The sequence below is a fragment of the Palaemon carinicauda genome, chromosome 4 (genome assembly GCF_036898095.1).
Source record: "Palaemon carinicauda isolate YSFRI2023 chromosome 4, ASM3689809v2, whole genome shotgun sequence".
NCBI lineage: Eukaryota > Metazoa > Arthropoda > Malacostraca > Decapoda > Palaemonidae > Palaemon > Palaemon carinicauda.
This window is the reverse complement of record NC_090728.1, coordinates 79152366-79224454: the sequence shown is the minus strand read 5'-3', so window position 1 is coordinate 79224454 and position 72089 is coordinate 79152366.

Here is a 72089-nt window from a genome sequence, read left to right as displayed (position 1 = left end):
TCTTCCAGGAAGTCGATACTATCTTTCGAGATTCCGAACCGTTTCTTCACCGCTAGGGAGAGAAAATCATGAGCTGCAGGGTTCGGGTCTTCTGTAATGAAGCGAAGACAGTCGACTTCTGGACTTGCTGGGACAGAACTGGGTCCGGGAGCGGTAGGAACTTCAGTCGTAGTTCCAGAGCCAGAGGGAACCATACACTGTTCGGCCACTTGTGGGCCACTATTGCTGCTACTCCCTTGAAGGATCTCAGTTTGTTGAGGACCCTCAACATCAGATTGTGAGGGGGAAACAGGTAGATCCTGGACCATCTGTTCCAATCGAGGGACATCGCATCTATTGCTTCTGCCGCGGGGTCCACATATGGGGACACATATTTCGGCAGCTTCTTGTTGTCCTTCGTCGCGAAGAGGTCTATCTGCAGTTCTGGGACTTGACTCAAGATGAAAGAGAATGATCCTGCGTCTAGGGACCATTCTGTCTCTATCGGTGTTATCCTGGATAGAGCGTCCGCGGTCACATTCCGGACTCCTTGAAGGTGAACTGCTGACAGGTGCCACTTCTTCTTCTCCGCCAGTCGGAATATGGCTAACATCACCTGGTTGAGAGGTGGGGATCTCGATCCCCGCCGATTCAGACATTTCACAACCACCTCGCTGTCCAGTACCAACCTTACGTGGATCGAGTGACGTGGGGATACTTTCTTCAGGGTCAGAAGTACTGCCATAGCTTCTAGAAAGTTTATGTGAAAGGTCCCAAATAGCTTGGACCAGATTCCTTGCACTTTTTTCCGATGGGAGTGACCCCCCCACCCTACCTTTGAGGCGTCTGTGTGGATTGTCACTGACGGGGGGGGTGGCTGAAGAGGTAGAGACCTCTTTAGACGACTGGCTTGAGACCACGGTCTGAGAAGAGAACGTAGCCGAAGTGGGACCGGTCTCTTTACATCCCTTCGCTCTTTCGATGCAAAGGTTCTCCATACTCCCGCTGCATCTTTTAGCTGTGCTCTTAGCACAGGGTCTGTTACTGATGCAAACTGAAGAGAGCCCAAAACCCTCTCTTGTTCGCGTCTTGATATCCTCTCGGAACCTAGAAGTCTCCTGACAGACCCTGCTATTTCCTTCCTCTTTGACATCGGGATGGAAAGACGGTGTGACACTAGATCCCAGTGAATTCCCAACCACTGGAACCTCTGAGCTGGAGAAAGACGAGACTTCTTTCTGTTGATCATGAAGCCTAGATATTCCAGGAACTGAATCACTTGTAGGGAAGCTTGCAAGCATTCTGCTCTGGATGCTGCCCACACCAACCAATCGTCCAGGTAGGCTACTACCTGGAACCCTTTTAGGCGTAACTGTTTGAGAGCTGCGCTCGCAAGCTTCGTAAAGATCCTTGGGGCTATGTTTAGTCCGAAGGGCATCGCCCTGAAAGCGTAAAGTTTTTGTTGTAGCTTGAATCCTAGGTAGGGGGAGAGACGACGACTTATTGGAACGTGCCAATATGCGTCTGACAAGTCGATGGAGACGGTATATGCCCTCTTGGGCAGTAAGGCCCTTATGTGTTGTAACGTTAGCATTTTGAACTTGTGGTTCACTATGAACTTGTTGAGTGGTGACAAGTCCAGAATGACTCTGAGTTTCCCCGAGTCTTTCTTGGGAACACAAAACAGCCTCCCTTGGAACTTGATGGACTTCACCCTCCTGATCACCTTTTTCTCCAACAGATCTTGGATGTACTCCTCCAAAACGGGGGTGGAGTGTTGGAAAAATTGAGGGCACAGGGGCGGAGTACTGTACCAACTCCAACCCAGTCCATTTTTGAGAAGGCTGTGGGCCCAGGGATCGAAGGTCCAGCGATCCCGGAAATACTGAAGTCTCCCACCTACCGGCGACACTTCACTTTGACTGTCCTGCAGTCTTGCCTCCCTGGCCGCGACCACCTCTGAATCCTCGTCCCCTAGAGGGGCGTCTTGATGACCCTCTAGCTGCTCCTCTGGGTCTTGCACGAAACGTGGTCGACTGTCCCTCGAACACGGGATTGAATGCAGGGGAAGCTGATGACATTGCTTGGGGAACCCATTGGAAGGTGGTCGGGGTCTGGGCTACCAGTTGTGGAACCGGAGGCAAAGCTGGCTGTTGCTGCTGTGGTCTTTGCTGTTTGAAGGACTTGGCTGGACGAGAGGAAAACCTTGACTTCTTCGCCTTTCCTTTCGGCTGAGGGCCCTCATCCGGAGAAGACTTCCTCTTAAGGGACAGGCCCCACTTCAGGAGAAGATTGCGGTTCTCAGTGGCGGCCTTGTCCACGATCTCTTTGACCACGTCCTTGGGAAAGAGATCCTTACCCCAGATGTTAGATGAAATTAGCCTCTTGGGTTCGTGCCTCACTGTGGCCGAGGCAAACACAAACTCCCTACAGGCTCTCCTTGCTTTCACAAAGCAATAGAGGTCCTTGGTTACTGTGGCCAGATGGATTTTGGCCATAACCATGAACATCTCTGGCATCTTGGGGTCGCTAGCCATCGTCTCCATGTTGGTCTGGAGAGACATCGAGGCTGCCAGGCGCTCCTTTGTGTCCAATTCCCTCCGAAGAAGGAATTCCGACAACTTGGGAAGGTTTTCGCCGAACTGCTGACCTGCAATGTCGGCGTCTAACTTCCCAACCGAGAAAGTAAGGTGCACCTCCTTCCAGTCCTTGTTATCCATTGGCAATGCCAGCGATAGAGGTTTACATTCCTCCAAGGACGGGCACGGCTTGCCAGCTTCAACTGCCTTGATGACGGCCGCAAACCCCTTTTGCATAAAGGGGAAGGCCCTAGCTGGGGAGGATACAAAGGAGGGGTGTTTCTTGCTCAAGGCGGCAACCTTCGAGTTTGAGAACCCCCTCTCCTTTAAAGCAGCTGTCAAGGTGGCTTGAGCCTTGGAGTGATCTAGGATAATCACTTCCTTAGGTTCCGTCTCCTCCTTCGAAACCGGCTCCTTCTTCAAACGGACATAGCAGTCCGGGTAGGCCCCTCTACTGGGCCAGAATTCCACCTCCTCAAGGGGAACTGAACCCAGTTTCTCCGACATGACGATCTTCCCAATCGTCATCGGCATGTGCTCGGCATATCTCCACGGGTTGGCATCCGAGCACAGAGGAAGGTCCTTAACGTTGAGCTTCTTTGGAGGTCCACGTGATGCTGTGATCTTCTGCATCTGGAGCTCCAAAGTAGCGGCCTTCTGATTATTCTCCTTCTGCATCTGTTGGATCATACCAACGATGGAAGAGAGAGCCTGTCCAAGCTCTGCTGGAAGAGCGGACGAGGTAGAGGGGATAGGTTCAGGGACCTGAACCGGCGCGTCTGATGAAACGGGAACCTCTTCCTCCACAGCAATAGGATCTCGATCTTGCTCCTCGCCCTCTGCGAGGAGATCCTGCTCCGCACGATCAGACAAGTCGGACATCTTGTCGTCCAACTGGATGTCCTGCAAGGCGTCAGCGACATCCTCCTCCACTGGGATCTGGATCAGAGGGATCTCCGGCCGAGGCTGGGGAACAACAGCATCAGGGGAAGCCTTGGGGAAAAGGTATGCCCTCATCTTCTCGTTAGGAAGATAAGGTCCAGTGGTGTTTTTCTGAAAACCCCTTACCCAAACACGAAGCCTCTCCCTCGCTGCATCTCTTGACTCCGCCGACCTAGGGGATTCAAAAGCCTCTGATAGCAGGTTAGTACATACAGCACATACCTGCAGATCCCAGTAACGATGTTCATCATTGGAGGCTGCACAAGCTGCGTGCCTCCTACACGAGGTATGTCCGCAAAAGTTCTTACTGCGGACATTGCAGAAGACACTATCACACTTCGGATGCTCCTCCTGTAAAAGAAGAAAAATTTCCATGAATATCAAGTGAATTTTAATTCACATGTAACAAATGAGTATTCAACAAAAGAATAAGGGAAAGACACCTACTTGTGAGACCCACACAAACACCTGTGGAAGCCCACCGGCCAAGTCACATAGTTAGTCTTTACTAGAATAACCAGAGAACGTATTTCCGAAGGAAATTAGGTGTAGCTCACACCTAAGGTAAAATAATACCATTCGGCCAGGAATAAAAGAATTATCTTTTATCCTTGTAAGGCGACACCAGGTGATTATACCAGTAACACAAGTAAGATAGAAAAGACAGTGTTGTAACCTACTACATCATGAACTCCTTTGGTTGAATATACCACCAAGAGAGGACTGATACAGTACCTGAGGGTGGTATGCCAGCCGGCTACTGCCGCTCAGCACCCCCCCCCTTTGTTTTGGAAAGGCAGATCTCAAGTACACAACCTCAGATCACCTTTATTGGGGAGAACTCCAGAACCCATGCCTGAACCGGCCGGCAGTGGTTGCCAGACCGTAGCCACCCGGTTTGCACAGAGTTGCCGGCCATCATACTTAGTGGCCGGCTGACTGGGCAGTGTCGCGGGCCGGCCGGCAGCAGTAAACAAACCCTGCCGGCTAGCCCCCACACACTAGGCAGCACTCGGCTGCCGGCCCCACTTGTAGTGGCCGGCAGATGAGCAATAGACCGGCCGGCAAAGGTATACACCCAACGCCGACCGACAGCAAGAGAACTGGAGAACACCCCTCCCCACCGACAGCCGGCCTGTAGGCCGGCAGCCGGCAAGGACAACACATACTAAGACAAAAGAGTGAGTGCCGGGTTAAGAGACTATAAGTCTCTGAGCCCGGCACCCGAAAGAGTGCCGAAAGGAAGGGGAAGACACTATGTCAAGCTTCCTAACCGCTGCTTACTGAATTTTCAGACGGCAGCGATAGAGGGACCAAGAAAGGACCGGGCAGCACTCACAGTAATGGTCTCTGCCGGTCGGCACACTTTGCCGGCCGACAGGAGACCACGTCAGTTCCTCATCCCAACCTAGGCTAGGCAAGGATGAAGACGACTGACACAATGAACGGAAAAAGAGAAGGGAAGGGCAGAGGGTCCTATCCAACCTTACCTTGGTTAAGGGTCATTCCAAACTAAGACAGTTCATCTCAGTAGAGAAAGACCCGAGAGGGAGGCCGGCACTACTGGCTGCCTCCCACGAACCACGGCAAGGAAGGAATTGCCTTTCCAGAAAAGGGAATAAATCCCGAGACCGGAACGGCAAGGACAGTCTGATGAGTCACCGAGTAAAGGGGTCACTACTGGAACCCAACAAGGTGGACTAAGGGGGGAACCCTTAGTGCCCGAGTCAATCGGCAAGGGAGACTCTGCCCCATGCCAGACAAACCGGGCTCAGACTAAACACTGTTGTACTGTCACCCTCTGAACCAATACTGTTGGAACGGGAAGGTACAGTACTACCCCAGCATAGATATATTTGAAGATTAATTCAAATAAACCACTAGAGTTAAGCCTAAGGCTTAAACAGAGGGAAAGGGTTTGCCCCTTCCCCTAAGAGAAGGGAGCAAACGGGGAACAGATAATATTATAATGACCTAAGACAACCTAGCCTAGGCACTAAGAGAATCGATTACCTAATTCACCGAAACTCATATCAATACTATCTTGGAAGGTACTCGAAAAGGACTAATATGTATAACGTTGCCTAACGCTTAAAGCAATAAATTCACATTTGGAAGACTAATTATCATGCAGGAAGTACATAGGCCAACAACTAGCCTACGAAGACTAGTGTTGGTAGCCTTGGTAATTTCGCCAGGCACATTACTATCGCATCATAACAGAATTCCTAAATAAGCTAAGTAGCTAATATTTAAGCGCAAAGGGGGCTGGGAACGTCGCTCTTGCTAACAAATAAATCCTATTCTAGCGAGCGACAGCATCCATGATGCCTCCAGCAGGCAACAGCTCTTGTATCAAAGATAACTCTTTTAATAACTTTAATTTTAACCAAGAGCCTACATTTATACATAAAAGAAATAATACTCAACTTATCCGAGGCAGAAGAAGTTGGAGAAAGCATTATAAACGAGAAAATTCCAAGATTAGGTAGTAAACAGGGAAAATACACCGAGTCGTAGAGCTACGCAAAAAGGAATACAGATGGCGCCGTGAGCGGCGCAGGGCACGCTTTCGAAGCGGTGAGGAGGGATGCCTTATGAACGGCTCCCCCCTTTCTTATCGTTTTCGTTTTCTTGCCATTTTACCCCTACGAAGTGTTAACTCTATTCGGGGTATAGATTGCTATGAGGCGTGTCAAGAATACGTCCACTGATATTTACGATATCCCTAAGGTCTTTTTTAGGGATACTCGCTCCAGGAGTTAGAATTCTGGGTACCTGAAGGTAAATTCTCTGGGAATATCGCTGTAGTTGTAATATACCCTAGGAAGCTGCCTTTAAGGAACTTCCATCAGGACGACATGGCTTGAGCCCAAAAATACAGTAATAAAGGATGTAAAAACGAATTTTGAGCAATGCGAAAAAACGGATTTTGAGCGAAGCGAAAAATCTATTTTTGGGTGAGATAGCCATGGCGTCCTGATGGAAGGTTCCTTTTTGGTAGCTTCCTTGGATATATAACTACTAGATATTCCCAGAGAATTTAACCACAGATTATCACAGAATTCTAACTTCTGGAGCGAGTATCCTAAAGGTTTCCCTTTTAAGACATCGTATATCAACAGGGGACGCATGTATTAACGCGCCGCATAGCTATCTACACCCTAAACAGAGTTAACACTTCGGTGTGTAGGGGCGGAGAATAGCTGGGAGCCGTTCCACAGCTAATCTCGTTCGTGGCTACTTTTGGTACTCGAGACGTAAACAAACGGGCGCCATTGCTAAATGACGTCACGTCCGTCGTCATCCTGACGCCAGTTGCTTGCCGATCGCCATGATACAGCAGAGCAGGGTGGGACCTAAAAACTGGACGAAGTAGCAGGGAGGGTCCATCAGGACGCCATGGCTATCTCACCCAAAAATAGATTTTTCGCTTCGCTCAAAATCCGTTTTTTTGGGCTCAAGCCATGGCGTCCTGATGGAAGGATACCAGAGAATCAATGTATCGTGGTAGATTTTCCCCTATTGGGTAAGTGCCAAAGGCTTTGAACAAGGTAGCATAGTAATCTTAATAAAAGAACCGTAGGGAAGAAACCTTCCTGCCCCCTTGGCAGTGAAGTTCCCACGGGCCATGCTGAGATCAAAGTGGTTATCGAAGGGCTATTCACCCTGCTAGAAGAACCTGAAGAACTTGGAGACAAGACTGAATGGTTGGCATTCGTATAGGAACATTCTCGAAGGCAGACGAGTGGTGGTTGGACACTGTATGTAGAGAAGAATAGTCTCGTCTCTAAGGTATGAAGAGTAAGTATTCGTATTGGAATATTACATTGCAAAAGTAGGAGCGGATTGAGACGCACAAGAAATAAAATAAGAATTTTATTTCACAATTGCAGAAAATAAATGAATTGCAGTAATAAGTAAAGTTAATTTACAACAAATTATAATGTACATAGTAATAAAGACTTGCTCTTGAATCTGAAAGGGAATTTCAAATTTATTAGTAGGCACTCGTTCTCGAGGAACGTCAGTCTTTAATTAAAACATCATGCTCTAGGCATGCGGCACTCGTGTGACGACTATGACATTTCACCTGGGATAAGAACAGTTATAAGAAAGCACTAAGTGTTTTCGACATCACTACGTATCGCTCGAGGGTCAACATAGGCACCCGAAGAGTTAGAGTCCCAAGTAACTCGCTGTTCTATGCAGAGTTAGGTGCAGGTTTCATAACACTACCTGCGGCTACCACAAAATGTTTGACTTCGTGCACTTGTTTCGCATAATGTTTGAAGAAAACACGCGAGGACTTCCAGCCTGTGAAACTTTTAAGGCTTTCGAAGTCCATACTCTGAAAGAAATTCAGAGACGATGCAACTTTTCTAGGATCGTGACCGGCGGGTGTACTGTCAGGATCCGCTCTGCGAATGAAGTAGGTGATTTTCGCTCTTAGTTGTTTCAGTGACAGGTCGCTGCCCGATGTTTCTCCTTTGAAGAGTTGGCCTCCACCAAAGTTCGAAGTTCTGCGAAGATAGACCTTGAGGCTCTCTACTGGGCATAGAGAGGCATATTCCTTCAGGGGGCATATTCTCCAAGGGCCCCATCTTTTGGTGGGTAATTCGTTTTTGGCGAGAAACGTCGGATCCGGGGAGAGGGTAAGGTCTCCTGAATCAGTAAACAGGATATGACCCTCTTCTCTTGATAATGCCACTATTTCGCTGACTCGGGCTCCTGAAGCAAGAGCAAAGAGAAATATAACTTTCTGAGTCAGATCCTTGAGAGGGCATGAATCATTATCCAAGTTGGAGGCGAAATGGAGCACCTTGTCCAATGACCAGGAGATCGGTTTCGGTGGGGGTGCTGGGCGTAGACGAGCGCATGCTTTTGGCAGTTTATTGAAGATGTCGCTGGACAGATCAATTTGGAAGGCATACAACAGTGGTCTAGTCAAGGCCGATTTGCAAGTAGAAATCGTATTGGCTGCTAATCCCTGTCCATGAAGGTGAATAAAGAAGGACATACAAAAATCAATGGTGATTTCCGTAGGATTTTTTGCCTTGACGAATGAGACCCATTTTCTCCAAGATGATTCGTATTGCCGTCTTGTGGATTCGGTCTTGTATTCCTCGAGGAAGTCTAGACTTTTCTTCGAGATCCCAAACCTCTTCTTCGCGGCTAGGGAGAGAAAATCATGAGATGAAGGTCCTTGATTTTCGATGATGAAGCGAAGACAGTCGACTTCTGTACTTGTTGGGAGAGAACTGGGCCTGGGAGAGGGATCAGCGTGGGCTGCAGCTCCAGGACCAGGGGGTACCAGTTGCTCCGGGGCCATTTGGGAGCCACTAGGGCCGCTGTCCCTTTGAAGGTTCTCAGCTTGGAGAGGACTTTCAGCAGAAGGTTGGTGGGAGGGAACAGGTAGATCTTGGACCATCTGTTCCAATCCAGGGACATGGCGTCCACCGCCTCTGCCTTGGGATCCTCGTACGGGGCCACATAACGAGGAAGTTGATTGTTGTCGCTCGTTGCGAAGAGATCGATCTGAAGTTCCGGGACTTGGTGGGAGATGAAGGAGAATGATCTTGCGTCTAGAGACCATTCCGACTCTATCGGGCTTGTCCGGGATAGAGCGTCCGCCGTCACGTTGCGGAATCCTTGTGGGTGAACTGCAGATAGGTGCCACTTCTTCCTCTCTGCCAGACGGAAGATTGTTAGAAGCACCTGATTTATCTGGGGCGATCTCGAGCCTTGGCGATTGAGACATCGAACTACCACCGAGTTGTCTAGGGTTAGACAAATATGGATCGAGGGAGGCGGGGAGAGTTTCTTCAGTGTTAGAAGGACCGCCATGGCCTCCAAGATGTTGATGCGAAACGTCTTGAATAGTGGAGACCACGTGCCTTGAGCCTGTTTCTGGTGGGAGTGACCTCCCCAACCCTCCAGCGAAGCGTCCGTGTGGATGTTGAGTGATGGAGGTGGGTGTTGAAGAGGGATGGACCTTTTCAGGGCCTTTGCTTCCGACCACGGCTTGAGGAGAAGTCGAAGTCTGTTTGGGAGCCGTCTCTTGAGGTCTCTTCGAGCGATGGATGCAGAACGTCTCCAGACTCCCGCGGCATCCTTTAGGTGTGCACGAAGCACCGGGTTTGTCACTGAGGCGAACTGTAGAGAGCCTAGAACTCGTTCCTGTTGGCGTCTTGAGATCCGCTTGGATTTCAGTAGTCGCTTGACAGACCCTGCTATTTCCTTCCTTTTCTTCTGGGGGATGGAAAGGCGGTGTGACTGAAGGTTCCACTGGATTCCTAACCATTGAAACTTCTGAGCTGGAGAGAGGCGAGATTTCTTCACGTTTATCTTGAATCCCAGGTGTTCTAGGTACTGGGTGACTTTGCTGCAGGATTTTAAACAATCCTCGGGCGATGGAGCCCGGACTAGCCAATCGTCGAGGTAGGCCATCACCTGGACGTCTCGGAGGCGGAGCTGTTGTACTATGGCGTCCGCCAAGTTTGTGAAGATCCGAGGGGCCACATTGAGGCCAAAGGGCATGGCCCTGAAGGCGTAGCTTTTCCTTTGGAGTCGAAATCCTAGGTAGGAGGAAGCGTGATGGTTCATTGGAACGTGCCAGTAGGCATCCGCCAGGTCTATGGAGACTGTGTAAGAACCTCGAGGCAGAAGGGTCCTTATCTGTTGAAGAGTCAGCATCTTGAACTTGTCGTTCGCTATGAACTTGTTGAGGGGGGATAAGTCCAGAATGACTCTGAGTTTGTCAGAGTCTTTCTTGGGGACGCAAAACAGTCTCCCTTGGAACCTGGTGGACTTTACCCTCCTTATCACCTTCTTGTTCAAGAGATCTAGGACATATTCTTCCAGAAGGGGGGTTGATCGTTGGAAGAATTGCTGGAAGGTTGGGGGTGATTGAGTCCAACTCCAGCCTAGACCTTTCTTGACGATGCTGTGTGCCCAGGGATCGAAGGTCCAACGATCCTGGAATTGGTGGAGTCTTCCTCCCACCGGAAGCACTTCATTGCTTCTGGTGTCCCGAGGGCTTACTGCCTCGGCCGCTAGCTCCCCTTCCTCCTCTACCTTTGGAGGGGCGGCGAGATGCATCTCTGCTTGCACCCCTGTTTGAGCCTCTACCTTTGGGACGAAAGGTAGTTGTCCGTTGCTCAAAGGCAGGGGTGAAAACCGGTGACTGGGACAAAACCGGTTGGGTGACCAACTGAGAGGTCTGTTGTGGCTGAGCAGCCACTTGGGGAGTAGCGGGTCCCAGAAACTGTCGTCGCTGTTGACGTTGCTGGGGGTTTTGCTTGGAGGATTTCCTCTTAGGTTGAGGGCCATCGTCCTGAGAGGATTTCCTCTTTTTTGACATGCCCCACTTATTGAGAAGGTTCCTATTCTCAGTGGCAGCCTTGTCAGTGATCTCTTTCACGAGATCGGAGGGGAAGAGGTGTTTACCCCAGATGTTGGAGGAAATCAGCCTCCGGGGTTCGTGTTTCACAGTGGCACCTGAGAACACGAATTCTCGACAGGCTCTCCGAGCCTTCATGAAGTGGTACAAGTCCTTCACCACAGCTCTGCCACAAAACATCAAATATCTCGAAAAGTAAAATTTACTTTACGGTCAGAGCTTAATTAAACAATACTGGAACCTTGTACTCAACTTTCCAGAAGAAGGCGAGGCCGAAGGTAGCGACATGACGAAGATGCAGGTTGATGAAAAGAGCGTAGGGAAAATCCGTCTAAGAGAGGCAAGCTACTAGCAGAAGGATAACGACGGACGTGACGTCATTTAGCAATGGCGCCCGTTTGTTTACGTCTCGAGTACCAAAAGTAGCCACGAACGAGATTAGCTGTGGAACGGCTCCCAGCTATTCTCCGCCCCTACACACCGAAGTGTTAACTCTGTTTAGGGTGTAGATAGCTATGCGGCTCGTTAATACATGCGTCCCCTGTTGATATACGATGTCTTAAAAGGGAAACCTTTAGGATACTCGCTCCAGAAGTTAGAATTCTGTGATAACCTGTGGTTAAATTCTCTGGGAATATCTAGTAGTTATATATCCAAGGAAGCTACCAAAAAGGAACCTTCCATCAGGACGCCATGGCTTGAGCCCAAAAATGTATTTTTGGGTGAGATAGCCATGTCGTCCTGATGGAAGGTTCCTTCAGTAGCTTCCTTAGGGTATATTTGACTACAGTGGATATTCCCAGAGAATTAAACTAAAGGTTATCACAGAATTCTAACTTCTGGCGCGAGTACCCTAAAGGTTTCCCTCTAGGATATCGTATATCAGCAGGGGACGCATGCATTAACACACCACATAGCTATCTGCACCCCATATAGCGTTAACGCTTCGCTTGGGAAAGGTAGCGGGATAACTGAGGAGCCGCTCCAAAGTTACCCTCCTTCGTTACTGCTACGGTACTCGAGATGTAAACAAACAGCCACCATTCTGTGTGACGTCACATTCGTCTTTATTCCGAAGTACAGCTTCTACCTATTTCCGCGATACAGTATGTCAGGGAGGGGCCTGGTAGGCTGAACTGGAACAGTCAGGCGGGTCCATCAGGACGACATGGCTATCTCACCCAAAAATAGATTTTTCGCTTCGCTCAAAATCCGTTTTTTGGGCTCAAGCCATGTCTTCCTGATGGAAGTGTACCAGAGAATTAATGTATCGTGGGTTTTTCCCTAATCCCAGTGCCTACTTCTTCAAACGATATTCCTATGGTCTGGTGACCGTGGAGACCGTGACAACTTCGGTAGATGTCACTACCAGTGGTCCTATAATGACCTGGCTTCCTGCCCCCCTGGCAGGGAAGTCCTGTTGGACAAGAGGGATACCTCGAAGAAATCAGACGAAGATATACTCACCTGGTGAAGAGATCGTGTCGGTCTCGAAGACAGATCAGAAGGTTAATATTTGTGTAAGAACAATATTATGCCATTAGGTGAGTGTGTAATATACAATAGGTATATTAGTCTTAATATAAATATAGGATAGGGGCAAATAAAACTATAACAGCAATATATTTCCAAATGAAAGATAGGAGCGAAAAGAGACGCACATGGTCAAATAGAATAATGATTTTATTTGAAAATTTGCAAGTAATTACAGAAAATATTTACAGTAATAATATTGGATAGCGGACATAGAATTCCTGAAAAGACAGTGATGTGGAATCTGAAAAGGAAAGGTTTTACCTTTAAACACAAGTTCCTGGGGGAACGCCAGTCTTTTAGAGTTAATCAACACTTCATGTTTAAGAACATGTGGCACACGTGTAAAAATCTATGTCACTTCACCTTAATGAGGAACAGTCTATCAGTAACACTAAGTGTACTTTGAAATCACTATGTATCACGCTAGGGTCAACACAGGCACCCGTTGAGTTAGAGTCCCGAAATAACTCACTGTTCTACGCAGATTTAAGCAGCAGGTTTCATTACACTACCTGCAGCTACCACAAATCTTTTGATCTCGTGCACCTGTTTCGCATAGTGCTTGAAGAACACACGCGATGATTTCCAGCCCGTAAAGCTCCGGAGGCTTTCGAAATCCATTCCTTGGAAGAAATTCAAGGAAGAGGCAACTTTCCTAGGATCATGACCTGCGGGTGTACTGTCAGGATCCGCTCTGCGAATAAAGTAGGTGATTTTCGCTCTCAGTTGTTTCAGTGAAGCTTCCTAAAGGTCGATATGAAAGGTTTTGAACTAGTACGACCAATTCTTTTGCACTTTTCTCTCGTGAGAATGGCCACCTTATCCTTTCGAGGAGGAGTGTACCTCCATTGATGGTTGTGGTGGTTGCAGGGGAATTGTTCGTGCTAGGCTCTTGGCTGTTGACAAGGCCTTAACAGCGCGCGCAATAGGGTCGTGGCCAGCCTTGGTTGATCTCTTCGAGCTTTTGATGCGTATCTTCTCCAAACTCTTGACGCATCCTTTAGATGAGCCTTTAGCTCCGGGTCTGTCACTGCCGCAAACTGGAGAGAGTGCAATACTCTTTCATGTTGGTGCTCTGATATCCTCTTGTGATTGATTAGTCTCTTGATAGATCCCTTTATCTCTCTTTCTTTCTTGAATAGAATGGAGAGATGGTGTGACTTTTAGTGATTGATGTTGAAGCCTAGGTGATCCAGAGACTGGATCACCTTGCTTGCTGCCTGCAGACAAGTAGACTTGAATGCTGCCCATACTGGTCAAATGTCTAGATATGCTAGTAAATGAACTCCTTCGGAGATTAGCTGCTAGATGATTGTGTCTGCCGGCTTCATGAACATCCTTTGGGCTGTATTCAGTCCGAAGGACATTGCTCTGAAGAATCACTTTTTCTGTAGCATGAATTCTAGGTAGGAGGAGAAAGGGCAGCTCAATAGAAGATGACAGTAAGCATCTGTTGGGTCTATTGAGGGTGTGTTTGCTCCTTTTGGTAGAAGGGCCCTTATGTGTTGCCAAGTAAGCATCTGGAACTTGTTGTTCTTGATGAACTTGTTGAGTGGAGACAAGTCTAGAATGACTCTGAGTTTGTCTGAGTCTTTCTTGGGAACACAAAACAACCTTCCCTGGAATTTGATGGACTTAGCCTTCCTTCTTATATTCTTGTTCGATAGTTCTGAGGTATATTCTTCTCACGAGGGGGTGGAGTGTCAGAAGAATTTTGGAAAACGGGTTGGAATTCTGTTCCATATCCACAAGAGTCCATTCATTAATAGGCTGTGGGCTCAAGGATCGAAGGTCCCACGATCCCGACAGTGATTCGGTCTGCCTCCTACCTGGAACCCCTCTTTAGGTGTGGGGTCCTGAGGATTTGTTTTCCTGACCACGTCCTACTCGGCCCCGGGAGGAGTTATCTCCGGGTGAACTTCTCTTAGGGCCATTTCCTTTCTGACTTAAGTTGAAAGGAGGTCGATTGCCTCACAACATTGGGGTTAGAGATTGGTGACTGAGCCACCAGTTGTCAAGGGACCATCTGGAAAGTGGTCTGAGGCTTCGTGGCCGTAGTAACAGCAGAAAGTTGTGCAGATCTGCATGGTCTCCTTGCCTTTTTGTTTATTTATTCTTTTTTTTTAGGCTGGGGACCTCCGTCTGAGGAAGATTTCCTCTTTGAGCTCATGCCCCACTTTTGGAGAAGGTTCCCGTTCTCTGTGGTTGCTCTGGCTATGATCTCTTGGACCAGTTCCTGTACGAAAAAAGGTCTTTACCCCAGATGTTCGAGGTAATCAGTTTCCTTGGTTCGTGTCTTATGGTTGCTGAGGTCAAATCGGACTCTCTGCAAGCTCTCCTCGCTCTGCGGAAAGTATATAAGTTTTTCACATGGGTACCCAACTGGGAATTAGCCAGGAAAATGATTCTTTCTGGGGCGTTCTGTAGACCTGCACTCATTTCCAGGCAGTTCTGCTGAGAAAGGGAAGCCACTAGTCTCTCTTTCGTCTCCTGTTCCCTCCTCAGAAGATGGTCTGGCAACTTCGGAAGGTTCTCATTGAACTGCTGGCCTGCTATCTCTGGATCCAATTAGAGACGGAGAAGGTTAGACGGACATCCTTTCACTTCTCCAGGCAGGCAAGTAGTGCTAGAGAGAATGGTTTGCATTCCTCTAGGGTTGGGCAAAGATTGCCCTTCCAAACCGGGGAAAGAGATGGAGGAAGGAGCAAGAAACGTGGGATGTCTCTTGCTCAGTTCTGAGACTTTGGAGTTGGTGTACATGGCTCCTTTCAAGGTTTTCAGGATGATGGCTTGTGCCTTGTTATGTTCGAGGACAATGACCTCTTTGGGTACCGTTTCCTCACGGGTTGCATGTTCATCCCGCAGTCTCATGTAGCTTTCTGGGTAAACTGAAAAGTTGGGCCAGAATTCAAGATCTTCGATCAGTTTGGTCCACAACTTCTCTGAGATGAATAGTTTCCCATTCATCATGGGCATATGCTCCGTATACCTCCAGGGCTTGGTTTCGGGATGGTGAGAGAAATTCAGCACCTTAAGGAGCTTCTTAGTAGAGCTCTTGGTAGGTCCTGGGCGATCCATCTTCTCTTGCAATAGTATCTGTTGCAGTCTGAGTAATTCTATCATCGTCTCTTGTACCTTTAAGAACAACTCCATTATCCGTTGAATCGAAGTGAGGATCTCTTCATTCATGACGGCCTATGCCGGTGGTTATGGAGTTGGAATTGAAGAGGTTGATGGCATAGGTTGGTATGCCGTCCCGGCAAACTGAGGGTCTTCAGTTGCCTTTGAAACGGATCATTCTTCCTCCGCTTTTGGATGTTCCACGTCTTCTTCAGAGTCTACTTGCAGTAGGGACTTCTCAGTGTCAATGAACAATTCTGACATCCTTTCTTGAAGGATGTCCATGCCTTCTGGTGCCTTGTCTATGTCCACGTCGATCTTCATTTGTATAAGGGGAGAGTGGACCCGTTCCTGGGGCACTACCGCGTTAGGTAGAGCCTTGGGGAACAGTCGGTACCTTAGGGAGTCGTCGAGTAAGTACAGTCCCTTGAAAATTCTTTTGGAATCTACTTACCCATTAGTGAAGGGTCCCCAATGCTGTATTACGAGTCTCTATGTTGACTGCAGGGGGGGGGGGGGGGCTTTTCCGAAGCCGTTGGCCAGTAGGGTCGAACAGGTGGGGTAACCCTTCGGGTCCCAATACTTGAGAACTCCCGACACGATGTTGCAGGGGGCATGAGTCCTGCACTTTGTGTAGCCATAAGAGTCTTTGTCTTTGTGGTTGCAGGCTAAGGCTAGACATTTCTACATTTTCCTGTAAAGGAAAAGGGGCTCAATGAGTATATAGTTTTTTTATATCAGTGATATAAAAGCATACAATCTTATGAACAATAGTAATCACTATTGTTTATGGTAGCTTAGGATAGTAAGCTGGAAAGGAAATAGAAAGGACACATATCTACGCTTCCCACCCCAATCAATTACTGAGACCTCTATCAATAATAATATTTTAGGTTCTTTGTTAGGGAGAATACAGTGTGGAGGAAACTCTAATACTTGGTGTTATGGTTAGTAAGTGTTAGTATAATTATCCACCTGTAATATATTAACATTGAGCGGTGATTTATTAGGGTCCCGATGATCAAAGGATTCATCTGGGTGTTGAGGGATTACTCAACCTCAACATGATATCGTGGTCCCAACAATAGACTGTGATAGGAAACGTCGAATATGTTAGAAATTAAGTGTACTACTGTATATTCTACATACTGTAGTCCAGCCAGCACACTACCAGGGTTAGGTGAGTACCTGGCGGCACTAACTGATAGAGAAAGAGAAGTATTAAGGCAGGAGAGTTTTCTATTGTTATGGTTTAGCACAACAGCTGGAAGTGTAGGAGGACTGTCAGGCCACCTACTGTCTCCTTGCTAGAATGAGAATTCTAATGGAAGTGATAAGAATCCATCTGATTCTAGCTTCCATCCATTCACAAAAGGCCTGCCGCCAGCTCTACAGCTGGCGACAAAATTTATGGATGGCAGACCAAGGGAGGGCTGAAGGCTTCTCAAAAGTACAGTGAACCCTCGTTTATCGCGGTAGATAGGTTCCAGACCCGGCCGCGATAGGTGAAATTCCGCGAAGTAGTGACATCATATTTACCTATTTATTTAACATGTATATTCGGACTTTTAAAACCTTCCCTTGTACGTAGTACTGTTAACAAACTATCCTTTAATGTACAGAACACTTAATGCATGTACTACAGCACCCTAAACTAAAACAGGCACAAATATTAAAGGCGATTTTATATCATGCGTTTCCTAAACACCTAAAAAGCACGATAAAAAATGGCAACCAATGTTTTGTTTACGTTCATCTCTGATCATAATGAAGAAACAAACTCATTTAGTGTACACATATATGTATAGGTTAGTTTTTGCATCGATTATATTGATTATACAGTATGTTGATTTTTTTTATTACCAATGTTTTACTTTATTTTTCTTAGGACTTCCAAATGAAATGTTTTTCTTTATGACGCCGCCTGAAACGACGGCGTCATAAAGTACTGTGAGCTCAGTAAACAACCATGCTCAGAACAAAGAAGGCATTTAACGCGCATGATGAAAGTGATAAATAATGATATTTACAGTAAAAGCATTTACAAAATATGTTATTAGTACAAATATAATTTACCGTATCTATATAAAATCATACAGTACATACTGTACGTAGCAAAGCAGGAAAACAATTTACGAGAGAGAGAGAGAGAGAGAGAGAGAGAGAGAGAGAGAGAGAGAGAGAGAGAGAGAGAGAGAGAGATTGTTTTACGTACGTAAATATAAATTTTAAACAAAAAAAATATGATAGGTTACAACATGTAGACTTTTAAAACCTTCCCTTTAACTTAATGCATACAGTACTAAACTATAAAACAGGCACAAATATTAGAATGTGAGTATATTGAAGTAAAAAATAAAGATTGTTACTGTACTCACCACGAAAGAAGTTCAAGAAAAACTTGAATGATGATGGCGATGAATTTGCTGCACAGTAGAAATGATGATGATGAAGCTGATGATGTGTTCTACTGTGCAGCCAGGTAGTATTTTACGTCTCTTCAGACGGAGGTGTCTTTTCCTGGGACACCTCTTCAACTTCTTCAATTTCTTCCGAAGGCGTAGTAGCAGGAGGAACTGGCTCTTTTTTGCGAGGCTGGAAGAACATTGTGATCGGAAGTTGTTGCCGCTGCTTCTTTTTTCGATCTAAGAGCATCTTGTAGGGAGTCATTATGTCATCAACCTTGTTGCAGAATTGCATCGACCGAACCATATCCTCGTCCCACTCTTGCAACATTTCTTTCACCTCCTTTATATGGTTGCCGACCTTGGCAAGCCGTTCTAGTGTTAAGCCCGTTTCTTCGACATTTTCTTGGGTCTCTTCCTGGGTTTCACTCTCTTCTTCGCTTGCCGATTTCGTCAGGTCTTCGAGGTCTGCGTCAGTTAGGGGCTGGGAATGGCAGTCCAACAACTCGTCGACGTCTTCAGTCGTCATGTCGCCAAACCCGTCACCTCCAATTATGGCAGCCAACTGCACAGATTTGCGTACTGCAGAGTGTTGGATTTCAGCAGGTGTAAATCCCTCGTCGTCGTAAACAATCTGGGGCCACAACTTCTTCCAGCTGGCATTCACAGTTGCAGGTTTCATCTCTTGAAGTGCCTTCTGAATATTCTTCAGGCACGTGGCTATGGTGTACTGCCACCAGTATGCCTTCAAGTTAAAATCTTCATCCTCATCATCTTGGGCAGCATCCACACACGCAACGAGGTCCGCCAAGGTATTCTTCGTGTAGAGGGCCTTGAACGCCCTGATAACCCCCTGGTCCATCGGTTGAATTAATGACGTGGTGTTGGGTGGCAGGAACTCAACCTGAACGCCCTCACGCGACAGGTCAGTTGCGTGTCCACCAGCGTTATCCATAAGGAGAAGGATCTTGAATGGCAAGCCCTTCTCTACGAGATATTCATTGACTTGCGGGATGAAACACTGGTGGAACCAGTTGGAGGTCAGCATCTTCGTAATCCATGCTTTTGGATTATGCATCCAGTACACGGGAAGGAGATTCTTATTCTTATTTTTCAAAGCGCGAGGATTTTTCGACTTATAAATAAGCCCCGGCTTTAGCAAAAATCCAGCAGCATTGCCACACATCACGAGGGTAACGCGATCCTTGAATGCTTTAAAGCCAGAGGCTTTGGCTTCCTCTTTGAACAGGAAAGTTCGCGACGGCATTCTCTTCCAAAACAAGCCGGTCTCATCCATATTAAAGACTTGTTCCGGCTTGTATCCACCTTCGGCGATAATATTCTTGAACGTCTGGTTCACGTAAGTTTCAGCAGCGGCAGTGTCAGCCGAAGCAGCCTCGCCATGCAGGGAAACGCTTTTCAGGGCGAAGCGTTTCTGAAACTTCGCGAACCATCCTTTGCTGGCGGAAAAACGTTGTTTCTGAGGCTGGGAATCAGTGGATGTCCCTGGTTGAGGATCATCTGCATCATCATCTTCTTCAGCATGGTTGCCATCGTCGTCTTGAGGTTCCTTTGCAGCAAAATTCTGATACAAGCTCAAAGCCTTTGTTCGGATGGTGTTCGTATCCAAGGCTATGTTCTTCTTCCGGCAGTCGGCAATCCACACAGCTAAAGCACCTTCCATGCGTACGATCGTTTTATTACGCGTTCTAACGACTCGCTTCGCTGATCTGCTAAAGGTGATTGCAGCCGTCTTTCTAATGTTCGCCTCGTCCTTCTTGATATAGTGAACAGTAGATTCGTTGATTCCAAAATGGCGCGCTGCGGCCGCATAGCTTCTACCGTCTTTTAACATATCGAGAAGCGTAACCTTCTCAGCAATCGTCATCATCCTTCGGTGGCGTTTAGGCTCACTACCAGCCTTAGTAGAAGCAGAACGCTTGGGAGGCATTGTACAGTAGGATTTGACAAAAAGTTCAACTTAAAAAGGTCGCACACAGCACAGATTAAACTTCACAAACTTAAGAACGTCTACTCAGCGATACGCGGTAAGAGAAAGTGGACGACCCGGGCCCGCGAGAACCTAGATGCTGCGGGTTGGAGATGAGGGCAAAACACCAATCACAGGCTAGATAACAAAACTTGAGTTCTGATTCGTCATCTATCAGCGCTTGAACCAATCACAACCCGTCTTACAGTATATGATGCGTAGGTTACCAACTCAAAGTACAAGATACCCCGCGCATACCGTATGTACAGTATTAATAATGATAATAATAAATAATGATAATAATACAGTACAGTACTGTAATAATAATAATAATAATGATAATAATAATAACAATCATAATTTTATTAACAACAACAACAATAATAATAATAATAACAATAATAATACACGTAATAGCTTTACGTATGCTATTTTATTCTTTTGTAGGATGTCTCTCTCTCTCTCTCTCTCTCTCTCTCTCTATCTCTCTCTCTCTCGTACGCTTATTCGAAATGTGATTTTTGCAACAAAGAATATTATTGGATGCAGTACTACGTACGTATACATACAAAAGAATCATGGAAAAGATGCACATCCATTACATTTGTAGTATAGTAGCCATCAGCAGACTTACACCATTCTAATATGGTATGACTGCATCTGATTTGCGTTTCATGTTCGATTTAATTTTACTACGTACTGTATACAGTACTGCATTATCGTATGATCACATTCTCTTTTCGTGTTTTATTTCTTTCTGTGCTGAATTATATATCATATGTAATGCAATGAACAATCAGTAAGAGCAGATATTACTAATTACAGTATTAATGGAATTACAGGTAACAAAATATCGTATTTGGGGGTCTTCAGATTTCGCGGTATTTTCGAAATTTCCGGAAAATCTGCGATATGTATATATATATGGGTTATGGAAAAAACCCGCGAAGTGGTGAATCCGCGATGGTCGAACCGCGAAGTAGCGAGGGTTCACTGTATGTTGGGTTTCCCACCGGCAGCTGTCAGGGCCGGCTCAATCTTTCCCCCCGGGACATTCACTTCTGGTGAAGGAAGGACATAAGGGGGAAGGTGACTAAGGCGGCTACCTAACAGCCGCCGGTAGGGGTTCCGGCCGGCAACGCAGTCAACTCGGCAAGCTGGTATGACTGTCTGAGTACCGGTGAAAGAATGTTGTGACGGCTAGGCCGACACTAGAGGACAGAGGGGGGGAGGGGGAAGGGTCTTATAGTTCACAGGGAAGAAAGGTGGAGGCAGGTATGCCGCCTACCTTCGATCGTGAACTAAGGAAGCATGGCTTCCTTTGCCAATGACGTCATGAGCAGCAGAGGAACAAAGATTCCCCTGCCGGCGACATCGTCGGCTGCAAGACAGGGCACGCTGAATTGCCGTCTAACCACAAAGTCGGAGTACTCGGTGGCGATGGGGAGAGCCAGCAGTTGCCGCCTGTAATGGCGAAGGCTCAGGGAGGGAGGAAGGGTTTAGCCTCTTTTCTCTAAAAAAGAATATAAATCGAACCTTATCCACAAATTCTAGGGGATGTATGTCCCCCTCTGAATTAATAAGGAACGATAGGGCGAGGTTAAACATTGGGAATTACTTTACTAACGTATACATATACGAGTTAGGCTAGCCTAACTTTGGTAGGAACCATGGCCATGGTTGTTACCGCCGGGGCCCCCACTGTATACGAAAAGTAAAGTTGCATATTAAGAAGTGGAATAATAATCTATTTATATGCATAATCTTCACTTGTATAATTTGCCTAACTAGCTAATAGTATAGCTAAATACCGGGAAAGTCGCCCTACTAGCTAAATATACTGCAATAATAATGGCGACAGCGGTCGTGAAAATGGCCGCCTCTGGTCGTGGCAATTCTCAATCTAACACGCTTAAATTATTGGAATTTAACTGTGAGACGGAAGCCAAAATTTATACATAGGAAAGAATTAATACTCAACTTTCCAAGGAATGAAGATGCAGAGATTGCATGATTAATATTCCGATAACTTGCGATAACACCGGGATAACATTGGGAAAACACTTAGTCATATCGGCTACAAGTAAAGGAATGGCGGCCGTTAGTAGTGTGGATAGGAGATCCAACTGGTACCTAGATCGGCACCCCCTTCTTTCGCCACTCTTCCCCCTCAAAGAGTTAAATCTATTCGGGGTAAGATTGCTATGTGTCATATCTGAAGAATATGTTCCCTGATTTTATGCGACATCCTTAAAGTTATTTTATGGATGAATCGTGCTAGGAGTTAGAATTCTAGAAAACTTTGGTTTATTTTTCAGGGAGTATCACTGTACCAAATATCCCTTAGAAAGGCTACGTAAAGGAACCTTCCATCAGGACGACATGTCCGAGCCCATATATATATATATATATATATATATATATATATATATATATATATATATATATGATAAATTTTGCACATTTTTACGTGTTTTTTTCATATTCAAATAAGCCATATATATTTTTGATATATTAATGTCTGGATTCTCTTAACGACCTCGGGATCAGAGCCCCAGGCGAAATCACACAAAGACAAGAGCTTGGCTCCGGCCGGGAATCGAACCCTGGTCGGCAAGCTTATATAGACAGTGACTAACCCATTCGGCCACGAAGAAAGATAAAAGTCAATGACAATTCTACTGTACTTATACCTGTCGAATTCAGGTATTTTGTACTTAGAATTGAAATCAACCCATCTTCACCATCGTAGCTAATTGGTAGTTTGTTACTTGGCATTCAATTAATGATAAATTTTGCACATTTTTACGTGTTTTTTTCATATTCAAATAAGCCATATATATTTTTGATATATTAATGTCTGGATTCTCTTAACGACCTCGGGATCAGAGCCCCAGGCGAAATCACACAAAGACAAGAGCTTGGCTCCGGCCGGGAATCGAACCCTGGTCGGCAAGCTTATATAGACAGTGACTAACCCATTCGGCCACGAAGAAAGATAAAAGTCAATGACAATTCTACTGTACTTATACCTGTCGAATTCAGGTATTTTGTACTTAGAATTGAAATCAACCCATCTTCACCATCGTAGCTAATTGGTAGTTTGTTACTTGGCATTCAATTAATGATAAATTTTGCACATTTTTACGTGTTTTTTTCATATTCAAATAAGCCATATATATTTTTGATATATTAATGTCTGGATTCTCTTAACGACCTCGGGATCAGAGCCCCAGGCGAAATCACACAAAGACAAGAGCTTGGCTCCGGCCGGGAATCGAACCCTGGTCGGCAAGCTTATATAGACAGTGACTAACCCATTCGGCCACGAAGAAAGATAAAAGTCAATGACAATTCTACTGTACTTATACCTGTCGAATTCAGGTATTTTGTACTTAGAATTGAATTCAACCCATCTTCACCATCGTAGCTAATTGGTAGTTTGTTACTTGGCATTCAATTAATGATAAATTTTGCACATTTTTACGTGTTTTTTTCATATTCAAATAAGCCATATATATTTTTGATATATTAATGTCTGGATTCTCTTAACGACCTCGGGATCAGAGCCCCAGGCGAAATCACACAAAGACAAGAGCTTGGCTCCGGCCGGGAATCGAACCCTGGTCGGCAAGCTTATATAGACAGTGACTAACCCATTCGGCCACGAAGAAAGATAAAAGTCAATGACAATTCTACTGTACTTATACCTGTCGAATTCAGGTATTTTGTACTTAGAATTGAAATCAACCCATCTTCACCATCGTAGCTAATTGGTAGTTTGTTACTTGCCATTCAATTAATGATAAATTTTGCACATTTTTACGTGTTTTTTTCATATTCAAATAAGCCATATAATTGTCATTGACTTTTATCTTTCTTCGTGGCCGAATGGGTTAGTCACTGTCTATATAAGCCTGCCGACCAGGGTTCGATTCCCGGCCGGAGCCAAGCTCTTGTCTTTGTGTGATTTCGCCTGGGGCTCTGATCCCGAGGTCGTTAAGAGAATCCAGACATTAATATATCAAAAATATATATGGCTTATTTGAATATGAAAAAAACACGTAAAAATGTGCAAAATTTATCATTAATTGAATGCCAAGTAACAAACTACCAATTAGCTACGATGGTGAAGATGGGTTGATTTCAATTCTAAGTACAAAATACCTGAATTCGACAGGTATAAGTACAGTAGAATTGTCATTGACTTTTATCTTTCTTCGTGGCCGAATGGGTTAGTCACTGTCTATATAATCTTGCCGACCAGGGTTCGATTCCCGGCCGGAGCCAAGCTCTTGTCTTTGTGTGATTTCGCCTGGGGCTCTGATCCCGAGGTCGTTAAGAGAATCCAGACATTAATATATCAAAAATATATATGGCTTATTTGAATATGAAAAAAACACGTAAAAATGTGCAAAATTTATCATTAATTGAATGCCAAGTAACAAACTACCAAATTAGCTACGATGGTGAAGATGGGTTGATTTCAATTCTAAGTACAAAGTACCTGAATTCGACAGGTATAAGTACAGTAGAATTGTCATTGACTTTTATCTTTCTTCGTGGCCGAATGGGTTAGTCACTGTCTATATAAGCTTGCCGACCAGGGTTCGATTCCCGGCCGGAGCCAAGCTCTTGTCTTTGTGTGATTTCGCCTGGGGCTCTGATCCCGAGGTCGTTAAGAGAATCCAGACATTAATATATCAAAAATATATATGGCTTATTTGAATATGAAAAAAACACGTAAAAATGTGCAAAATTTATCATTAATTGAATGCCAAGTAACAAACTACCAATTAGCTACGATGGTGAAGATGGGTTGATTTCAATTCTAAGTACAAAATACCTGAATTCGACAGGTATAAGTACAGTAGAATTGTCATTGACTTTTATCTTTCTTCGTGGCCGAATGGGTTAGTCACTGTCTATATAAGCTTGCCGACCAGGGTTCGATTCCCGGCCGGAGCCAAGCTCTTGTCTTTGTGTGATTTCGCCTGGGGCTCTGATCCCGAGGTCGTTAAGAGAATCCAGACATTAATATATCAAAAATATATATGGCTTATTTGAATATGAAAAAAACACGTAAAAATGTGCAAAATTTATCATTAATTGAATGCCAAGTAACAAACTACCAATTAGCTACGATGGTGAAGATGGGTTGATTTCAATTCTAAGTACAAAATACCTGAATTCGACAGGTATAAGTACAGTAGAATTGTCATTGACTTTTATCTTTCTTCGTGGCCGAATGGGTTAGTCACTGTCTATATAAGCTTGCCGACCAGGGTTCGATTCCCGGCCGGAGCCAAGCTCTTGTCTTTGTGTGATTTCGCCTGGGGCTCTGATCCCGAGGTCGTTAAGAGAATCCAGACATTAATATATCAAAAATATATATGGCTTATTTGAATATGAAAAAAACACGTAAAAATGTGCAAAATTTATCATTAATTGAATGCCAAGTAACAAACTACCAATTAGCTACGATGGTGAAGATGGGTTGATTTTAATTCTAAGTACAAAATACCTGAATTCGACAGGTATAAGTACAGTAGAATTGTCATTGACTTTTATCTTTCTTCGTGGCCGAATGGGTTAGTCACTGTCTATATAAGCTTGCCGACCAGGGTTCGATTCCCGGCCGGAGCCAAGCTCTTGTCTTTGTGTGATTTCGACTGGGGCTCTGATCCCGAGGTCGTTAAGAGAATCCAGACATTAATATATCAAAAATATATATGGCTTATTTGAATATGAAAAAAACACGTAAAAATGTGCAAAATTTATCATTAATTGAATGCCAAGTAACAAACTACCAATTAGCTACGATGGTGAATATGGGTTGATTTCAATTCTAAGTACAAAATACCTGAATTCGACAGGTATAAGTACAGTAGAATTGTCATTGACTTTTATCTTTCTTCGTGGCCGAATGGGTTAGTCACTGTCTATATAAGCTTGCCGATCAGGGTTCGATTCCCGGCCGGAGCCAAGCTCTTGTCTTTGTGTGATTTCGCCTGGGGCTCTGATCCCGAGGTCGTTAAGAGAATCCAGACATTAATATATCAAAAATATATATGGCTTATTTGAATATGAAAAAAACACGTAAAAATGTGCAAAATTTATCATTAATTGAATGCCAAGTAACAAACTACCAATTAGCTACGATGGTGAAGATGGGTTGATTTCAATTCTAAGTACAAAATACCTGAATTTGACAGGTATAAGTACAGTAGAATTGTCATTGACTTTTATCTTTCTTCGTGGCCGAATGGGTTAGTCACTGTCTATATAAGCTTGCCGACCAGGGTTCGATTCCCGGCCGGAGCCAAGCTCTTGTCTTTGTGTGATTTCGCCTGGGGCTCTGATCCCGAGGTCGTTAAGAGAATCCAGACATTAATGTATCAAAAATATATATGGCTTATTTGAATATGAAAAAAACACGTAAAAATGTGCAAAATTTATCATTAATTGAATGCCAAGTAACAAACTACCAATTAGCTACGATGGTGAAGATGGGTTGATTTCAATTCTAAGTACAAAATACCTGAATTCGACAGGTATAAGTACAGTAGAATTGTCATTGACTTTTATCTTTCTTCGTGGCCGAATGGGTTAGTCACTGTCTATATAAGCTTGCCGACCAGGGTTCGATTCCCGGCCGGAGCCAAGCTCTTGTCTTTGTGTGATTTTGCCTAGGGCTCTGATCCCGAGGTCGTTAAGAGAATCCAGACATTAATATATCAAAAATATATATGGCTTATTTGAATATGAAAAAAACACGTAAAAATGTGCAAAATTTATCATTAATTGAATGCCAAGTAACAAACTACCAATTAGCTACGATGGTGAAGATGGGTTGATTTCAATTCTAAGTACAAAATACCTGAATTCGACAGGTATAAGTACAGTAGAATTGTCATTGACTTTTATCTTTCTTCGTGGCCGAATGGGTTAGTCACTGTCTATATAAGCTTGCCGACCAGGGTTCGATTCCCGGCCGGAGCCAAGCTCTTGTCTTTGTGTGATTTCGCCTGGGGCTCTGATCCCGAGGTCGTTAAGAGAATCCAGACATTAATATATCAAAAATATATATGGCTTATTTGAATATGAAAAAAACACGTAAAAATGTGCAAAATTTATCATTAATTGAATGCCAAGTAACAAACTACCAATTAACTACGATGGTGAAGATGGGTTGATTTCAATTCTAAGTACAAAATACCTGAATTCGACAGGTATAAGTACAGTAGAATTGTCATTGACTTTTCTCTTTCTTCGTGGCCGAATGGGTTAGTCACTGTCTATATAAGCTTGCCGACCAGGGTTCGATTCCCGGCCGGAGCCAAGCTCTTGTCTTTGTGTGATTTCGCCTGGGGCTCTGATCCCGAGGTCGTTAAGAGAATCCAGACATTAATATATCAAAAATATATATGGCTTATTTGAATATGAAAAAAACACGTAAAAATGTGCAAAATTTATCATTAATTGAATGCCAAGTAACAAACTACCAATTAGCTACGATGGTGAAGATGGGTTGATTTCAATTCTAAGTACAAAATACCTGAATTCGACAGGTATAAGTACAGTAGAATTGTCATTGACTTTTATCTTTCTTCGTGGCCGAATGGGTTAGTCACTGTCTATATAAGCTTGCCGACCAGGGTTCGATTCCCGGCCGGAGCCAAGCTCTTGTCTTTGTGTGATTTCGCCTGGGGCTCTGATCCCGAGGTCGTTAAGAGAATCCAGACATTAATATATCAAAAATATATATGGCTTATTTGAATATGAAAAAAACACGTAAAAATGTGCAAAATTTATCATTAATTGAATGCCAAGTAACAAACTACCAATTAACTACGATGGTGAAGATGGGTTGATTTCAATTCTAAGTACAAAATACCTGAATTCGACAGGTATAAGTACAGTAGAATTGTCATTGACTTTTATCTTTCTTCGTGGCCGAATGGGTTAGTCACTGTCTATATAAGCTTGCCGACCAGGGTTCGATTCCCGGCCGGAGCCAAGCTCTTGTCTTTGTGTGATTTCGCCTGGGGCTCTGATCCCGAGGTCGTTAAGAGAATCCAGACATTAATATATCAAAAATATATATGGCTTATTTGAATATGAAAAAAACACGTAAAAATGTGCAAAATTTATCATTAATTGAATGCCAAGTAACAAACTACCAATTAGCTAAGATGGTGAAGATGGGTTGATTTCAATTCTAAGTACAAAATACCTGAATTCGACAGGTATAAGTACAGTAGAATTGTCATTGACTTTTATCTTTCTTCGTGGCCGAATGGGTTAGTCACTGTCTATATAAGCTTGCCGACCAGGGTTCGATTCCCGGCCGGAGCCAAGCTCTTGTCTTTGTGTGATTTCGCCTGGGGCTCTGATCCCGAGGTCGTTAAGAGAATCCAGACATTAATATATCAAAAATATATATGGCTTATTTGAATATGAAAAAAACACGTAAAAATGTGCAAAATTTATCATTAATTGAATGCCAAGTAACAAACTACCAATTAGCTACGATGGTGAAGATGGGTTGATTTTAATTCTAAGTAAAAAATACCTGAATTCGACAGGTATAAGTACAGTAGAATTGTCATTGACTTTTATCTTTCTTCGTGGCCGAATGGGTTAGTCACTGTCTATATAAGCTTGCCGACCAGGGTTCGATTCCCGGCCGGAGCCAAGCTCTTGTCTTTGTGTGATTTCGCCTGGGGCTCTGATCCCGAGGTCGTTAAGAGAATCCAGACATTAATATATCAAAAATATATATGGCTTATTTGAATATGAAAAAAACATGTAAAAATTTGCAAAATTTATCATTAATTGAATGCCAAGTAACAAACTACCAATTAGCTACGATGGTGAAGATGGGTTGATTTTAATTCTAAGTACAAAATACCTGAATTCGACAGGTATAAGTACAGTAGAATTGTCATTGACTTTTATCTTTCTTCGTGGCCGAATGGGTTAGTCACTGTCTATATAAGCTTGCCGACCAGGGTTCGATTCCCGGCCGGAGCCAAGCTCTTGTCTTTGTGTGATTTCGCCTGGGGCTCTGATCCCGAGGTCGTTAAGAGAATCCAGACATTAATATATCAAAAATATATATGGCTTATTTGAATATGAAAAAAACACGTAAAAATGTGCAAAATTTATCATTAATTGAATGCCAAGTAACAAACTACCAATTAGCTACGATGGTGAATATGGGTTGATTTCAATTCTAAGTACAAAATACCTGAATTCGACAGGTATAAGTACAGTAGAATTGTCATTGACTTTTATCTTTCTTCGTGGCCGAATGGGTTAGTCACTGTCTATATAAGCTTGCCGACCAGGGTTCGATTCCCGGCCGGAGCCAAGCTCTTGTCTTTGTGTGATTTCGCCTGGGGCTCTGATCCCGAGGTCGTTAAGAGAATCCAGACATTAATATATCAAAAATATATATGGCTTATTTGAATATGAAAAAAACACGTAAAAATTTGCAAAATTTATCATTAATTGAATGCCAAGTAACAAACTACCAATTAGCTACGATGGTGAAGATGGGTTGATTTAAATTCTAAGTACAAAATACCTGAATTCGACAGGTATAAGTACAGTAGAATTGTCATTGACTTTTATCTTTCTTCGTGGCCGAATGGGTTAGTCACTGTCTATATAAGCTTGCCGACCAGGGTTCGATTCCCGGCCGGAGCCAAGCTCTTGTCTTTGTGTGATTTCGCCTGGGGCTCTGATCCCGAGGTCGTTAAGAGAATCCAGACATTAATATATCAAAAATATATATGGCTTATTTGAATATGAAAAAAACACGTAAAAATGTGCAAAATTTATCATTAATTGAATGCCAAGTAACAAACTACCAATTAGCTACGATGGTGAAGATGGGTTGATTTCAATTCTAAGTACAAAATACCTGAATTCGACAGGTATAAGTACAGTAGAATTGTCATTGACTTTTATCTTTCTTCGTGGCCGAATGGGTTAGTCACTGTCTATATAAGCTTGCCGACCAGGGTTCGATTCCCGGCCGGAGCCAAGCTCTTGTCTTTGTGTGATTTCGCCTGGGGCTCTGATCCCGAGGTCGTTAAGAGAATCCAGACATTAATATATCAAAAATATATATGGCTTATTTGAATATGAAAAAAACACGTAAAAATGAGCAAAATTTATCATTAATTGAATGCCAAGTAACAAACTACCAATTGGCTACGATGGTGAAGATGGGTTGATTTCAATTCTAAGTACAAAATACCTGAATTCGACAGGTATAAGTACAGTAGAATTGTCATTGACTTTTCTCTTTCTTCGTGGCCGAATGGGTTAGTCACTGTCTATATAAGCTTGCCGACCAGGGTTCGATTCCCGGCCGGAGCCAAGCTCTTGTCTTTGTGTGATTTCGCCTGGGGCTCTGATCCCGAGGTCGTTAAGAGAATCCAGACATTAATATATCAAAAATATATATGGCTTATTTGAATATGAAAAAAACACGTAAAAATGTGCAAAATTTATCATTAATTGAATGCCAAGTAACAAACTACCAATTAGCTACGATGGTGAAGATGGGTTGATTTCAATTCTAAGTACAAAATACCTGAATTCGACAGGTATAAGTACAGTAGAATTGTCATTGACTTTTATCTTTCTTCGTGGCCGAATGGGTTAGTCACTGTCTATATAAGCTTGCCGACCAGGGTTCGATTCCCGGCCGGAGCCAAGCTCTTGTCTTTGTGTGATTTCGCCTGGGGCTCTGATCCCGAGGTCGTTAAGAGAATCCAGACATTAATATATCAAAAATATATATGGCTTATTTGAATATGAAAAAAACACGTAAAAATGTGCAAAATTTATCATTAATTGAATGCCAAGTAACAAACTACCAATTAGCTACGATGGTGAAGATGGGTTGATTTTAATTCTAAGTACAAAATACCTGAATTCGACAGGTATAAGTACAGTAGAATTGTCATTGACTTTTATCTTTCTTCGTGGCCGAATGGGTTAGTCACTGTCTATATAAGCTTGCCGACCAGGGTTCGATTCCCGGCCGGAGCCAAGCTCTTGTCTTTGTGTGATTTCGCCTGGGGCTCTGATCCCGAGGTCGTTAAGAGAATCCAGACATTAATATATCAAAAATATATATGGCTTATTTGAATATGAAAAAAACACGTAAAAATGTGCAAAATTTATCATTAATTGAATGCCAAGTAACAAACTACCAATTAGCTACGATGGTGAAGATGGGTTGATTTCAATTCTAAGTACAAAATACCTGAATTCGACAGGTATAAGTACAGTAGAATTGTCATTGACTTTTATCTTTCTTCGTGGCCGAATGGGTTAGTCACTGTCTATATAAGCTTGCCGACCAGGGTTCGATTCCCGGCCGGAGCCAAGCTCTTGTCTTTGTGTGATTTCGCCTGGGGCTCTGATCCCGAGGTCGTTAAGAGAATCCAGACATTAATATATCAAAAATATATATGGCTTATTTGAATATGAAAAAAACACGTAAAAATGTGCAAAATTTATTATTAATTGAATGCCAAGTAACAAACTACCAATTAGCTACGATGGTGAAGATGGGTTGATTTTAATTCTAAGTACAAAATACCTGAATTCGACAGGTATAAGTACAGTAGAATTGTCATTGACTTTTATCTTTCTTCGTGGCCGAATGGGTTAGTCACTGTCTATATAAGCTTGCCGACCAGGGTTCGATTCCCGGCCGGAGCCAAGCTCTTGTCTTTGTGTGATTTCGCCTGGGGCTCTGATCCCGAGGTCATTAAGAGTATCCAGACATTAATATATCAAAAATATATATGGCTTATTTGAATATGAAAAAAACACGTAAAAATTTGCAAAATTTATCATTAATTGAATGCCAAGTAACAAACTACCAATTAGCTACGATGGTGAATATGGGTTGATTTCAATTCTAAGTACAAAATACCTGAATTCGACAGGTATAAGTACAGTAGAATTGTCATTGACTTTTATCTTTCTTCGTGGCCGAATGGGTTAGTCACTGTCTATATAAGCTTGCCGACCAGGGTTCGATTCCCGGCCGGAGCCAAGCTCTTGTCTTTGTGTGATTTCGCCTGGGGCTCTGATCCCGAGGTCGTTAAGAGAATCCAGACATTAATATATCAAAAATATATATGGCTTATTTGAATATGAAAAAAACACGTTAAAAATGTGCAAAATTTATCATTAATTAAATGCCAAGTAACAAACTACCAATTAGCTACGATGGTGAAGATGGGTTGATTTCAATTCTAAGTACAAAATACCTGAATTCGACAGGTATAAGTACAGTAGAATTGTCATTGACTTTTATCTTTCTTCGTGGCCGAATGGGTTAGTCACTGTCTATATAAGCTTGCCGACCAGGGTTCGATTCCCGGCCGGAGCCAAGCTCTTGTCTTTGTGTGATTTCGCCTGGGGCTCTGATCCCGAGGTCGTTAAGAGAATCCAGACATTAATATATCAAAAATATATATGGCTTATTTGAATATGAAAAAAACACGTAAAAATGTGCAAAATTTATCATTAATTGAATGCCAAGTAACAAACTACCAATTAGCTACGATGGTGAAGATGGGTTGATTTCAATTCTAAGTACAAAATACCTGAATTCGACAGGTATAAGTACAGTAGAATTGTCATTGACTTTTATCTTTCTTCGTGGCCGAATGGGTTAGTCACTGTCTATATAAGCTTGCCGACCAGGGTTCGATTCCCGGCCGGAGCCAAGCTCTTGTCTTTGTGTGATTTTGCCTGGGGCTCTGATCCCGAGGTCGTTAAGAGAATCCAGACATTAATATATCAAAAATATATATGGCTTATTTGAATATGAAAAAAACACGTAAAAATGTGCAAAATTTATCATTAATTGAATGCCAAGTAACAAACTACCAATTAGCTACGATGGTGAAGATGGGTTGATTTCAATTCTAAGTACAAAATACCTGAATTCGACAGGTATAAGTACAGTAGAATTGTCATTGACTTTTATCTTTCTTCGTGGCCGAATGGGTTAGTCACTGTCTATATAAGCTTGCCGACCAGGGTTCCATTCCCGGCCGGAGCCAAGCTCTTGTCTTTGTGTGATTTTGCCTTGGGCTCTGATCCCGAGGTCGTTAAGAGAATCCAGACATTAATATATCAAAAATATATATGGCTTATTTGAATATGAAAAAAACACGTTAAAAATGTGCAAAATTTATCATTAATTGAATGCCAAGTAACAAACTACCAATTAGCTACGATGGTGAAGATGGGTTGATTTCAATTCTAAGTACAAAATACCTGAATTCGACAGGTATAAGTACAGTAGAATTGTCATTGACTTTTATCTTTCTTCGTGGCCGAATGGGTTAGTCACTGTCTATATAAGCTTGCCGACCAGGGTTCGATTCCCGGCCGGAGCCAAGCTCTTGTCTTTGTGTGATTTCGCCTGGGGCTCTGATCCCGAGGTCGTTAAGAGAATCCAGACATTAATATATCAAAAATATATATGGCTTATTTGAATATGAAAAAAACACGTAAAAATGTGCAAAATTTATCATTAATTGAATGCCAAGTAACAAACTACCAATTAACTACGATGGTGAAGATGGGTTGATTTCAATTCTAAGTACAAAATACCTGAATTCGACAGGTATAAGTACAGTAGAATTGTCATTGACTTTTCTCTTTCTTCGTGGCCGAATGGGTTAGTCACTGTCTATATAAGCTTGCCGACCAGGGTTCGATTCCCGGCCGGAGCCAAGCTCTTGTCTTTGTGTGATTTCGCCTGGGGCTCTGATCCCGAGGTCGTTAAGAGAATCCAGACATTAATATATCAAAAATATATATGGCTTATTTGAATATGAAAAAAACACGTAAAAATTTGCAAAATTTATCATTAATTGAATGCCAAGTAACAAACTACCAATTAGCTACGATGGTGAAGATGGGTTGATTTCAATTCTAAGTACAAAATACCTGAATTCGACAGGTATAAGTACAGTAGAATTGTCATTGACTTTTATCTTTCTTCGTGGCCGAATGGGTTAGTCACTGTCTATATAAGCTTGCCGACCAGGGTTCGATTCCCGGCCGGAGCCAAGCTCTTGTCTTTGTGTGATTTCGCCTGGGGCTCTGATCCCGAGGTCGTTAAGAGAATCCAGACATTAATATATCAAAAATATATATGGCTTATTTGAATATGAAAAAAACACGTAAAAATGTGCAAAATTTATCATTAATTGAATGCCAAGTAACAAACTACCAATTAGCTACGATGGTGAAGATGGGTTGATTTCAATTCTAAGTACAAAATACCTGAATTTGACAGGTATAAGTACAGTAGAATTGTCATTGACTTTTATCTTTCTTCGTGGCCGAATGGGTTAGTCACTGTCTATATAAGCTTGCCGACCAGGGTTCGATTCCCGGCTGGAGCCAAGCTCTTGTCTTTGTGTGATTTCGCCTGGGGCTCTGATCCCGAGGTCGTTAAGAGTATCCAGACATTAATATATCAAAAATATATATGGCTTATTTGAATATGAAAAAAACACGTAAAAATTTGCAAAATTTATCATTAATTGAATGCCAAGTAACAAACTACCAATTAGCTACGATGGTGAATATGGGTTGATTTCAATTCTAAGTACAAAATACCTGAATTCGACAGGTATAAGTACAGTAGAATTGTCATTGACTTTTATCTTTCTTCGTGGCCGAATGGGTTAGTCACTGTCTATATAAGCTTGCCGATCAGGGTTCGATTCCCGGCCGGAGCCAAGCTCTTGTCTTTGTGTGATTTCGCCTGGGGCTCTGATCCCGAGGTCGTTAAGAGAATCCAGACATTAATATATCAAAAATATATATGGCTTATTTGAATATGAAAAAAACACGTTAAAAATGTGCAAAATTTATCATTAATTGAATGCCAAGTAACAAACTACCAATTAGCTACGATGGTGAAGATGGGTTGATTTCAATTCTAAGTACAAAATACCTGAATTCGACAGGTATAAGTACAGTAGAATTGTCATTGACTTTTATCTTTCTTCGTGGCCGAATGGGTTAGTCACTGTCTATATAAGCTTGCCGACCAGGGTTCGATTCCCGGCCGGAGCCAAGCTCTTGTCTTTGTGTGATTTCGCCTGGGGCTCTGATCCCGAGGTCGTTAAGAGAATCCAGACATTAATATATCAAAAATATATATGGCTTATTTGAATATGAAAAAAACACGTAAAAATGTGCAAAATTTATCATTAATTGAATGCCAAGTAACAAACTACCAATTAGCTACGATGGTGAAGATGGGTTGATTTCAATTCTAAGTACAAAATACCTGAATTCGACAGGTATAAGTACAGTAAAATTGTCATTGACTTTTATCTTTCTTCGTGGCCGAATGGGTTAGTCACTGTCTATATAAGCTTGCCGACCAGGGTTCGATTCCCGGCCGGAGCCAAGCTCTTGTCTTTGTGTGATTTTGCCTGGGGCTCTGATCCCGAGGTCGTTAAGAGAATCCAGACATTAATATATCAAAAATATATATGGCTTATTTGAATATGAAAAAAACACGTAAAAATGTGCAAAATTTATCATTAATTGAATGCCAAGTAACAAACTACCAATTAGCTACGATGGTGAAGATGGGTTGATTTCAATTCTAAGTACAAAATACCTGAATTCGACAGGTATAAGTACAGTAGAATTGTCATTGACTTTTATCTTTCTTCGTGGCCGAATGGGTTAGTCACTGTCTATATAAGCTTGCCGACCAGGGTTCCATTCCCGGCCGGAGCCAAGCTCTTGTCTTTGTGTGATTTCGCCTGGGGCTCTGATCCCGAGGTCGTTAAGAGAATCCAGACATTAATATATCAAAAATATATATGGCTTATTTGAATATGAAAAAAACACGTAAAAATGTGCAAAATTTATCATTAATTGAATGCCAAGTAACAAACTACCAATTAGCTACGATGGTGAAGATGGGTTGATTTCAATTCTAAGTACAAAATACCTGAATTCGACAGGTATAAGTACAGTAGAATTGTCATTGACTTTTATCTTTCTTCGTGGCCGAATGGGTTAGTCACTGTCTATATAAGCTTGCCGACCAGGGTTCGATTCCCGGCCGGAGCCAAGCTCTTGTCTTTGTGTGATTTCGCCTAGGGCTCTGATCCCGAGGTCGTTAAGAGAATCCAGACATTAATATATAAAAAATATATGGCTTATTTGAATATGAAAAAAACACGTAAAAATGTGCAAAATATTTATCATTAATTGAATGCCAAGTAACAAACTACCAATTAGCTACGATGGTGAAGATGGGTTGATTTCAATTCTAAGTACAAAATACCTGAATTTGACAGGTATAAGTACAGTAGAATTGTCCTTGAATTTTATCTTTCTTCGTGGCCGAATGGGTTAGTCACTGTCTATATAAGCTTGCCGACCAGGGTTCGATTCCCGGCCGGAGCCAAGCTCTTGTCTTTGTGTGATTTCGCCTGGGGCTCTGATCCCGAGGTCGTTAAGAGAATCCAGACATTAATATATCAAAAATATATATGGCTTATTTGAATATATATAAGTATATATATATATATATATATATATATATATATATATAAAACGGACTTTGAGCAAAGTGAAAAATCTATTTTTGGGTGAGAGTGCCATGTCGTCCTGATGGAAGGATTCCTTTAGGTAGCCTTCTAAGGGATATTTGGTACAGTGATACTCCCAGAGAAATAAACCGAAGGTCTCCAGGATTCCGACTCCTGGCGCAAGTATCCAATAAAGGATATCGCATAATATCAGGGGACATATTTTAAGATACGACACATAGCAATCTCACCCCGAATAGATTTAACTCTTTGATGTAAGGGGGAAGAGTGACTAAAGAAGGGGGTGCTGATCTAGGTACCCGGTGGACCTCCATCCCCACTACTACCGCGACGCCATTCCTTTTCTTGTCGTTAGGTAGAAATGGCCGCAGACAAAGTAATTTTGGGAGGTGTCAGCAAAAGGGTGGGTCCATTAGGACGACGTGGCACTCTCACCCAAAAATAGATTTTTCACTTTGCTCAAAATCAATTTTTTGGGCTCGGGCCATGTCGTCATGATGGAAGCATACTAGAGAATTAACTTGAAATTACTATAGCTGTGGGTTTGTGTGTGTGCCTTCTACCTTGAATGGATTTCCTTATATGGTCTACTAGACCTGTATGTGAAATTCCAGGTAACTGTCATTTCCATTAAGCCTGGAGCTGGTTTAGTGCTTCCTGCCCCTGCAGGGAAAGTGTCGACTTCGACAATAAGGATTCAAGGTTTGTATTTCTGTAGGAACAGAAGGGAAAACTTTATAGCTTACCTTTTACTGTCCATGCAAATCTGTACTCTGATTTCAAGTTCTAGGCCCTTATAGGGATTAAAAGAAACTCCAGCATGTTTTATTTGTCTGCAACTGAGGAAGCAGTAATAAGACGCAAATACGTTTTTGTAATTCTATTTTGTAACTAAATTATCAAATGTAGTTACAATACAGTATGAATCGGATCCAGCATTAAAACACATCAGGGTCCATATTTTCTCCTGTAGAAAGAATATATAATTTCATTATCGGAATAATACCACTCAATTAAGATGTGAAGAGGTATCACGGAGTTCTTACCCCCGCAGAAAATATCTCGAGAGATATCGTGTATACACCAGGAACGTGTTTAAGACAAGCCATGGCTATCCTTCCCCAAATAGAGTTAACCTAGTCTCGAAGGATATGGGATAGGATTGGATGCGGGGCGAGAGAGCCGTTACAACTCCCGATCCCAGTGTGCTACAACTAACATTTTCTGTAAATCCATACCTTTTTGCAGACACCATCTTGACAGTTTTTTTCTGCATGTTTCCGTAGCTTTTTGAGTGATTTTGCCATTATAGATGCTTCAGCTTCTTCGTCATTGACTAAGTTGAGTACCCTTTTCTTGTGTGTTGTAGAATTTTGCATCTCCACCCTGTTTGTTATTCGATGTGCATGCCTTTTATTGCCTGCGATGGGAGGGTAGTCCGCACCAGCATCTCTTGAATACAAATCGCTTAGAAATGCTTAGTTATTTAGTCATATTATTATAGAAATGTGTTTTATATTATTCTTTTACAATTGTGGTACGACTATGGGGTATCCCCCCTCTTTTACTATTGTCTGCATGTACGCATTTTTTCAGTCTTGACTTAGGCTAGCTCTACCCTGGTCGGCGGCCATGACGAGTGAATATGTACTAGTGCACCATCCTTTTCTTTCACCTAGCCTTGCTGGTTTTTTGAGGCTGCCCATCCTCCAATGCTATTGATGCATCATAGCGGGGAGCTGCGGTCCTAAAGGTCCTTCTGGGAGCACTGGATAGTGTTTTACAATCGTCCTAGGGTGACTGTTCTTTACTTTTCCACTTAACCTGCATGTTTAGCCGAGTGGCACAGGTCTCGGGAACTTGTTTCCTCTGTCTACTTCTTGTCCATTCATTGGAACTCTCTACCTTGTTCTAATGCTGACAAGTAGACTTCCCTTTGTGCCACCTTACCCATTCTTAGGCTTCCCTTCATTGTTTTTGGAAGGCTAACAGCTGGTTGTGATGACTTGTCCTCTGTTCCTCCTTACTGCAGATCCCTTAGAATACCATTCTCGTTCTAATGCTTCAGTTAGGCCTTCCTACCCTGCTGCCTCACCAATTTAAGTCTCCCTTCCTTCCCCTCTCACCCCCATGTGCCTGCTGATGCGATACCTGCTGTAAAACCTTGTTCCCCTTGCAGTTCAGTTCCCTGGCGACTGAAGTATCCTTTGTTATTATATATATATATATATATATATATATATATATATATATATATATATATATATATATATATGTATATGTATATATATATATATATATATATATATATATATATATATATATATATATATATATATATATATATGTGGGATAGCTTGTAGCTATTTAGTCTGGCCCTAGGTAGATGAGATTTCATTCCTTTCTTGGATTGTGGTCTAGCTGTCCTAGGAACTACAGTTCCTTTTGTCCATTCTACTTATAGTAGCATTTGAGTTTTCCCTCATCCGCTAGGGAGGCTATGTTTGCCTACACAGTATTTCCTATGGCCTAACCCTATCCAGGCGGAGAGCTGGTACTTCTTGGGGTTATCCTCTGCTGCCTTAGTAGTTACCTAGTCTATCACTGCAGCTTCTCATCCTGGGCTATGTACCTCTTGCTGTGGAGTCTTGACTCCTTTGTCTGGTTGGTTTATCCTGGCAAAAGTTTCGCCTTCTGACCCTGCCCCCAATCTCGTCAGCTTGAGTTCTTCTAGATTTGGATTTGTGTAGGCTATAGGGGGATCCCCTTTGCCGCCTTAGCTGCAGCCTTTGGCTGGTCATCTGCACCTCCTTTTTCCTCTTCCATAGCTGAGTAACATTATACTCTGAAGTTGGCCGATTGGTTCCCGTCTGGTTGTCAGGATATCCCTTGAATTTAAAATTTTTGGCATCCTGGCCATTTTGTAGGGCTCTCATTATCTTAAGGGCTACCCCCTCTTTTCAAGATTTAATGATAATGACTAAGTCTTGGCAGGTTTCCTTATTTATTGCCTTTCATTTCTGTGCTTTTCTCCCTGCTTATGGACTTTTCCTTGTAGGATCATCCCCCTTATCCTTGTCGATTGGTCAATGCGTTGTGTCGACATGCTTGGGGTGTTGAAAGGTCAGTTCATGTTGCTACGGTTGCTAGGAATAGCTGTCGCCTTAGACCCAGCTGCTGCCGCCTCAGGGGCAGTTGCTACCGGCTTAGGCAGGATGATAAGCTAATTTGCCACCTGAGGTTGTCTAATAGACCGATTTTGGTGTTTCCCTGAAGTGACACTTTTCTCCATTTTCTACCACACTGTCATTGATAGTTATTCATGAATCTCTAAAGATTTCTGAGCTGTTTGGCATGAGTCACCACAATAGGGTAGCCATAGCCATAATTTTTTTTTTTGGTACAAATGTTTTATTCTAGAAATATTTGAAAGCATATATCTTTGTATATTTATTTATATTCTAATGTTAAGATCAAAATTTTTTTTTTAATGCTTTGTACTCATTGAAATTTGTCCTTTACAGGTTGCTGATGAAATGGAGAGTACAACTGTAACCTGTACCGGGTGGGTCAAGTTGCCCTGTGACCACAAGACTTGCTTGAAACATGCGAACTGTCATGTTTCTAAAGTTTCTCTTGCAATTTGGGAACCTTCCAACTGCAAGGTATGCAAGGAACTAATAGACACTACCATCCACGCTACCAACGTCTACCAGGATGTAAAAGCACGCAGTTAGAAGACCATTTGTCACTTTGTTAGAGGCTTTAAGAAGAGCTCTCAACAAGGTGCCCTTATTCCTTCCATGGAAATGAAGGACCTCCTCTTTCCCCAGGCCAAGGTGACCACTGCTTTTGGTCACCAGTTACCGATGGTTCAACTCCCGCTGGTACCATTAGATCATGCGGATGATGAAGTTTGAGACGCTCTACAGGTGATGAGCTTAGACACCGACAACATGTCGACAACATCTGTAACGTCAGAGAGGGAGAGGATCTTGCTGACCACAGAACCCTCTGATGAGTCATTGGATGTCCATTAGGTGAGTACAGTAGCAAGTACTTCTGCAGCTCGTTCTGCCCTTCCTGTTTGTATGACCCCTGCTTCTATTTTGAACCCTGTTCATACACCGTATAAACCTTTCTTCCGAGGTCAATTGGAGTTTATGGCATCTATGAAGGTATTCATGGAAAAATTACACCCCGAACATAAAAGTGCTCAAGCGTCACTTGAGGTGAAAATAGAACCTTTTCAACAGGCACCTACATCTAGGGCTCTGCTAGCTTCGAGCCTGCCTGATTGCTCAGCTAAAAATTCTTGGTGTTATGCTGACCATATGACTTTGAGTGAAGGATACTTCCACATGGAGATGGTTTGGGTTTTAAGCTGGTGTTCGACTTAGAATTCTTCCCCTTGATTGACAGTTATCCTTGCTGCTTTGTAAAGCTTAACTCAGAAGCGTTCATTAGGGATGATACGATCATTAAAGGAAACTACCAATCCCTATTGATTAAAGAGCTCAAAAAGGCTGAATTTACTAATACCCAACTTTCTGCTCTCGGCAGGATGCAGGCCACATTTCTTGCTCCAAAAGATACTGTTTTTCCATTCGTCTTTAAAAGTTTAGAGGCTGTGAAGAAAGTAGTAGTGGAGGGTAGACCATTTCCAGTGCTAGAGGAGTACAAACCTATCTCCTTAGCCTTTCCTAATGACTCAGTCAGTAGGGAGTATGTCCCACACACTTTTATTGTTGGAAAACTCGATAAGGACTAGCAATTAAATAAAAGGCTGCTAAGAATTCCCGAATCCCTGTTGAAGGAAGATCTGGAATCTAAAGAGAGACTTTCTGCATCTTTTATCCTTTCACTCCTATTTGGAGATGCTAATTGGGAACTACTCCAAATCTGATCTTTTCCCATTCTTGGCAAAAACTCACCTGGCTACTTTCAACAAAGATCTCCATGCTTTCTTCTTAGCCAGAAGAGCATGTAGAGAACACGCTCCAGCTGCAGCGTGTATCAGGCATGAGCCTAAGAAGCTGATTTACTCTAATATCTGGGGGAAAGATCTTTTCCCTAAGAAATTGGTTAAGGAATTCATGGCTCAGGAAAATAAGAGCCTTATGCAAAAGTGGGGCATATCCTCTAAAAGGTACTTTACTCCCGGAGAGGACGTGCCGCAAAATGTACCAATATGGCTTTTTTCATATGAGAGGACCGTAGTACCCTACTGCCAGCTTCAATTTGTACCATTTTGGTACATTAGTACCGCAGGAGGAACACTGTTGCTGAATTTCACCATTACTATATTCTAAATATTACATCTGTTATATGCAGTATTATGCACTTTTTGGGCTCAAGCTATGACGTCCTGATGGAAGGTTCCTTCGGTAGCTTCCTTGGGTATATTAAACTACAAGGATATTCCCAGAGAATTAAACCACAGGTTATCACAGAATTCTAACTTCTGGTGCGAGTATCCTAAAGGTTTCCCTTTAAGACATCGTATATCAACAGGGGACGTATGTATTAACACGCCACATAGCTATCTGCACCCCATATAGAGTTAACACTTCGATATGGAAAGGTGGAGAATAACTGGGGAGCCGTTCCACAGTTACACTTATCCATGGCTACTTTTGGTACTCGAAACGTAAACAAACGGGCGACATTGCTAAATGACGTCACGTCCGTCCTCATCCTTCTGCTTGTAGCAACCTTGCTCTAGACGGATTTCCCCTTGTGCGATTTTCATCGACTTGCATCGCCGTTATGTCTTTACCTTCAGCCTCACCTTCTTCTGGAAAGTTGAGTACTGTACCAGGTCCCAGTATTGTTTAAATAAGCTCTAGCCGTAAAGTAACTTCTACTTTTCGTAGTATTTTGTGTTTTGTGGCGGAGCTGTGCTGCTACCGGACACGCCATTTTATGGCGTCGCTGTTCTCTTGCATGCCTTATTTAGCTAGCCAGAACAGCCCTTTTCGGCCTCTTAACTAATTGATATTGTTAGTTATTTAGTCTTCATAGCTAGGAACTTTATATATCGTGTTTTAACGCTCTATTACTCGGTCGTCGTTCGACCCCATACTAGATCGCTAGCTTAGCCCCTAGGCTAGATAACCTAGCACTTGTGTTCATGCATGATATATTCCAGTGATCCTAGGTTAAGTTATGAAGATAGTGGCATTATTTATCATACTGTTAACTGTGATGTAAGTGTTTTCGCCTTCAGGGACCATATAGGGGACCGGTTTGATTGCGTTCCTTTCTAACCTAACCTAAATGTAGGAACCCCTATATGCTCCCTACATCCCCTGCCTACGGGCATTTCCTCTGTGTGGCCATGCTTCCCCTTCTCTATAGGTGAATCTTTTCCACAATCAGAGTATTTATCGCTTTCTCAATCTACCCTAAGGGAACGATCCCCCCTTAGGGTTCCGACCGAGAAAGAGGAACAGCTCTGCCCTTCCTCAGTTGCTTCTGGTTGGGATTACTCATCCCTCCCTGCAACTTGCGATGTGTCTTTCAGCCTACCTAGCCTAGGACTTAACACTCCTTTTCTAGGTTAGGCTTTTGGGGGGGGGGGGGGGCTAGTTCTGTACTTTTATAGTTTGAGACGGTACTCTTGCACCATTCTCATTCTGGTTACCTACCCTAGGCTAGGGAGCGTTCTCCCTTTCCTTGGTGGCCGTTTTTGTACAGAGCCTCCTCTATGAAAGACCCCTCTTCTTTTCCCTCCCCACCTATCCCTTTGATGTAGGCTAGCCTATACATAGGCTTGCCTATACACATCTGTCCCTAGTCCTACAAACTCCTCCCTTGGGTGGAGTGATAGGGCTATCTTGCTCTCCTGCTGAGCAGGCCGCTCTGGTACACATACCCTTCATAGCGTCCTATGGGGGTAGCCACTGGCAGCGATTTGTCCAGCAGGGGGTTCCCCTCTTGAGTGTACTCTAACCCTCCCTTGGGTTACCCTGGCACCCGGCCGGCTGCCGGCCCCCTGCTATTGGATGCTAGGTGTATCTACTCCTATCATGTGTACACTCTCTCTGGAGGGATGCCGGAGGGGTATGTGATCTTACCCCTCCAATCCCTCCTTATCTTTCTCTCCATCTACCCTGGTGCCGGTCCCTTGCCGCCTCTACTGCCGGCGATACCGCCCTACACTTTGGTGACTCTCTTTCATAAGATACCCTCCCTCCTCTAAGTCGTCAACCTTCCGTGTGCCGGGGGCTTCCGCTTTCCGTCGGCATACAACCGATGATCCACCCCTCCCTTACCTAGTTTCAGTTGCCCGACCTTCGGGCCGGCCTCCGGCGTGCCGGCATTGATTGCCAGCGGTCCGGGTATACTACCATATACTTAATTATCTTATGAACTGATCACCAAGCCGTCAGCCTTCGGCTGCCGGAGCCGCCGGCGTTCCGCCGTTGTTCCGGCGTTCAGCCGCTGTGCCGGCGGTCGCCAAGTTGGTATTATGTTTAGATACTCAATATGTCTGTCTTGATGCCTTACACCCTGCTGGAGCGGCCTCCGGCGCCCTCCGGAGGCGCCAAGGGACATGCACCCCTTCTCTTACCTGTCGACAACATGCCGACAGTCCTACACTGCAGCCAGATGGCTTAGCCACTTCTATATATAGGTATTGTCTCACCATCCTAATTTGTGGCTGGGCTGTCTTCTTGCACATTACAATTTTCCAGCATACTCTGTGTGTCTTAGCACGGCCGGTTGCCGGAATCTAGATCTATACGGGGTCTCCTATTACCCTTTTACCCCAAGGAACTGAGTGGTCTCAGTCCCTGATACACCTCATAGCCAATCTCTGCCAGAAACTTAGCTTCTACCCACCACGGTGATGCACGTGGATTTCCGTTTTGTGTCCCTCGGCCACAAATGAAATTGCCTAATGATAAGGTTACGGTAACCGACTGGGCGGGATTCACAAGTATGTGTCTATCTACTTCCTTTCCCGCTCCTATCCTCAAACATTACAATATTTATGAATTATTTAATGTTAGATAAAATTTTGACTACTTAAAGTTTAATCTTAGAGTAATGTAAGTCATTCTTATGCCTTCCATATACTCATGATCTCTTTCTTTTACAGGAGGAGTATATGAAGTGTGAAAGCAACCTCTGCGGAGTGAAACGCCCGGACTTCTACGGGCACAAGGCGTGTCGGACCCACGCCCCCTGCGCCACCAAGAAAGGCGACCTGAAATTCTGGGACCCGCAGCACTGTACAGTCTGAAAGAGTCGTCTGGTCGAAGCGTTCGACAATCCTCCTTCAGCGGAGGCAAGGGACAACGCTCGGGAGAAGCTACGCAAGTGGGTGCGTGGCTTCCAGAAGAACGCCACCGGACCGTATCTCGCCACCGAAGATTTGAGGGCCTTGCTATTTCCGAAGGCATCAAAAGACTCAGTGGTCCCCAGTGATCAGATTCCCACCGTCCAGATAGTGGTGGAACCTGATGTGGTCATGGCCCAGTCCATGCATGAGTGCCGTCTAGATTCCGACAATGCAGAACGTATGTCGGAAGTTTCGGAAGCAACGTAGAGGAACCTCATGGGCGAGGAGCTTGACTATGAGGAAGATCAGGTGGAATACCCTGATTCGGAGCATGAGGTCGCTCCCACTCCTACCCCTGCACCAACTCCTACGCCGACCGAGGAATCCCTTCCTTCGACGTCTGCCACCCCGGATCCTCTCCCATCAGGCACTCAGGAGGTCTTCAAGATGCTTGAAGCCCTCATGGATAAGAAACTTCGCGAGACCCACGAGCTATTCAGGTCTAACTTAGGAAGTTTTAAGCAACCGAAACGGATTTCGGTTAAGGACCTCCCTGCTTGCTCGGATACTAACCCATGGAGGTATGCCGAGCACATGCCGATCACCACGGGCAAGATCTTCATCAGTGAGAAGGTCGGCTCGATCCCGTTGGAAAAAGTGGAGTTCTTCCCGAATTTTGAGGCTTATCAGGACTGTTATGTCCGGCTCAGGTCCGAACCCGCCTCTAAAGAAGAGACCGAACCGAGGGAGGTAATTGTGTTCGATCTCTCGAAGGCCCAGGCTATGCTAGCCAACACGGTGAAGAGTAGGGGCTTCACCAATTCCAAGATGCCGGCGCTTAGTAAAAAGCACCCAACCTTTGTCGCACCGAACAATGCGACCTTCCCCTTTTTAGAAAAGGCCTTCACTGCGGTATTGAAAGCAGTGGAAGAAGGGAAACCTTGCCCTGTACTGGAGGAGTGCAGGCCCTTCTCCCTGACTGTTCCCCCTGATGATAGACACTGGAAAGACGTCCAGTCAATATTCACAGTGGGGAAGTTAGAGCCTGACGTTGCCGGTCGTCAGTTTAATGAGGACCTCCCGAAGCTCAACGATCACCTCCTTCGTAGGGAACAAGATACGAAGGAGAGGCTTGCCGCATCACTGTCCCTCCAGGTACAGCTTGAAGTCATGGCCGGAGACACTAGGATTCCGGACTTCTACATGGTCCTAGCCAAAACGCATTTGGCAACTGTAATGAAGGACCTGTACAGCTTCACTAGGGCTCGCAGAGCCTGTCGTGAATTCGTGTTCGCGAACGCTACGGTGAAACACGAACCCCGGAGGCTGATTTCCTCCAATATCTGGGGTAAATACCTCTTTCCATCCTCCTTAGTGAAAGAGATCGCTGGCAAAGCCGCCACGGAGAACAGGAACCTTCTCCATAAGTGGGGCATGTCGAAGAAAAGGAAATCCTCTCAGGACGATGGCCCTCAACCTAAGAGGAAACCTCAGAAGCCAAAACCCCAGCAATGTCAACAGAGACAGCAGTTTCCGGGTTCCGCTACTCCCCAAGTGGCAGCTCAGCCACAACAGACCTTTCAGCTGGTCACCCAACCGGTGGTCTCGCAGTCACCGGTCTTCACCCCTGCATTTGAGCAGCACACCACTACCTTTCGTCCCAAAGGTAGAGGCTCAAACAGAGGTTCAGGCAGAGATGCGTCTCGCCGCCCCTCCAGAGGCAGAGGAGGAAGGGGAGCCAGCGGCCGAGGTAGCAAACCCTCGGGAAGCCAGAAGCAATGAAGTGCTTCCGGTGGGAGGAAGACTCCGCCAATTCCAGGATCGTTGGACCTTCGATCCCTGGGCACACAGCATCGTCAAGAAGGGACTAGGCTGGAGCTGGACACAACAACCCCCAGCCTTCCAGCAATTCTTCCAACAGTCAACCCCCCTTCTGGAAGAGTACGTCCTAGAACTCTTGAACAAGAAGGTGATAAGGAGGGTAAAGTCAACCAGGTTCCAAGGGAGACTATTTTGCGTCCCCAAGAAGGACTCCGACAAATTCAGAGTCATTCTAGACTTATCCCCCCTCAACAAGTTCATTACGAACAACAAGTTCAAGATGCTGACTCTTCAACAAATAAGGACCCTCCTGCCTCAAGGGTCCTACACGGTCTCCATAGACCTGGCGGATGCCTACTGGCACGTTCCAATGAACCATCACGCTTCCTCCTACCTAGGATTTCGACTCCAAAGGAAAAGTTACGCCTTCAGGGCTATGCACTTCGGGCTCAACGTGGCCCCACGGATCTTCACCAAGCTGGCAGACGCCATCGTTCAACAGCTCCGCCTTCGCGGCGTCCAGGTGATGGCTTACCTAGACGACTGGCTGGTCTGGGCGACATCGCCCGAAGATTGTGTACAATCCTGCAACAAAGTCACACAGTTCCTAGAACATCTGGGATTCAAGATAAACACTGAGAAATCTCGCTTCTCTCCAGCTCAGAAGTTCCAATGGTTGGGAATCCATTGGGATCTTCAGTCACACCGCCTTTCCATCCCGCAGAAGAAAAGGAAGGAAATAGCAGGGTCTGTCAAAAAACTGCTGAAATCTAAACGGATCTCAAGACGACAGCAGGAACAAGTTCTAGGCTCTCTACAGTTCGCCTCTGTGACAAACCCAGTGCTTCGCGCACAGCTAAAGGATGCCACGGGAGTCTGGAGACGTTCTGCATCCATCGCTCGAAGAGACCTCAAGAGACGGCTCCCAAACAGACTTCGCTTACTATTAAAGCCGTGGTCGGAAGCAAAGGCCCTGAAAAGGTCCATTCCTCTTCAACACCCACCTCCATCGCTCAACATCCACACGGACGCTTCGCTGGAGGGTTGGGGAGGTCACTCCCACCAACGACAGGTTCAAGGAACATGGTCTCCCCTATTCAAGACGTTTCACATCAACATCTTGGAGGCCATGGCGGTCCTTCTCACCCTGAAGAAACTCTCTCCGCCTCTCTCGATCCACATCCGTCTGACTCTGGACAACTCGGTGGTAGTCAGATGTCTCAATCGTCAGGGCTCGAGATCGCCCCAGATAAATCAGGTACTTCTTCCAATCTTCCGTCTGGCAGAAAAGAAGAAATGGCACCTGTCTGCAGTTCACCTACAAGGATTCCGCAACGTGATGGCGGACGCTCTATCACGGACAAACCCAATAGAGTCGGAATGGCCTCTAGACGCAAGATCATTCTTCTTCATCTCTCGCCAAGTCCCGGAACTTCAGATCGATCTCTTCGCAACGAGCGACAACAATCAACTTCCTCGTTATGTGGCCCCGTACGAGGACCCCAAAGCAGAAGCAGTGGACGCCATGTCACTGGATTGGAACAGATGGTCCAGGATATACCTGTTCCCTCCCCCCAACCTTCTGCGGAAAGTCCTCTCCAAACTGAGAACCTTCAAAGGGACAGCGGCACTAGTGGCTCCCAAGTGGTCCCGGAGCAATTGGTACCCCCTGGTCCTGGAGCTGCAGCCCACGCTGATTCCCCTCCCGGGCCCAGTTCTCTCTCAGCAAGTACAGAAGTCGACTGTCTTCGCTTCATCACTGAAAGTCAGGGACCTTCATCTCATGATTTTCTCTCCCTAGCCGCAAAGAAAAGGTTTGGGATCTCGAAGAAAAGTCTAGACTTCCTCGAGGAATACAAGACCGAATCCACACGACGGCAATATGAATCGTCCTGGAGAAAGTGGGTCTCGTTCGTCAAAACAAAAAATCCTACTGAAATCACCATTGATTTTTGCATGTCCTTCTTCATTTACCTTCATGGACAAGGCTTAGCAGCCAACACGATTTCTACCTGCAAATCGGCTTTGACTAGACCACTACTGTACGCCTTCCAGATTGATCTGTCCAGCGATATCTTCAATAAACTACCAAAGGCATGCGCTAGACTACGCCCAGCACCTCCGCCAAAACCTATCTCCTGGTCCCTGGACAAGGTGCTCCATTTTGCCTCTAACTTGGACAACGATTCGTGCCCTCTCAAGGACCTGACTCAAAAAGTTATCTTCCTTTTTGCTCTCGCCTCGGGAGCCCGAGTCAGCGAAATAGTGGCATTATCAAGAGACGAGGGTCATATCCTGTTCGCAGATACAGGAGAACTTACCCTCTTCCCTGATCCGACGTTTCTCGCAAAAAACGAATTACCCACCAAGAGATGGGGCCCCTGGAGAATCTGCCCCCTGAAGGAAGATGTCTCTCTATGTCCAGTAGAGAGTCTCAAGGTCTATCTTCGAAGAACTTCAGACTTCGGTGGAGGTCAATTCTTCAAAGGAGAAACATCGGGTAGCGACCTGTCACTGAAACAACTAAGAGCGAAAATCACCTACTTCATTCGCAGAGCGGATCCTGACAGTACACCCGCAGGTCACGATCCTAGAAAAGTCGCGTCTTCTCTGAATTTCTTCCAGAGTATGGATTTTGAAAGCCTCAAGAGCTTCACAGGATGGAAATCTTCGCGCGTTTTCTTCAAGCACTACGCGAAGCAAGTGCATGAAGTCAAACATTTCGTGGTAGCCGCAGGTAGTGTTATGAAACCTGCCGTTTAACTCTGCATAGAACAGCGAGTTACTTGGGACTTTAACTCTACGGGTGCCTGTGTTGACCCTCGTGTGATACATAGTGATTTCATGGACACTTAGTGTTTCGAATAGACTTTTCTTACCAAGGTGAAATGTCATAGACTTCACATGAGTGCCACATGCCCTAGGCCATGATGTGTTTTTTCTTTGATAAAGACTGACGTTCCTCTGGAACTTGTGTTTTCTAAATTTGAAATTTCTTTCAGATTCAAGATTGAAGTCTTCTATTTTCTATGTACATTATTTATTATTGTAAATTAACTTTACATCCTTTATTGCATTTATTATTACTATAACCTGCAATTTATGAAATAAAATGTCTATTTTATTACTTGTGCGTCTCGCTTCGCTCCTATTACCATTATGAAATACATGATTGTCATAGTTTCATTTACCCCCTTTCCTTTGAAATGAGAAGAATAATATAAATTGTCTGTATTATATACTCACCCATGCTGTGTAATATTCCTACTTGAATACTTACCTTCGTCATACCTTCGAGACCAGATTGTTCTCTAATCCATGGAATATAGTGATTAACTATCACTCGTCTACTCTTGAGAATATTCCTACACGAATATTGACCATTCTGTCTTGTCTCCGAGTCCTTCACGAACTCTCCGCAGGGTGAGTAGCCCTTCGATGACCACTTTGAATTTTGGTATAATCCGCTGGGACTTCTCTGCCAGGGGGGCAGGAAGCTGGATCCCCACGGAACCTCTACCGAGGTCACATTACATACCTCTATTCGAAGCCCTTGGCACTTACTCTAAAAAGGGGAAATTTTCCACGATACATTGATTCTCTGGTACTCTTCCAGAAGAGTACCGGATTTTGAGCGAAGCGAAAAATCTATTTTTGGGTGAGATAGCCATGACGTCCTGATGGACCCTCCCTTCTATTCTAGTCCAGCCTTTCAGGCCCCGCCCTGTCCTGCTGTATCATGGAGATTAGCAAGGAGCTGGCATCAGGATGAGGACGGACGTGACGTCATTTAGCAATGGCGCCCGTTTGTTTACGTTTCGAGTACCAAAAGTAGCCACGGATGAGTGTAACTGTGGAACGGCTCCCCAGTTATTCTCCACCTTTCCATATCGAAGTGTTAACTCTATATGGGGTGCAGATAGCTATGTGGCGTGTTAATACATACGTCCCCTGTTGATATACGATGTCTTAAAGGGAAACCTTTAGGATACTCGCACCAGAAGTTAGAATTCTGTGATAACCTGTGGTTTAATTCTCTGGGAATATCCTTGTAGTTTAATATACCCAAGGAAGCTACCGAAGGAACCTTCCATCAGGACGTCATGGCTATCTCACCCAAAAATAGATTTTTCGCTTCGCTCAAAATCCGTTTTATAGTATATCTACCGAACTAAATATTTCATACCAGACAATCGATGTTATTAATGTATACTGTAGATCGAATTTGGAGATTTGATTTGAAAAAAGAAAAATTAAATTAATAGAGAGGAAAGGACTATGTAATTCTTATTAACATATTGCATTATTTGAATTTTTATCAATAATTTTTTCGAACAATTATTATTTTTAATTATCAAAATAATATTTCTACAATTTGTTAAAATATGTAGTATTATAGAAGCACTCTTCATTTTTTCCTTTTATAATTTTCATAACGAGGGCTCTCAAACTTGAGATTTGTGCAAAATTGAGGTATAGAATGAAGTCTTCCATCAGTTCCTTTCACATGCCGGAACTCGGAGGATCTGATCTTCGCTCCGAATGGAGATCTCTTTTGGATCTAAATGAGTGGCTCCTGTTTTTGCAGTGACATGTAATCGGTTGTTATTATTATTATTATTATTATTATTATTATTATTATTATTATTATTAATATAAGCTAAGCTATAACCTTAGTTGGAAAGGCAAGCAAGATGATATAGGCCCAAGGGCCCCAGCAGGGAAAAATAGCCCAGTGAGGAGAGGGAACAATGAAACAAACAAACTATAAGAAAAGTAATAAACAATAGAAATAGAATATTTTAAGAATAGTAACAAAATTAACTTAGATCTTTCATATATAATGTAAACTAAAAAAAAACGAGAGGAAGAAAATAAGATAGAACAGCGTGTCCTAATGTACCCTAAAGCAAGAGAACTCTAATCTAACACAGTGGAAGGCCGTGGTACAGAGGCTATGGCACTACCTTAGACCAGAAAACAATAGTTTGATGTTGGAGCTACTTACCATAGCTAAAGTCTCTTCTACCCTTACCAAGAGGAAAGTAGCCACAGAACAATTACTGTTCAGTAGTGAACCCCTTGAGCAAAAAAGAATTGTTTGGTAATCTCAGTGCCATCAGGTGTATAAGGACAGAGGAAAATGAGGAAAGAATAGGCCAAACTATTCGGTGTATGTGTAGGAAAAGAGAAAATGAGTGGTAACTAGAGAGAAGGCTCCATTGTAGTGCTCTCTGGCCAGTCAATGGACCCAATGACTCTCTTGCGGTGGTATCTTAACGGGTAGCTGGTGCCATAGCCAACCTACTGCCTATACCTATACAAACCTGTAGTCCCTTAAAATAGGGAGACTCGCCTATTGGTGGTTAGGAAATCCCTCTAGAATAAAAATGCATGTTTTTTCTTCCCGTTTGGGTATGGAGGAGGTGACTCCAGCAACCTTCTATCAGCCTAACAAGAGGATGAGATTGGTAGGACCTGGATAGTATTTTGTTATATACCTGGTACTCGGCTAATGAAAGAATATGTCTCCTCCCAAGCGGAAACACAGTCTGGATGAAAAGGCCTGGTGGGGATAAATTACTTATAGAACCTGCCTATTAAGAATGGTACTCAGAAATATAGCTTACCAGCATCAATGTCAGATTCATCAAGTAACAGTACGAATGCTTCATTCTAAAGTAATGGGAAGGAAAGAAAAAGCAGAATAGCAAGTCATTCTACCTTTCCTCCAGACTTACATCATACATGCCACCATAGACAAGATGCTTAGAGTCCATTATGGGAGCTGGGCTAACGACAAGCGGCCACCACCACAGGGCCAAGACCAAAAGTGTCGAAGAACTTTTGGGTTTACTCCCTATTAAAGAAGGCTTTGCTCTACCCCCTCAAAGGCTTATGCCTATGCTCTTTGATTGTTTTATAAAGATATATAGTGACTTTTCTCAACACTTTCTCATTGATTCTGTTAGTGCTAAGGAAAAGTCCCTGGCACTCAAATCTGAGATATCAAGTCCTCTTCAGATGGTACCACAAAGCCCTCAAGGGACACAAAAGCATCTCCTCTTGATTACCTCTGGATGCTTCATTAAGCAAGGGAATGGAAATGGTCTCAAGCTTTGGTCGTGTGTTGATGGGTTCTGAGTTTAGTCACCAATTCATGCATCAATTCATCCCTTCTGGGATTAGTAGAGTCAGTAAAAATCGCCAAATCTCTCCACAAAAGCTACTGCCAGCAAAGAAAAAGATATTCTTGAGAGCTAGAAATCTGTCTGATGACCTCAAGGGCGCATATGTGGTAAGTGAGAACACGGTCACGTCCACTCTAAAACCCTGAGGTCCTTTGGTGGGGAAGGGTGCTCAAAGCTCTTCTCAAGCATAAACAACTCCCAGAATATAAGACTTAAGGCTGAACAGTAGCCTTCCACAGCCATGACTGAGTAGAATTTATTGGTGAAGGTTGACGACTAAGACTACAATCTGTGCTAAAGACGCTAACAGATTGTGATATCATTCTGCTTGGAGCCATCTGGAAGTAACTTGGTTCATCGGAGACCTGATGTGATAATACTTAGCTGATCAGTAAGCAAATCCAACTGAACAGGAGAGAGGTGTAGGATTCCCCAGATGAAACTTGCTAACAGCTCTATGGGGTGAATCACCACCCGGATGTGCATCTGCTTTGTCAACTTCCAAAGAGGTAGAGTGCCTTCTTGCTTGTTGCAGTGTTATTGCTCATCAACACCACAAAGTGCTTTATCAAACGTTCTTGAAATTATTATATATTCAAAATGTTAATGCAGATGTGCTTTTTCTGCTGACCATACACATAATGCAATTAGGTCACCCAGATGAAATCTCCACCCTTCCTTCAATACATCTGAGAACAGGTGTATGTCCAGGGGTGTGGAGTCAAGAGACTCCCCATGTAAGGTTTCCCTAGTCCAACCATCAGGCAAAATCGATCCATACCTGTTGTCCCATTGAAACTGGAGAGTTATCTGATGGAAATACCCATGACTCTCTTAAGGAATGAGCTTCTCCTCTGAGGAAAGCTGGCTGAAAATTTCTGTCAATGTCGACCTGGACATACTGTCTTGGAAAGAAACGGTTTTGCTATCTGTCTAAGCTTGGTAATGTGATCATCTGATGGAAAGATTCTCTGCTGTCGTATCTATCAGTATGCCTCAATACTATATCCTCTTCTTGGGTGTGGGATACAAACCACTCAGTTGGAGAAGAAGCAAAGGTACTACTAAGAGGCCACATGAATGAGTGCACGGAAGTATACATTCTTCAGATGCCCTAAAAGCATGAAGTCTTCTTCTCTGATGGAACTCAGTACATTTCCTACTGTCCATCTTGAATCTGGTTGCACTACAAACTGGTTCAGAGGAGAGATATGAATGACCAGATTTTCAGCCCCCAATTGACAAAGAGTCAACTGTAGAAGTCTTGATATCTTCCTCAAACCACTTCGAGGGCAATCTTCTTCAGCACCCCTTCACCTCCGCAGCAATGCTAGGGCTTTTGGTGATATTGGAGGATAGATTATTATGAACACTGTTGGTTCAGAAAGAAAAGGACATGATGGCAGTCCAGAAAAAGTTATAGTACCCATGCTTATGGACTCTCACTACCTAAGGCTTGGCTCCATTCTCTGCTAGGTTGCCTAAAGGCTTGCCCCTACTCACAGCAGCAGTAGAGGTGATGACTCCAACATAAGCATCCCCCTCCCCTTATCTCTTTTCTGCCTCCCTTATTGAACTGGTCAGGTTAGGGACTTTAAAAAGGGTTGTACATGCACAGCATCCTTCTGAGTGGAAGAAGTTGCAGGGTTCTTGATATGGGTCTAGAGAATTTCAAGGCAACCCTCTCTATCACCGATTCAGTAGTCATAGCCACATTCGAAGGTTTATTTGCAGACACCCTCGAAGAATCAGTAGACCTCTGCATTGCCAATAGTATGTCTGGACTAACTAGTTTGAAAATTAGGACAGCAGAGCATCCTTTTCTCCCAATTGGTTCACTGGTTTTCTGCCTGGTGTGATAAAAAAGATTTTTTGACAACGGAAAAACAACAAATATTTAAAATAATTTATGTTTTTCCAAACTATACAAACCTGGGTCCTCTAGTATAGGAGAATGGATAACAGTGCAACTGGAACACAGCAGTTGAAATTATAACAAGATGTAAACAACTGACAGTGGAGAGGCGACTACCCCTAGAGCAGCTCACTGACAATCCACTTAAATGGAAACCTGGAACTTTCTCATGGACTGGTGAAGGACAGAAAGTTTAATTAAAGGAGTCAGGTTTGTATAGCTTGGAAAATACAAAGGACTTTAAGGATTTGTGATTTGTTCCTACACAAATACTAAACCTTGTCCTTTATTATAAGAGACTCATCCTTAAGTGGGAGGAGGTCCCCTTTCTAACTGACTAGAAACCTAATCTAGGAAAAAAAATCTTGAGCATCTTGGATGCATAAGAGAGCAATGGTTTCTTACATCTCTGATTTCTAGGAGAACCAACAGTTTTCATGGCCCTGACTGTTAAAATGGGATCTTACTCAAGGTTTGTTGATGCTGCGACTAGAAGACCATTATAGGATTATGGGTTTGGCTGGCTACATCACACTCCCCCTTATAAGGAGTGTGGAGAAAAGACTCTCCTGTACTTAAGCACAGAATAGCTATGAGCAGACTGGGCTTACCTGACTGTGAGATTGAGTCCAGGTGGTGAGGTCTTTCGATGCTGTACCACAAGAGAGGGGAAGATTGAAAGGAAAAGAAAAGGCCAGTTATTCTTTACTTTCATCCCAGTCTTACATGTAACCTCAGTCCTTGACTCGCAGTTACTGGTCATGTGAGTGGAGGCGAGGTAACTTATACCACCAGCTGAGCAGCTACAACAGGCTCTAGATTGAATGTATCTATGGACCTGTTGGTCACATCCTATAGGTATTGGGTAGTGAACATCGTCTGATGCTTCCATATCCCTGCCTGGATAACCTGCATCAAAGAGAAATTCCTTCTGATTGCTAGAGAGGTATTGATGCCTCTCACGTTGTGATCTCTGACTTGTGTGTCTTCTAAGGAAGGTGAAGTGAGCATTCTAGAAATCAGTTCTTTCAACCAGAACGAGATTGTATTCCTGGAGATCTTAGACCTCCCTGTACTCACTAAGAAATAATGCAAGTGTGGTCTTATTCTTACTGTCCTTGTATGTTTGAGATAACACAGGACACAGTAAAATTTGGTCAGTATCATCAGTTACGTCCCTAAAACTCATAACTTGAAATGATGAATATCTGAAAGCAGGCACTGAGGGGTTCTGAGATTTTGTGACAAAATTGGGTACCCCTTGAATGGGCGATGTTGAATGAGAGTCCGTGAAACTTGCTAACACACAGCCGAGGCTAAAGTGAGCATGAAAACTGTCTTTAGGGTAAGCTCATGTCAACAATTCATAGAGTGTCTCTTTAAAAGAACATAACACTTTTACAATGTTATAGGGTGCTGCACTCACCTCAACTAGAGGGAAGATCTGCTTTAAGCTCCTAATATGCATAGATATTTCCTCCTCTGAAGAAATATCTACTTTCTTTCGTCTAAAAAGTTACCTTAAGGGGACGGCCGGCTTATGCCTTTTTTTAAGGACAGGACTTTGATATTCATACCACTTTATAAGGTGACTTAGGACATCTCCAAACTGCATAGGATTTTTGGCTCTGACCTTCGGTTATGTGATGCCAGGGTGATTTATTTTGAAAATTAGTGTTTTTCAAATTTTATCTCCTCCCTTGATACTTAATATTAAGACCTGGGATTAATACCCCATATAGACGTGATATAGACCTCAAATGATATAGAGTTTTTTTTCTAAAAGTCATTTTTTTTTTGCTAGATATGAATTTTTTCATTATGGTAAAAAAATAAACCCTATATTTCAGGGAAAAAGAGTAAGAAAAAAAAATATGTAGAAAAAATTGGAAACCAGGGCTCTAACTTATTGATTTAAAATGTCTTTCTAAGTCATATACTAAATTTCAATGCTATATCCTTGAAACTAAGGGAGAAGATAGAATTTGAAGGTCAATGAGTATAGCTTTGAGATACAGGCGTTCAAAGTTTTTCTTTGTATTTCTACAAAGACAACATTAATACATCATGATTAAATTCTTATGTATCTTATGTTCCTTTTTGGATATTAATAAACCAAAACAAAGTTATTTATCTGAATTTAATTATAAATGAAGATCCTTTTGCTCAATATCTTGGTTCTGTAGGCGAGAAGTCGCTCCATCATCTCTCTCCTTCACTAATTTCCCCGATATTACCCACTTCTGAACTTTTATTAGTGCAAATTTTCTTTTTCCTTAAATTAGCGAGATGTTGAAATTATCTTTTCTTCTTTGAAATGATGAAATTCTTACCAGAAACGAGAAAAACAGATGTAAAAATGATTGAATGTCCAAGGTCAAACTCAAACATGTACTCTACATGAGGTTTGTGGTAGGACTGAAGGGCGAAAGGTGTAATTTACTATGTTATACATCGTCTTGTGACTCATGGAATCTATACAGATGCCATTGCACACAATTTGTTTTACATGAAAATGTAATGATTATCAAAATATATGATAACAGCTGAAATACAGCATTTACTTGTAGAGAAAAAATGCTTTTGGTTTATTGAGTTACTTTAATAATTACCCTATAACTATAGAAGTAAGAGGAATTTTGACAAAATATTTCGTATGCGCAGTCTCCATTACCATGCGAAACTCTGTGAATTTTTCCAAGACTATGTGTTTTTCATCTTATAACCCCCTATATTGGCATTCTGGCCGGGCCCCTTGAGGCAATCGATAACCTTTTTTTTCCACTGAAATGGAGCAGAGTTTCTCTTTATGAAGGTAGTATAAGAAATCAGTCATCAAGGGCACTGATAGTTCCAGAAGAGAGTTACCCCTCCTATGACAGCAACCACAGAAGATGGCCCCCTTTGCCTGGTTGACAGTTGCCAAGGATTTGCGGAGGTATCCAGGCATCTGCTGCACTGTCTCTTGAGAAAAGCCTTTCTCAGAGAGGAGATGATGGATAAGACCCATTCGTAAAGATGAAAGAATCCCTGTTTAATGTGGAAAATCCTGGCGGGGCTGACATAGAAGGTCGGGGAGAGCTTGCAATTCCCTTGAAATCTCTGTTAAAAGAAGCAATAGGCCTGGGGACCACAACATTTGTGGCTACTATTGAGGTATCAACATCAATACTAGGTTGGGGGGGAGGGGGTTGTCTCTTACTTAGTTCAGGACTCTTCGCAGTAGACAGAACAGGAGAAAAGTACATGCATCTACGCTGTCCTCAAATGCTGTTCCTGGGTTTGGAATGTGAGGGAGATAGATTAGGAGCCTGTTGTTCAGTGACATCGTGAGGTGGTCCACCATCAAAAAACCCCCAAAAGTTAGGATCTTCATTGCTATCGGATGACATAAAGACCACTTCGAGCCAACTATATGGGTCTTTCTGCTCAACTTGTCTGCTCCCCCATCTGTTTTGCCCAGGATAAAATAGGCTGATAGTGCAATCACGTTTCTTTATGCCAACTTGAAAGTCCTCATTACTAGTTGGTATAGCTGAAGAGACATAGTACCTCCTTGTTTGTTTATGTAAGACGTTTATCGCTCATCAACACCACCGAGTGTCCTGTCAGAAGAGGGCAAAACTCTTGCAGAGCTAGGGCAGCTGCTCTCATCTCAAATACATTGATGTGGTGTTCCTCCATTCATGAGCCAAATACCATGTGTTGACCTAGGTGAGCTCCCCATTCCTCCTAGGATGCATTTGCAAAGAAGAGGAACTCCAGGGGAGAAAGTGAGAAAAGACATCTCTGCATGAGGTTTTCTTCCTCCAACCACCATCAAAGATCTTTTTCGGTCTCTTCTCCTATTATCACATGGAAGAATGAGTCGTCTAAAGGCAGTGACCAGGATATCTTGAGTACCCACTGTATGGATCGCAGGCATGATCTGCCTCAAGGAATCAACTTCTCAAGAGATCTACAGTGTCCTAGGAGCTTCTGCTGCTGGTGAGGTAGGAAAAGAGACAGTTGCAGGAAGGGAACAGTTGCCTTCCGCAAACACAACAGTCTTTCTTGGGATGGAAAAACTTTTCCCTGGAACTGTGTCGATGTCCATCCCCAGATAGACTAACCTAGGTAACAGGACAGACTTCTCCCGATTTATCATGAATCCAGTCATCCAATTAGTGGAGGACGCAGGTCCCGTTGGTGTGCGCCCACGATGAGATCAACTTGAAGACCCCCGTGAAGACTAGGTACTGTCAACAATCCAAAATAGAGGTTCTTGAACTGAGGGGCCTTACCAGTTATTACTACTCGGAGATAATTCCTGGAGTAGGGGTGAACTGGGATCTGAAAGTAGGAGTCTTTCAGATCAAGAGTCACCATGAAATTTGGAGGATTTACTGCTTGCCTGACTGTAACTACGGTCTCCATCCTGAAAGGTGTTTGGCAGATGAATTTGTTAGGAGCTGAGTCTCCAACCTCCAGATGCCTTCCTTACAAGAAAGAGTTGCCTGAAGAAGTCTAGAGAGCTGTCGTCGACCTCCTGAAGTACATAATTCAGCAACATGTTCTGCATTTCTATCTGTAGGGTAAGATTTTCTGTCAACCCCTGGTTATATGATGACAATGTGGTGGGGGGATGAATTAGAGGAGGGGTAGAAATGATGAATGGGAAGAAATATCTAGAGTGGACAACATTGACCATTCACCTTTCCATTTCGTAGAACTACCACCTCCCCCTTGCAAAGGCATTTACCTTTCCCTTTCCAAATGGCTCTACAGCAACCCTAGGTTTGTAGAGATGGGAAAAGCTGCATGGATAGAGTCTTGAAGATATATTGCTTTGGGAGAACTCCTTTATGCGCTGGTCTCTGGGCTTGTTGAGCAGAAAGCTTTCCCTATCCTAATGTTGAAGGCTGGAGTTAGCAAAAGGACAGCACCCCGTGCAGGATAGATTCCTGCATCTTTTCTCCACTTCCCTACCGATAAGTCTATCTCTGTGAGTGAGAAGTGAGATTGGTCGTTGCACATGGAGATGCGAAGAAAAAGTCCTTCTTAACCACTGATCCGTTTATGAAATCTAGAGGTCAGAGACTCATGATGCTTGAGCACTCAATTGGCCCACTGGCTGGTCTCATAATGCATCAAGAACTCTATCACCCGAGCTCCTGTCAGGAAAATATATTTATGGGCCTGCTTCTTACTTGGGTTGGTTAGATCTTCAGTATCCAACAAGAAGCCAACGGTGCCAGACCAGTGGTCTATTCAAGAGGCCACCTTAATCATTTTAGCAATGGTTGTGACCTTCATGCCAAACACCTCTGCTGCCCTGAAGGAAAATTAAATCGATGCTAAACGTTCCAACGAGCAGTCTTGAGTTGGGGATGGATCAATTGGAAGAGGGGAGGGGAGAGTTTCCTGCGTATGGTAGTACTTTCATTGCCTTGGAAAGGCTGTTGGGATTAAATGGGAAGATCTCCCCACCCTAAGAGAGTCCTTGGAACTAGAGACCTGGGTCTCCACCTTGCCTAGTGCTTCCTTGGCCACAACAGACAAGAGAAGTTTGAGTCTGGATCTAGCTCTACTTGGGGCATGGCAAAGTCTACTGCCATTGTCCAGCTACTTGATCCTTCCAACTAAGAAGGTACTTTATCCTATAATGTAGGCTTGTACCTCTACATCAAAGAATATTTCCTCCTCAAAACAAAGTTCTTTTTTCTGTCCATCTTCCATTGTCCAGCTAATTGATCCTTTCAAAATAGAAAGTACTTTATCCTATAATGTAGCCTTGTACCTCTACATCAAAGAATATTTCCTCTTCAAAACAAAGTTCCTTTTTCTGTCCATCTTCCATTGTCCAGCTACTTGATCCTTCCAACTGAGAAAGTACTTTATCCTATAATGTAGCCTTGTACCTCTACATCAAAGAATATTTCCTCCTCAAAACAAAGTTCCTTTTTCTCTCCATCTTCCATAGTCCAGCTACTTGATCCTTCCAACTGAGAAAGTACTTTATCCTATAATGTAGCCTTGTACCTCTACATCAAAGGATATTCTCTCCTCAAAACAAAGTTCCCTTTTCTCTCCATCTTCCATAGTCCAGCTACTTGATCCTTCCAACTGAGAAAGTACTTTATCCTATAATGTAGCCTTGTACCTCTACATCGAAGGATATTTCCTTCTCAAAACAAAGTTCCTTTTTCTCTCCATCTTCCATAGTCCAGCTACTTGATCCTTCCAACTGAGAAAGTACTTTATCCTATAATGTAGCCTTGTACCTCTACATTAAAGGATATTTCCTTCTCAAAACAAAGTTCCCTTTTCTCTCAATCTTCCATAGTCCAGCTACGTGATCCTTCCAACTGAGAAAGTACTTTATCCTATAATGTAGCCTTGTACCTCTACATCAAAAGATATTTCCTTCTCAAAACAAAGTTCCTTTTTCTGTCCATCTTCCATTGTCCAGCTACTTGATCCTTCCAACGGAAAAAGTACTTTATCCTATAATATAGACTTGTACCTCTACATCAAAGGATATTTCCTTCTCAAAACAAAGTTCCTTTTTCTGTCCATCTTCCATTGTCCAGCTACTTGATCCTTCCAACTGAGAAAGTACTTTATCCTATAATGTACCCTTGTACCTCTACATCAAAGAATATTTCCTCCTCAAAACGAGGTTCCTTTTTCTGTCCATCTTCCATAGTCCAGCTACTTGATCCTTCCAACTGAGACAGTACTTTATCCTATAATGTAGGCTTGTACCTCTACATCAAAGGATATTCTCTCCTCAAAACAAAGTTCCTTTTTTTGTCCATCTTCCATAGTCCAGCTACTTAATCCTTCCAACTGAGGGAGTACTTTATCCTATAATGTAGGCTTGTACTTCTACATCAAAGGATATTCCATCCTCAAAACAAAGTTCCTTTTTCTGTCCATCTTCCATAGTCCAGCTACTTGATCCTTCCAAAATAGAAAGTACTTTATCCTATAATGTAGCCTTGTACCTCTATATCAAAGGATATTTCCTTCTCAAAACAAAGTTCCCTTTTCTCTCAATCTTCCATAGTCCAGCTACGTGATCCTTCCAAAATAGAAAGTACTTTATCCTATAATGTAGCCTTGTACCTCTACATCAAAGAATATTTCCTCCTCAAAACAAAGTTCCTTTTTCTGTCCATCTTCCATTGTCCAGCTACTTGATCCTTCCAACTGAGAAAGTACTTTATCCTATAAAGTAGCCTTGTACCTCTACATCAAAAGATACTTCCTTCTCAAAACAAAGTTCCCTTTTCTGTCCATCTTCCATTGTCCAGCTACTTGATCCTTCCAACTGAAAAAGTACTTTATCCTATAATGTAGCCTTGTACCTCTACATCAAAGGATATTTCCTTCTCAAAACAAAGTTCCTTTTTCTGTCCATCTTCCATTGTCCAGCTACTTGATCCTTCTAACTGAGAAAGTACTTTATCCTATAATGTAGCCTTGTACCTCTACATCAAAGAATATTTCCTCCTCAAAACGAGGTTCCTTTTTCGTCCATCTTCCATAGTCCATCTACTTGATCCTTCCAACTGAGACAGTACTTTATCCTATAATGTAGGCTTGTACCTCTACATCAAAGGATATTCTCTCCTCAAAACAAAGTTCCTTTTTTTGTCCATCTTCCATAGTCCAGCTACTTAATCCTTCCAACTGAGAGAGTACTTTATCCAATAATGTAGGCTTGTACTTCTACATCAAAGGATATTCCATCCTCAAAACAAAGTTCCTTTTTCTGTCCATCTTCCATAGTCCAGCTACTTGATCCTTCCAACTGAGAAAGTACTTTATCCTATAATGTAGCCTTGTCCCTCTACATCAAAGGATATTTCCTCTTCAAAACAAAGTTCCTTTTTCTGTCCATCTTCCATAGTCCAGTTACTTGATCCTTCCAACTGAGAAAGTACTTTATCCTATAATGTAGCCTAATACCACTACATCAAAGGATATTTCCTCTCAGAAATAAAGTTCCTTTTTCTCTTCATCTTCTATGGTCCAACTACTTGGTCCTTTCCACTGAGTCAGTACTTTATCCATTGATGAAGGCCTGTACTCCTGCATCAAAGGATATTTCCTCTTCAAAATAAAGTTCCCTTTTCTCCTCATCTTCTATGGTCCAACTACTTGGTCCTTCCTACTGAGTCAGTACTTTATCCGATGATGAAGGCCTGTACTCCTAAATCAAAGGATATTTCCTCTTCAAAATGAAGTTCCTTTTTCTCCTCATCTTCTATGGTCCAACTACTTGGTCCTTCCTACTGAGTCAGTACTTTATCCAATGATGAAGGCCTGTACCCCTACATCAAAGGATATTTCCTCCTCAAAATAAAGTTCCTTTTTCTCTTCTTCTTCTATGGTCCAACTACTTGGTCCTTTCCACTGAGTCAGTACTTTATCCAATGATGAAGGCCTGTACTCCTGCATCAAAGGATATTTCCTCTTCAAAATAAAGTTCCTTTTTTTCCTCATCTTCTATGGTCCAACTACTTGGTCCTTCCTACTGAGTCAGTACTTTATCCAATGATGAAGGCCTGTACTCCTACATCAAAGAATATTTCCTCTTCAAAATAAAGTTCCTTTTTCTCTTCATCTTGTATGGTCCAACTACTTGGTCCTTCCCACTGAGTCAGTACTTTATTCAATGATGAAGGCCTGTACTCCTACATCAAAGGATATTTCCTCATCAAAGTAAAGTTCCCATTTCTCTTCATAAGCTGTGGTCCAACTACTTGGTCCTTCCCACTGAGTCAGTACTTTATCCAATGATGAAGGCCTGTACTCCTACATCAAAGGATATTTCCTCCTCAAAATAAAGTTCCTTTTTTTCCTCATCTTCTATGGTCCAACTACTTGGTCCTTCCTACTGAGTCAGTAGTTTATCCAATGATGATGGCCTGTACACCTACATCAAAGAATATTTCCTCTTCAAAATAAAGTTCCTTTTTCTCTTCATCTTCTATGGTCCAACTACTTGGTCCTTCCCACTGAGTCATTACTTTATTCAATGATGAAGGCCTGTACTCTTACATCAAAGGATATTTCCTCATCAAGATAAAGTTCCCATTTCTCTTCATAAGCTGTGGTCCAACTACTTGGTCCTTCCCACTGAGTCAGTACTTTATCCAATGATGAAGGCCTGTACTCCTACATCAAAGGATATTTCCTCTTCAAAATAAAGTTCCTTTTTCTCCCCATCTTCTATGGTCCAACTACTTGGTCCTTTCCACTGAGTCAGTACTTTATCCAATGATGAAGGCCTGTACTCCTACATCAAAGGATATTTCCTCCTCAAAACAAAGTTCCTTTTTCTCTTCATCTTCTATGGTCCAACTACTTGGTCCTTTCCATTGAGTCAGTACTTTATCCAATGATGAAGGCCTGTATTCCTACATCAAAGGATATTTCCTCCTCAAAACAAAGTTCCCTTTTCTCTTCTTCTTCTATGGTCCAACTACTTGGTCCTTTCCACTGAGTCAGTACTTTATCCAATGATGAAGGCCTGTACGACTACATCAAAGGATATTTCCTCCTCAAAATAAAGTTCCTTTTTTTCCTCATCTTCTATGGTCCAACTACTTGGTCCTTCCTACTGAGTCAGTACTTTATCCAATGATGAAGGCCTGTACTCCTACATCAAAGGATATTTCCTCCTAAAAATAAAGTTCCTTTTTCTCCCCATCTTCTATGGTCCAACTACTTGGTCCTTCCTACTGAGTCAGTACTTTATCCAATGATGAAGGCATATACTCCTACATCAAAGGATATTTCCTTCTCAAAATAAAATTCCCTTTTCTCTTCATCTTCTATGGTCCAACTACTTGGTCCTTTCCACCGAGTCAGTACTTTATCCAATGATGAAGGCCTGTACTCCAACATCAAAGGATATTTCCTCATCAAAACAAAGTCCTGTGGCGGGATGTTTAAAAAACAAGCCCCACACCCTGAATCACACCTACAGACAATTGTCTCAACAAAACAAACTTTCCCCTTACGTTATCTATACCAGACTCTTTAACAGAAGGTAAAAAAACTAAACATAACCTTAAAACTATATTTCCTTATATTCTAGAATATTTAACGAAAAACACCAGCAACCACACTTATAACTATAATAATCACTTAATACTTAAATAAACTGCAGTCAAAATCTCAAAATAACTAACAAAAACTTAAAACTAACAAAAAAAAAACCAACAAACAAAAACACTTTTAACATATAATATAGGTGTGTGGACACCTTCGTCCACACAAGGGCTAACAGTCCTTTCAAGCCCAACGCAACAACTCGGTTGCAACGCCACACTATGGCAACACTGACACTCAGTCAATACAAAATGTATTCATTGATTTAAGCCGTGAGCATAATCATAATCATCATATTCATCATCAGCATACGTATTAACCAGGTACAAAAGAAATTCAAAGTCCGGTGATCAATAGGTCTTTCGTTTCAAAGAGCAGTCAAATAGAAATCCTTTATAACAATCCAGGCCATCAACACTATCTTCAGTCAAAACAAAATGTTCTTAAAAGGAATAAGTGATTCCAAGGAGGAATCACGGCCTGCCAAAATAAAAAAGAAAAACACTTACGAACACTTCTAGCTAACTGAACTATCGCACTATAATCAAAGATAAATAATAAATTGTTCCTATCATTCACAATCACGACAAGCAAAGATAAACAAAACTGTACTTACTCAGAATATAAATTATCACTTCCACACTGGTAAAAATATATGATAATAATAATCCAGTATTCAAAGGACACACAGTACTGACGCTTCCTGCAGTCAAATCAAAATAAGCATTCACCCAAGACATTCACCACTGTCGTAACCTAACTAAAACATAAACAAACAACCTTAAATATACCGACAGTCTTTCCCACTAAAAACAATCATTCGCTACCTCTCTCTCTCTCTCTCTCTCTCTCTCTCTCTCTCTCTCTCTCTCTCTCTCTCTCTCTCTCTCTCTCTCTCTCTCAGGATTTGGCAAAAACAAAAAATAAAAATAAAACAAAAATAAATCCTCCACATTCCTCCCCCCGTACTTTGCCAAATCCTACTCACACAAAACTTACAATATTTTTTCATAACCCAGTCGCAGTCGGGAACGGGGCCTCTACTCCGAGTAACTGGGCCTCCATATACTCTCTCATTCACTTCTTCCTTATCACAATCATTCGCTACATTAACACTATTCTTATCTAAATCCCTATCATCTAATATATCATGTACAATCCCATCTACCGCGTTCTCGTTTGGCCCTATAATTACACTCATTTCTGTAAACAGTTCATCCATTTCATCAAAAACATTTTCAACTTTAGCAAAAGATTCATTCATGCTACTTATCATTCTCCTGTCTCTCATTCTTGCGTTATTCATTTTTTCTTTTACATCATCTAACGAAAAGCCACACACACTATAAGTATCATTCATACTCAGCCACGTTTCATCTGTATTAATACATTTATCCTCCACACTCACTTGTACATTTACACCCTTGTCATACTTATTCGTATTCTTACCTATACTTATAAATTTCCCTTGCACTTTCTCCTCACTTAAAACTTTCAAACGCCTCTTTTTCCTATATTCAACTAACACTAATTGTTTATTTTCTAGCCCTAATTTCTCATGCATACTAGGTTCATACTTGCTCATTTCCAACCAATTACTCATCCCATTCTCACAAACATTGATCCTATTCCTTCCACACACACAGGAGGACTGACCCAGCTGAACCCTCTTACACTCTAGTTTCCCGAACATCCTGGCTGACTTATTCCCTTCTTCCTACATACCCTAGCTACATGCCCATCTGCACCACATTCAGTACACTTACCAAGCGGCTCCTTGCACATTCTAGCATAATGACCATCCTTACCACAATTACCACAAATCACATTCATACGATTACTACGACATCCACTCGCTACATGCCCAGTCATACCACACCGATAACATTTTACCCCTTTCTCTTTCTTGCACTCGCTAATTCTATGCCCTACCTCACCACATCCAAAACAAGCACCTAGAGCCCATCTACATTCATTCTTCTTATGACCTTCCTTTCCACACCTATAACACTTTTCATTACGGACACGACTATCTGACATACCTCGATGCGCACTAACACTCCTATCCCTCCAAACCTGATTCCCTTGCCTAAACCCTTTATTTGTCCTTACAGGTATTCCCACATTACTCGCCCTAACACTCCTATCTACTACACTATCAGCTACCCTCATCGGTCCTCTCATAACAGCATTTCTAAAACTAACAAATTCTGGCACACTTTCCTCCATTCCAGTTCTTACACTCACAGATTTACTTTCTTTCATACATCTATCCAACTCGTAATCCTCAACTATCTCTAAAATATCATCCCATGTCAATCTTTCTTTCGTCCACCTCATTTTCTCCTTCCGTTTCAAATTAACAAACTCAGCAACTTTCTCGGGTACAGTAGCCAAAAACTTCTTCATTAACTCCTTATTCTCATTTATACCTTCATCCCCATACTTCTTCCTAGCTAAAGTTTCCAACCTACATACATACATCGATATCACTTCTCTTGCATTCATCCGTGCTTCATCAAAATCATTCTTACGCTTATACTTAACACTCCCTTTCATACGTTTTACCTGCTCAATTATTCTCTTTTTCACACTTTCATAATCAACGTCCCCTACACTCATTATCACTCCATACATCGTCAACAAATACCCAGTCAAATATTCTCCTAACTCCCTAGCCCAAACTCTTTTACTATCACCATACTTATCCTGACAATACCTCTCATACTCCTTGAAAAAATCATATACATCCCTACTGCTATGCTCATTGAACCTTTCACACCGAGGTACCTCTCTCATAAACACAGTCTTACACACATCACGTTCATTCTCACTGCTATCATCACTGCTACCTTCCTTCTTGTTTCCTACTTCCTCGCTAGAGTATAAAGAATCTAATTCCACACTCCTACTCCTATCCTTGATATCTTCCTAGCCCTTTTCTTACTCGCCACTTTCACCCATTCACGATCATCCTTGCTCTCATCCTGGCACTTTTTCTTCTATTTCTTTACATCACTTTTACCTTTCTTCTCATGATTCCTATCACATTTCTGTTCATCCTTACTATGCCTTATTCCCTTATCTTCAATCTCACTATCACTATTACTATTACTATCACTATCACTTCTTTTCCCATATCACCTACCTTAACCTTCTCTTCCACTATCAACCCATTACCCGAAGCTGAGGACACTCCTCCGACTGCACCTTCACCCATTAAAGGTTTCATCATCCCCTTTATTTGCCCCATCATAGCTTCCATTCGTTTCTCCATTCGTTCTTCATTATCTCGCATCCTCATCTCAACACCCTCTTCCACTCTCTTTACAGTTCCCTGAATTTCCCTCAGTTTCCTATGCATCTCCTCATTCTCACACCTTAACCACTTATTCTCTTGCAACAACTTCTCCTCACGCTCCTTACTCAGCCGCAATTCCTCCTTCAAAACCCTTAACTGTTCTTCCATTTTTCATCAACCTGTTCTTCAGCCTTAAATCTAATTCCTAATCCTATCAGTCCTTCGTCCAAGAGTCCAGCTTCAATCCCACCTCGGCAGTCCCTGTTCGGGCGCCAAAATAATGTGGCGGGATGTTTAAAAAACAAGCCCCACACCCTGAATCACACCTACAGACAATTGTCTCAACAAAACAAACTTTCCCCTTACGTTATCTATACCAGACTCTTTAACAGAAGGTAAAAAAACTAAACATAATCTTAGAACTATATTTCCTTATATTCTAGAATATTTAACGAAAAACACCAGCAACCACACTTATAACTATAATAATCACTTAATACTAAAATAAACTGCAGTCAAAATCTCAAAATAACTAACAAAAACTTAAAACTAACAAAAAAAACCAACAAACAAAAACACTTTTAACATATAATATAGGTGTGTGGACACCTTCGTCCACACAAGGGCTAACAGTCCTTTCAAGCCCAACGCAACAACTCGGTTGCAACGCCACACTATGGCAACACTGACACTCAGTCAATACAAAATGTATTCATTGATTTAAGCCGTGAGCATAATCATAATCATCATATTCATCATCAGCATATGTATTAACCAGGTCCAAAAGAAATTCAAAGTCCGGTGATCAATAGGTCTTTCGTTTCAAAGAGCAGTCAAATAGAAATCCTTTATAACAATCCAGGCCATCAACACTATCTTCAGTCAAAACAAAATGTTCTTAAAAGGAATAAGTAATTCCAAGGAGGAATCACGGCCTGCCAAAATAAAAAAGAAAAACACTTACGAACACTTCTAGCTAACTGAACTATCGCACTATAATCAAAGATAAATAATAAATTGTTCTTATCATTCACAATCACGACAAGCAAAGATAAACAAAACTGTACTTACTCAGAATATAAATTATCCCTTCCACACTGGTAAAAAGATATAATAATAATAATCCAGTATTCAAAGGACACACAGTGCTGACGCTTCCTGCAGTCAAATCAAAATAAGCATTCACCCAAGACATTCACCACTGTCGTAACCTAACTAAAACATAAACAAACAACCTCAAATATACCGACAGTCTTTCCCACTAAAAACAATCATTCGCTAACTACTCTCTCTCTCTCTCTCTCTCTCTCTCTCTCTCTCTCTCTCTCTCTCTCTCTCTCTCTCTCTCTCTCTCTCTCTCAGGATTTGGCAAAAACAAAAAATAGAAATAAAACAAAAATAAATCCTCCACTGTCCTCCCCCCTTACTTTGCCAAATCCTACTCACACAAAACTTACAATATTTTTTTCATAACCCAGTCGCAGTCGGGAACGGGGCCTCTACTCCGAGTAACTGGGCCTCAATATACTCTCTCATTCACTTCTTCCTTATCACAATCATTCGCTACATTAACACTATTCTTATCTAAATCCCTATCATCTAATATATCATGTACAATCCCATCTACCGCGTTCTCGTTTGGCCCTATAATTACACTCATTTCTGTAAACAGTTCATCCATTTCATCAAAAACATTTTCAACTTAAAGCAAAAGATTCATTCATGCTACTTATCATTCTCCTGTCTCTCATTCTTGCGTTATTCATTTTTTCTTTTACATCATCTAACGAAAAGCCACACACACTATAAGTATCATTCATACTCAGCCACGTTTCATCTGTATTAATACATTTATCCTCCACACTCACTTGTACATTTACACCCTTGTCATACTTATTCGTATTCTTACCTATACCTATAAATTTCCCTTGCACTTTCTTCTCACTTAAAACTTTCAAACGCCTCTTTTTCCTATATTCAACTAACACTAATTGTTTATTTTCTAGCCCTAATTTCTCATGCATACTAGGTTCATACTTGCTCATTTCCAACCAATTACTCATCCCATTCTCACAAACATTGATCCTATTCCTTCCACACACACAGGAGGACTGACCCAGCTGAACCCTCTTACACTCAAGTTTCCCGAACATCCTGGCTGACTTATTCCCTTCTTCCTACATACCCTAGCTACATGCCCATCTGCACCACATTCAGTACACTTACCAAGCGGCTCCTTGCACATTCTAGCATAATGACCATCCTTACCACAATTACCACAAATCACATTCATACGATTACTACGACATCCACTCGCTACATGCCCAGTCATACCACACCGATAACATTTTACCCCTTTCTCTTTCTTGCACTCGCTAATTCTATGCCCTACCTCACCACATCCAAAACAAGCACCTAGAGCCCATCTACATTCATTCTTCTTATGACCTTCCTTTCCACACCTATAACACTTTTCATTACGGACACGACTATCTGACATACCTCGATGCGCACTAACACTCCTATCCCTCCAAACCTGATTCCCTTGCCTAAACCCTTTATTTGTCCTTACAGGTATTCCCACATTACTCGCCCTAACACTCCTATCTACTACACTATCAGCTACCCTCATCGGTCCTCTCATAACAGCATTTCTAAAACTAACAAATTCTGGCACACTTTCCTCCATTCCAGTTCTTACACTCACAGATTTACTTTCTTTCATACATCTATCCAACTCGTAATCCTCAACTATCTCTAAAATATCATCCCATGTCAATCTTTCTTTCGTCCACCTCATTTTCTCCTTCCGTTTCAAATTAACAAACTCAGCAACATTCTCGGGTACAGTAGCCAAAAACTTCTTCATTAACTCCTTATTCTCATTTATACCTTCATCCCCATACTTCTTCCTAGCTACAGTTTCCAACCTACATACATACATCGATATCGCTTCTCCTGCATTCATCCGTGCTTCATCAAAATCATTCTTACGCTTATACTTAACACTCCCTTTCATACGTTTTACCTGCTCAATTATTCCCTTTTTCACACTTTCATAATCAACGTCCCCTACACTCATTATCACTCCATACATCGTCAACAAATACCCAGTCAAATATTCTCCTAACTCCCTAGCCCAAACTCTTTTACTATCACCATACTTATCCTGACAATACCTCTCATACTCCTTGAAAAAATCATATACATCCCTACTGCTATGCTCATTGAACCTTTCACACCGAGGTACCTCTCTCATAAACACAGTCTTACACACATCACGTTCATTCTCACTGCTATCATCACTGCTACCTTCCTTCTTGTTTCCTACTTCCTCGCTAGAGTATAAAGAATCTAATTCCACACTCCTACTCCTATCCTTGATTATACTCTTCCTAGCCCTTTTCTTACTCGCCACTTTCACCCATTCACGATCATCCTTGCTCTCATCCTGACACTTTTTCTTCTCTTTCTTTACATCACTTTTACCTTTCTTCTCATGATTCCTATCACATTTCTGTTCATCCTTACTATGCCTTATTCCCTTATCTTCAATCTCACTATCACTATTACTATTACTATCACTATCACTTCCTTTCCCATTATCACCTACCTTAACCTTCTATTCCACTATCAACCCATTACCCGAAGCTGAGGACACTCCTCCGACTGCACGTTCACCCATTAAAGGTTTCATCATCCCCATTATTTGCCCCATCATAGCTTCCATTCGTTTCTCCATTCGTTCTTCATTATCTCGCATCCTCATCTCAACACCCTCTTCCACTCTCTTTACAGTTCCCTGAATTTCCCTCAGTTTCCTATGCATCTCCTCATTCTCACACCTTAACCACTTATTCTCTTGCAA